Source organism: Rhipicephalus sanguineus, chromosome 2 (genome assembly GCF_013339695.2).
Source record: "Rhipicephalus sanguineus isolate Rsan-2018 chromosome 2, BIME_Rsan_1.4, whole genome shotgun sequence".
Classification (NCBI taxonomy): Eukaryota; Metazoa; Arthropoda; class Arachnida; order Ixodida; family Ixodidae; genus Rhipicephalus; species Rhipicephalus sanguineus.
This window is the reverse complement of record NC_051177.1, coordinates 177,691,719-177,763,807: the sequence shown is the minus strand read 5'-3', so window position 1 is coordinate 177,763,807 and position 72,089 is coordinate 177,691,719. Positions and strand designations below refer to the sequence as shown.

The following is a 72,089-nucleotide window of genomic DNA, read 5'->3' as shown; positions in this document are numbered from 1 at the left end:
CACATGCGTTGATGGGCGAGCAGACTTTTCCTGGTATATATTCCTGTTATATACCTGCTTTGGAAAGTCGAATTCGAATTCTCAAAAAAAAGGCACGGCCACACGAAACACGCTTCCTGTATTATTCGTGCTGCACATTTTCAAACATCCTAAAAAAAAATTGGCGAGGCTTGCATTAAGCTGCGCAAGGCTTGAAACAGCGTAACTGGACGATTCTCAACATTAATCTGGTTGCTTCTATAGGCTGTTTCTAGGCCGCAGCTAGGTGATGCAGGTTGTTACTAGGTTGCTTCTAGTTGATTTCTAGGCTTCAGATGATGCTATGTTGTTTCTACGTTGATTCTCACCGCAGAAAGGTTCGAGTGAAACCACAGACCGTTACAGACGGGACACGGATGTCCAGTGGCGTAGCCAGGGGGGGAGGTGGCCACACCGCCCCCCCCCCCCGAATTTTTTTTTTGCTGTGGCATACAGAGCCCAAAATGATACTTGACCACATCTGCCTGACCGGCGCCCACTTCAAATCAAGAGGTGCTCCCCCCCCCCCCCGAAAAAATTTCTGCCTACCCTATTGCAAAAACCAGCGCCGTTCCAGTACCCCCAGTGTGATACCAGTACGTTTTTTGGCACTGGGTCGCACTGGGAACACTGGTATACGCTCGGATTCACTGGGACTCCAGTGAACGCACTGGGAAAGAGCTGGGTCGCACTGGTATCGGCACTGGTTTTGCCGCTGTGACGCTGGCGCTCACTGGGAAGCGCTGGAGACGCTGTAATTCTCACTGGCGTGTGCTGGCTCATACTGGAGCCTGCACTGTTTCTGCCAGTGCCGCGCGCTGCTTTTAGTATTGTCCGCGGCGGAATGCTTTGGTATAGTTGAATATCGAATGTTTGATTCGATGGCACCGCTAGATGCTACCCTAACGGGTCCCAAACCTGTGTCACAAATTCTAGCGTGGAAGAGAAAGACGATCAGAGGCGCACTATTTTCATGATGTATACGTGATAAGTGAAATCACGGTCACTTTTATTGTTTCGCTGCCGATTTTGGAGAAAGTTATGTTAATAACCAAAAGCAGCCAACACTGATCATTTTGCTTTCTAGCAGGCTTTTTTTTTATTCATGCAGTGCCAATAACGTTGTTGATTTTTGCGGAGCACGCAGCAGAAATATGAATACACATTTTGTGCATGCCACGCATATACATCAGTTTTGCATCCGTGATGTGTTGCGGTAATGACTTCATATTGTAACGTCTGTAAGTCTCGAGGCGTCGGTCTGAAGATACAGAGCAAGTCGCTACATCGCCGTGCAGTTCGCAAGACGTAAATGAGATCTGGTTTCGCGACCCCTCCCAACGGAGGCCAGAAAAACAGCCATCGTTCGATATCGCCACACCGGAAACGCATCTCGGGCAATTCTTACACTTCCACTTACTTCAGCTATACGTTAGGTAACAGTTAAAAAGGTTCCGAGGCCAAAATGCGGAAACTTCAACCATCGCAACTCATATGCGCCGAGATCGGTCAGACCCAGTGCGGCTCCCAGCGAGCGTTAGGCCTAGCGTACCGGCCGAGTCCATGTACATGCCACTGGCGCTTCTTGGTTTAGGCACACGTAATTCCAGTGTGTAAAAATTAATGTGAAGTATAGTCTTGACATCCGTTAACTTGAAATAACCAGGTTTTCTTGTGTACGGTGTCCGCACAAGGAGCGATGACCATCGATGCGACGCGCCTTCAGCAACAAACGCAGGTTCACCGAAAGCAGCCGGCCGCACTTGCCGGTACTTCTCTGACTCAGAAGTCAGAACACATACCTGTCAACTGGTACGCGTTAGTGAACTAACACACCGGCATCTTTTTTCAACTAATTGTATTTGTTTTTGCAGTGCGGTTTTATAGTTGTAGGTATCGATAGAACTGCAAGTCAGAATACAGACACGCCCGCCCCGCAGTAATATCGTCGCTCGCGCGACAAAACTACTAAGTATGAATTCATGTAGGCGCGTGTTTATCGAACGAGTCATCATGAAGCTTCTGTACATGTTGATCATTAGCAAGGGCGAGAAACGGCTATTAAAAATCGACAGTAACAGCCGTGAAACTGTACCCTGTTCCTCGATTCATTTGATATTTTTCGGAGTTAAGACGGGAATTCTTAAAGAAACTTAGCACTCTTCCCATTTTGGGCATTTCATTCGTTGCCGCCAACCTTTTGTGTGTGTCTAATAAAGAAGCAAGCTTGATTTTCAAAGGAAGATCGCGTCTTGCGTGAATACACGACATCAAAATATGAAAGGAAACGCTGTCTTCCTGTATTGACTAGCCATTTTACGGACGCTTTGCCATATTTCAGCGTGGCGCATGTGGTAGAGTACTCGCTTGGAGATTGAGAGGTGGCGAGTTCGAATCCGCGTGGTGCAACTTTTTTTTTTTTTTTCAAGCGGCTTTTTTTTTTCTTTTTTTTATTGCACTAATGCTTTCTATATGACTTTCTTACTAATATATTTATGTAGGGCACGTAGGCACCCCCGTTTTAACGCTGTAGAGCCGTTTTTCCCTTGAGGACCCAGCGCCTCCCAGTAAAACCCCGCTCCAGTGGCCCAGTATCCAGCGCGCCGCTGGGCCCATAATCAGGCATGGCACTGGACGCTGGTACCCAGTGGCACTGGGTTTTGCAATAGGGTACGCACCTGCGGATGTCCAAACTGCAGAGACAGAACCTCGCGCTGAAACCTAGTTCGCACCTCTCATAGATATACGGGCACGTCGACGTCGGTGTAGGCCTTCCATCACTTCGGGGTCTTCTCGCAGCCGCCTTTGCCTTTCCTGTTACCCAGTATTCTCTCGTTGTACGCACTCGGTGTCTTCGGCTCACCGCCGTAGTTTCGCAGCCATTTGTTGTTGGGTTAACTGTCGCTTCTTCATTTTCAGTGAACCAGTAGCGAGTAGTGGGATTTACCCAATTGCTGTTGCGCATTTGTTGGGCTAATGTTGCCTTCTTTATTTTTAGTGGGCCAGCAGTGATTAGTAGGATTTACCCAATTTCTGTGGCACACACGCGTTTATGATGACAGTTTTTTAAATGCGAAGCATTTCTTAGCGAACATTTGGCAATTTAAGCGTTTTTATCTACGTATCTATCCATCCATCTATCTATCTGTCTATTTGGCCGCCTACGTCTGGGTGCTCTCATGATCGCCTCCTTAACTTGGCGTAGACCAAAATTGGCATGGGAGGGTAAGATGACTTGACGAATACGACTGCTGGGTCATGACATGCATAACATGAAAATCCTGTCGCGTACGTCGCCAAACTCTTTCCTCCAGACACGTGTGGCACATACCCGTTCACCACGGGCCGCGGTGTACGGGTATGTGCCATAGGTGATTGACAGTTTATATCTAGCCAGGAATGCCGAGAACAGACATTGGTAACTTAAATGCGTGAGCGTTAAGAAAAACCGACATCGGCAGCGTTGACGCGACGAATGAAAACAATGAAAATGAGGATCCCAGCAGGAATCGAACTCAAGCATTCTGCGCGGCAATCAGGTATTCCCACAGAGCCACGCCAGGTCTATAAAGTAGTTTGGCAAAACAGCCTATGCAGGCGTAATTTCGGCGCAGCGACAATTGTGGTTATGGTGCTGGCTATCTAGTTTAGCAAGAAAGCAATGAACACTACATGATACTCCTACGATGTGTACTCCAACAATAGAGGCGTCATATCAGATTAACGTCTGTGGTTCCAGTGTTGGCTCCGCTTTTATAGCAGTCTAATCAACATTACATTTCTATTCCTATGATTCAGCAAGCTATATTGAGGCATTGCTCGACCCCTGAGGAATACATTCAAGTTACGCATGACAGCCACATCATTGCACCGTGAAGTGCCTTAGTCCGCCAGAACGACGCAGTGTCCTCTTCATTTCTTACGAGGCTGGACGATGGCCTCATGCTGACTGAGGATGATGCCAGATTGATTGACAGCCGCTTTGCAGACTAAGCTACGTAGGCCACATACGCCCAGACTATTGAAACGTTCCGTATGGTCATTTCAATAATTGCATATCTTTCCGTAGGAATTTTGCAGAAACATATGGAAAATATTCGGTAAATACATGGAATACATATGGATTCCGTATGGAACATATGGAATTATTGGAATGGCATACGGAACCTTTCAATAGAGAGGTAGTCTACGAATGCGACAAGCGCCATCCACTGATGTCGGTCTACGTAGCACTATACAGGCCTACCAGCCTCGGCGGCCTATAGCCCACCAACGAGAAGGGTGACCAGGTTCCGACATGTCGCCGCTTCTGTCGACAGACAATTTGTCAACGAAATGACCGAGGCATCCACGATTTCGAACAGCTACACTATACCTCATACTTCACTACACATGGACCCCTCGGCACCGCGATCGTGACCAGATCCAATAACAAGTCATGAGCAGCTGCGGGTGCCCACTGACCACGGTGATGATGACCTTGTGCAAGACATGTCAAGAACATCTTCCACACACGCACACGGGTTCGTGAAACGAGCGTGCGCTCTCTATCATAAGGGACAAGTATAAGCAATACATATCAGCTTACCGCTTCTGGCGTTGGGAATACCCACGTTGCCGTTGGCAGCGTTACCGAACTGCAAACAACTGTTTATATAACACATATGCGGCTCTTCAACATAAATGTGTGCGTATAAAATTTATAAAATCTTTAGCGTCGGTATGCAGCGTTTCGCTCAGCAGAAAAACAAACAAATTGGGGGACCCTTAAGCTTCGCCTTTAAGAGTTGAACGCAATAGCGAAATCCGGCCCCTAGTGCGCACTTCAACCACTAAGTGTATACTTATTAATTTGTATTGTTACACACACACGCACACAGACACACACACGCGCGCGCGAATGGTACAGGTTTTTGATCTAAATCAATAGTCGCATGGCCTCCAACATACACGCCGCGCGCTCGCCATCTCGGAGGCCATGAAGAGTCTCACAATGCCTCACAGATGGCAGCACATTATCTAGCGTTTTCTGTTTGCTTGTTGATATGTTTTCCGCTAGATGGACATAGTTGTCCATTTTTAGAGCTGCTTGAAAGTTCGTGTGTGTTTTTAGCGGCGATGGCTGCACTATCTCGGCCTTTTTCGACATAGTTTGATGGCCTCCCAAATGCGCCTAAAAATCGCCGAATGGGCTGGTTTTCGTCGTGGCACCTGTCGAACAAAATGCGTTAAGGAGACTCCTTCCACTACATGGCATTTATTCAGTGCTTTTTTTTCCGAAGCAGCTGCACGTAACATCGTAGCTTTGTGGTAGGACACCTGCTTGCCACGCGAACGGCCCGGGTTCGATCCTCAATGGGACCGACATTTTTGTTCTTTATTTTATTTGCTTCTTTCTCGATTTTTCGGTCACGGTCGATTTTTCGCTCACAACCAACGGTGCCGACGCCGACGGCGGAATTTCTGCGACACGAGCTCTCTAACGCTATCGCGTTAAAATTACGCCACAGTCACCTCCAGACTCCCGCGGTACGTGGGATCTGCCGGATTTTTTTTAATGAATTTTGAACCGTACACTACTTTTTTTTATTCGTCGGACAAGGAATGTTTCGCTAAAGAGCTTCGCTGTTGCAGCTATAGATGGTGTTCCTATAGATGTCTAGAAGAGTTGCAGCCATAGATGGTGTTGCTTTATCTTTAATGTCACTTGTTACAGCTGTATTGGTTTTCTTTTTTTAAACTACCATCATTTGCTGCGTATTGCCACACAAGGAAATGTGAAATGTCAAGTAATATACAAGCAATTTGACAGTGAGAAAAATTATTTGCATTGCCGCGCGAGATTCAACAAAATTGTGAACAAACCTTTTCCGTTTCCCGCTAACACAATGTAGACGACTTTCAGTTTTTCTCTTGCTGCGAGCCAGCGGCATGCAACCGAGAACTTCGTATGGAACACGCGCAGGCCCAGTTTAGTGTTTGAAAAGATGTCTGAAACCTTAGTTTATTTCCATGTTTTTTTTAAGAATTCCATGCGGTTGCGCAGCAAACATTTGCGCTCACTGTCAAATTCCTTGTATTTTACTGCTCTTTTGTGTTCCTTTTTCTGACAATGCGAGCAACTGAAGCCAGTTTTAACAAGCTGTAACAAGTTATAAAAAATAAGAACCCACCAGCTACAGATGCAATTCGAACCCGAGTCTTTTAAATGGGAAGGGGCATTCTACTGCTGCACCACTAGGGTTTTTTTTTGTTGTTGTTGTCCTTTGCAACACTTTGGTACACTCTAAGAAAAAAAAGAGTATGCGTGACTGTTTTCGGAGAGTTCTGATTTGCCACGTATAGGCCTCTCTTTAAATAGTCACGGTGGGTCAGGGTCGGCTCGCTCTAGGAGAGTCCCCTGACCCTCTAGGAAGAGTGCAAAGACTCTCGTCGGGAGGATCACGTTACCACTTATAGGGAGTCAGACGACTCTTGCCGGTAACGCTCCTAGGGGGGTCAAGGCACCCACACCGAAGCATCAAGCGACTCCACAAGTATTTTAAGCTTCTCATTTGATCCTTGCTCTACTTTTGCGTTACTACTATTGAAAATAGTGAAGCATTCATTTTAAGCAAGTCCAATAATACTTGCCGTTCTGCCCAGCGACTGTAAAAAAAGAATAGTTCAGTTTTAGCATTATTTTAATAAAACTCGTCAAAACAACACATATTTTCCAGCAAAGTTATATAGAAAGCGCGAAAAGATGGTCTGCGATTTCCAATTAAGAAGTTTGGGTATTCCTCATTTACATGCTTCAATGAGTATAGCCAACTAAAATGTGTGACTGTGATGTGCACAGTGTCATATGGTGCTAAATGAACGGCAGAAATCGCCATCGTGTTTCCATATTTATTCCTTGTGATTAAGAATAAATCAAGAAGTGGTGACGGCTTGAGGCATCAGACTTGTGGCTGGCTAGTTTGTCGCTCCTGTCCAGCGTGAGCACCATGAAAAACGGTATCTGAAAAGCAGAACGTGATACTATGATGAGAAAATGAAATTGCAAGTAAAGGTTTGCAAACCTACACAATAAGTGGTTCACACAGACATAATAAAGGCTAACAACAAAACAACAAAGCACATCCTCCGGCAGCCAGGGGCATGCCGTGAGCGGTTATTGACCGCATGTTTTACAAACGTAACCCATCCTTAAATACTCAGATAAACAGATGCGAGTACTAGCGCCCGAACGACACCCAGGGCGTGCGTACGCCGTCTACGTCGAGATCAGACATGTCATATTCTAGAATTAGCGCACATAACTCCGACAATCACGTACACTCACTCGATTCTGTTATAGCGCCCAACGTCATCGCAGTGTATGCAAACCACGAAAACAGCAAACAGAAACGAGGGAAAAGAGTGCACGGCGGCGGCCGCAACAACGCGCGCCGTCGAAAGTCTAGAGCTTTTTCACTTTACCGGTGAGGTGTGTCCAACTTGAATGACTACCGCGTACGTTCTGGAAGCCACCGTACTATATCTGTACCTCAAACTACCGTCTTTAAGCCAACAAAAACCATTACATATAGTGCGTCTGAACGTTCTGTACACAGGCTTTTTTTCTTCACGTTCCCACGCGTGGAAGCACGCTGCACACTCAAGGTCGATGGAAATGTTATTATGAGGTAGACTAAAGTGCATCTCAAAACGACATCTTGCACCTTCAGTAGTGCAGACACGACGTGCGATCAGCAAGAAATGACCCTTGATAATCGTTTGCATCGCTCACTTTATGGGAGCTTGTACAGCAACGCGCATAACGGTGGCAACTCGTTAACTGACAGCTTTAGTTGGGCATCCGAAACAGCCCCGCGGATACAGGCTACTGTTGGAAATGGCTGGCAGGTTCCGCAGAGCTGCTGCAGACGCCCAGCTAAAGCTGTATAATTAGTACCTACGAAAGCAGTACACTCACCGTTAACTGGTGCCCGTTGTCGGTGTCCGCAGCTCCATGAATATTCCGCCCTCCAAGCGTCACTTCTTGCACGGAGCCGGCGTCAACACCACCGAAGACGCGCAACCAACGCCACCACGCATCGCATTCCAATAGACCAGGAGACTGAGACGACTGAGAGAGGAGATTGGTGCGCCACCCCGGCGCCAACCCCGTCTGCGTCGCCGAGCAAGGCGCCACAACGGCGCCAAAGGGCGAGCGTGCGATATGTATGGCGTATACGGCGGCTCTTCCGTATACCGAAGCCAATCGAAACGCGCTTCAGGAGGGTCCAGTGACACCTTCCCAAATGCGAACTCTTTTTCTCTGCCTGTACCTTCCAAAAGGGGTCAGATGGACACCCGAAGAGAGTCACGGTTCCATGACCCTCTTTTGACTCTCTTTTTTCTTAGAGTGTAAAGCCACGCGGCTCTCTTAAGCGACGACACATTGCAGGCTACCGATCGCAGCGCCATAAACGGCTTTACCCTCTTTTGGCTTCACTTTCTGTGCGTTGGTGCTGCAGCCATTCCGAGTACTCCCCTGTTCTAGTACACTCGACTTTTGTTTAGTTCGGAGCATTCTTTTCGCTAGCGCAAGGCCGGCGTACCCTCCCCCTTCCTGTCGGAGAATGCAGCACGCTAAACGAAGAAACGCTGCGCTGCCCAAGGCTGCAACAGAATCAATTCTCGGCTGCTGTCTAGCTCCAGTGGTTTTCCTTGGTTTGGCGACGTGAGTTTTTTAACTATTGTGCTATTGTGCTCCTGAGCCGTTGTGTCATCATATCTTTCTTTTTCAGCAAAATATTTTGTTGTCCATTGCAAATACGACAAAAGTACACTATTAGGCTTATTAGCCTAACGATGTACTTTTGGTGCATTTGCAATAGCAAGCTTGTTGCTCAAATCATTCGTGTTCATCCTCCTTTCCTCTCGCATACGACTATTACCGAGCTCTAAAGATGCAAAAAACATCCCGTAGTTATCAAAATGAAATCAGAGAGCAGCACTTTTAAAAAATATGAACATTTAACGCATGTAGCGTAAATGCGCGACGTCGTTACCGCTTCTGGTTGTGACGTGAACATTATTTTTTATTTGTTCTTGCTGTTAGTTGTCCTCACCATTCGTAGATGGCGACGGCGGCAACGAGCCGCCAACTTCTTGACACATGGGCTTCTATGGAAGTATCGCTACCAGTTTACATATACCTTGCAGCATAAGCGTCCACCACAGCGGCAGAAAACGGACACACGAAACGAAGAACACGGGACGGGCGCTGCATGCACTCTTCAGCGCTCTTCGTCCTTTAGCGTAGCTAATAAGTAGGGGTGTGCGAATATCAAATTTTTCGAATACGAATCGAATACGAATATCCGCCTTCGAATATCGAATCGAATATCGAATATCAAAGGAAAAATGCCCCCACAGTAACAATATTTTATTTAACACGTAGCTATTTGAAAAAGAAAAACATTAACAGCCGGACTGGCAACACAACATACACTGCTATCTCCAGAACACAATGTCCAGGCTAGCACAATGCACATCACAACACAATCAAATATCACGGCACTATGAAAGTAATGACTACATGTTGTCATGAAGAAATTTGAGGTGCTCCACATGATCAGGCAGCAGGCGCTCCCTTGTAACAGAGACAACGCCCCCCCCCCCCCCCCGCCCGCCACTGAAAAGGCACGCTCGCTTGGAACAGAAGTGACTGGTATAGGGAGGTACATGCGGCAAAGCTTTGCCAGACTGGGGTATCTGAAGGTGCCTACAGTCCGCCACCAGTCCCGTGGGTCACTTTCTTTCTTCAGAAGTGGCCCCGCATAATGAACGAGTGGTAGTGCGGCACGTTAGGCCGCACAATACTGAAAATGTACTTTTACATGATCGCCAACAGCGTTGCACGTCTGAGATACACCAGCAATAAATCATACATATTGGGGCGCTCGTCACAGGCAGATATCGTGCCTCCGTGTACTTACGATGTTTATCGCTCCTCTCGGCAACGTTTTTAGCGATACGAACACAGCATAAATGTGGAAGACGAGTTATTTTATGCATGATAATCGAATCGCATATGCGAATTTTTCGAATAAGCGAAGTTATCGAATATTCGAAACTTTTCGAATACACGATTTTCGAATCGAATACGAATATTTCGAATGTAATATTCGACGAATATTCGCAAATTTCGAATATTCGCACACCCCTACTAATAAGTAAAAGAGACCAAATGAAATGTTCAAGTTCTACCTTCGCAGCCTACTGGATGCTTTGTTACAGGCACTTCTTCCACACCATAAACAGTTTCTAGACGTAACCTTTTTTTTTCGCCATGTACGCAGGTTCGTGTTGCTGGAGGCAACACGAACCTGCATGTTGCTGGAGGCAACACGCAGGTTCACGCAGGTAAAGCAGCAACACGCAGGTAAAGTGGGCTCGGCTGTGAAGAGGGAATCGAGTCTCTTCGCTGGCAGTCGTCACAAACTCGCTATAGTGGCGCTGCATGTTTGATTGGAAACAACAGCGCATGAAGCCTACAGGGCGAACGCGCAGTGCTGCCCCTAGGTCGGCAAACTATTGCTCACTCGGAGTCCGAGTGAGCAATATTTTGGTGAACTTGATTGCGAGTTAGTCCGGCTGAGAAAATTCTCAGCGATTCTGAGTCCGAGTGAGTCCGGTTGTGGAAAATGTTGGTGAGTCTGAATTTAGACAAGTGCGTCGGACCCAAAATTACCGGCGGCGGCGCGCCGGTGTTTCCACCTCCGGCGGCGGCGCGTGAACGGCGCGGGGTTCATCGGACCGGCGGTGGCGTGGCGCGGGGAGCGGGGGGGGGGTGAAAGGGGAGAGAGCGAAGCAGTGAATGCGATAAGCACACGCCGTTATGTTGCATGGACGAGGGCTAGCTACTAACTCTTTTTGCTTTGATCTCACTTAACTCTACAGAACGCTGGTGTATGGCAATACGGCCGCTCCCGGGAGAGAAGCGGTTTTCGGTCACTTTGCCGTCTCAGTGGTCCGAGCGGGAAGCAGTGAAATCACAGCGCTCAGAGCGCTCACAGCTCGTAGAAGGTATACGAGCTGTTCGGGGGGGGGGGGGGGGGGATGTCCGCCGAAATAGCGCGCGTTCCAGCGCTCTCGACCGCGCCTTTATAGTGAAAGTTCGCAGTTGCTGCTCGAGTTACGCAGTCCCTCTCCCCAGACATCCCTCCTGCTCCTTCGCCCAGCAAATGAAGGGCGGGGAGTTCCTTTGTGCTTGAGGAGCAATCGGCGGCAGGTCTCGCGCGCGGGTTGATGGTATTCTGTGTGACAGAGATGGTTAGCTTGTTTCATCGCTGCTTTAGCCATGTTCCTTGCCAACGCTCGCGAGCTTTTACTCACGCGTAGAACATACAATGCGCAGAGCGATCTTATCGATTTAGAGTTGATACGGAACATGACGGCGACGGTGAAAACCTGTCCTGAGTGTCCATACAATTGCTAACGCAATAAAAAATACACAAAAAACCGTCGAAGCGGGCTCGCCGTTTTCCTGCAAGCTGCATCGCCTCCGCTGTAGAGTGCGTCGTTTGGAAGAATCATATACTACGGCACCTTTCCATTGGTTTCGTTCTCGCCTTCAATACCCTTCTTACAGGGGACATATCCTCGCCACTTATTTCTTCATAAAGCACGCGTACAATGCCAGCACTAAGCGTGGAACCTATCATGATTTCGCGCTTCTCGACTATAGTCTCACATGCGCGGTCGCAAACGCACAAAATGGAGCGAAATCAGTTAATCCCGCACGATAGTCGTGCGACAGAAGCAAGAGCGGGTGGGCGGCTGCATACCAAAGCTGTATAGGAGAAAATTCACAACTGTTATTTCTCGTATATGGACCAGTCGAGAGTATGTACCCTGTTGATGTCACGTGAATCACTGTCTGGCATCACGAAATGCACTAAAAGTCAAGAAACACCAAGAGAGAATAACGCGCTCGTTGTTTTTGTTTTTTGTTGTATTTTAAGAGGCTGTTAGGGGCCCTTTTTTAAATACAGGGCGTGCAAACACGAACACAGGAGAGTAGTGAAGACACCAGAAACACCGCTAACAGCTGAAAAATCACACAGCGGCGGAACCGAAGGCACACACAAATATTTATCTGCGCATTCCCACGTAAGAGGTCATACCTATCAATCAAGTGCGAGTGCTGGTCTACGTGAGAGATAGGTGTTCACTCTCTCGAATTTTCTCTTATGTCCGTGTTTCCATGTCATGTCTTCTTAACAAGAATACCTACCAACTAGCTCAGCGATATTTTAAGTTTGCCATTCTATTTACCTCTGTTTTTCTTTATCGATTTACTCGAGTAAGAATGAAAGGAAAAAATTGTATAAAACGCTCCGAGACATACATCTATATATATATATATATATATATTATATATATATATATATAATATATATATATATATATATATATATATATGTATGTATATATATATATATATATATAATATATATATATATATATATATATATATATATATATATATATATATATATATATATATATATTACCGTAGATTTTTGGTCGTTTCAGACTACATCGTCTTGTGGCGATCGTGGCGTAGTTGGTCGGCGCGGTCTCCATAGAGTGTTAGGGCAGCAGGTAGTGCGATTCCTCCCGTTTTTTCCCCTTTTTTTCAGGTTGTGCGTCAACGTCAACGTTACTGCTCTGATGGAGTCGTAACTTTTTTCGTTCATGTCTCTCTCTTTCTTGCCTTCCGGTGACGGGCTAGCAGACGTACGCGCGTAAGGGTCTTTCCTTTGTCTAGCCTCGCACGTCACTGGAGGGCTCACATTGTTGTGCAAATAAAATTATTATTATTATTATTATTATTATTATTATTATTATTATTATTATTATTATTATTATTATTATTATTATTATTTTATTTATTAGATATTTAAGGAAATTCATTCAGTTAACGACTGTCGCTTGTTGCAGTCAGATTTGGGTTCTTTTTCCGAATGGTGCAACGGCAATAACCTTTCTCTAAATACCTCAAAGACAAAATTCATGTCTATCACTCGCAAAACATCTAGCGTGTCATTTCAATACTTTGTCAATTCTGTGCCGTTATGCAAGGTTTATGAAATCAGTGATCTTGGTGTTGTTGTTGACAGCGCGTTAAACGTTTCTTCTCACGTTAAGCGTGCTGCTATGCGGGGCCTTCGTTCTTTCGGATGTGTTTGTAGAATATCTCGAGAATTCAGGTCTTTCATGGCCCTACACAAATTGTACACGGCAATATGTCTTCCGCAACTTGAGTATGCGTCCGTGATATGGAATGGCATTGCTCAATACAGCGGTAACACCATTGAACGAGTCCAGAAAAAATTCCTCAGCATATATAACCATCGCATTGCTAAAAATGACTCTGGATCTCGTTCAAATACTGCTGAGTCATTATCACTGCCATCACTTCACTGCCGACGAAATCTTTCTGATCTCTTATTTCTCTACAAGCTAGTCCACGGTTTCATATCCTGCTTTGTACTTCTCAATTGTGTTAATTTTCGAATTCCGCGTAAGTTAACCAGAGAGAACAGACCGTTCCATGTACCCGCCTGCTTCTTCCAGCACTCTACCGTTCACAGAATACAAAGTCTTTATAATATTAATTTTCTTGATCTTGACGTTTTTCATAGTCCGCAATCATTGTTTTTATCCGAGCTCTGCACTGTTTTGACATAGTATGGCACAGTGTACAAAGTCTTCCCTTCTCCGTCTTTTGGCATAGTTGTATATGTGCAATCTAATTTTTTATTCCCCTTCAATATTTCTCATATTGTCTTATTTTACTCCTCCCCTTTAGTGTTCATTTCTCTTTGTCTACGTGTTTTTGCTCTTTTTATTTCTGAAGACTGTCTGTATTGTATTGTTTATTTTTATTGATTTTTTTTGCGTGCGCCTGCACAAAGACCTCACGGTTGTTCCTGGGCACGTTAAATAAATGATTGATTGATTGATTATTATTATTATTAATATTGTCTGCGGCGGTTAGACAGCCCTAGCATACAGATGATGCGTTGTTCCTATGCGACCTCGGTTCTAACCGCGCTGAAGAAGCTTTTTCCGTTTTTTTTTTCTTTTTTCAGTATTGTTTCACAATACCGTCCCGACGTTCCGGCTAGACAGCCCTAGCATACGGATGATGCGTTGTTCCTATGCGACCTCGGTTCTAACCGCGCTGAAGAAGCTTTTTTCGTTGTTTTTTTCTTTTTTCAGTATTGTTTCACAATACCGTCCCGACGTTCCGGGTAGTCAACAATAGTTACTCATTCGTGGTAGCACGGCTCACCGTGGGAGAGCGCAGACTCTCGAAATTGTTATATATAAAATGCTTATGTGACAACATGCAAACGTCTCCTTTCACATATGCATATATATGTTCATATTTGTCATATGTCTAGTGCACTAAAACTTCCATGTTATCAATTTATTTCAACTCTCATTGCATCTAATGCCCTAGCCTTATGGCGCATTTTCCAGTATGAGTGCAATTGAATCTCTATATCACGATTGGCTCCTCAGTGAGGGCCAGCAGGAGGGGGCAAATTATGGTCAATAATTTGTCCACTTTAGGCTCAATAACCATCAAGACTGCAAGGTGTCACTTTTGTATAAGCAGCATGTGTGCCAGCTTTCTCTTGATGCATGTGAACGTTTCAAAATATTGAACATTACCTGTATTGCTGCACCCTTGTGCAATCTATGATCTGTATTAATAAATTTCTCTAAATGATTAGGCCTGCTTTGAAATCTACATTACCTGAAGCCTTCATTTGCTAAGGTTATGAGGTGTGCTTTTGAAAGACATTCTACAACCCATGAAACACAAAACATCTATAAAACGTCTTTAAAATGTTTAAAACCTATACAAAACGTTTTATAGAGGTTTCGTGGGAACGGGGACTACCCTGGCAAAAGAATAAAAGACCCCCCCTCCCCCCACGATTTATAAATCATGATCATCAGCCTTCTTTTACGTCCAATGTGCGAGGAAGACATTTCCCAGTGATTTCCGAATGACACTGCCCTGTGCATAGCATAGAATATATTCTATGCCTGCAAATTTCTTAATTTTAATATAGCACCCCACAGCCACCCTTGGCTGCGTTTTCTGTCCCTTGGCATTCATTCCGTTGCTCTAACTAATCATTCGTTATCTCTCCTACACATACACGTGACGTGCCAAAACCCATTGGTTCCACGCACTTCACGTGTCTGTGCATAGACAGGACATATAGACTGATGCCGAACGTAGTGCAGGTCAACATAAAATATACTTAGTTAACTACAAAAGAAGCCACAAAACGTCGAAAATCGGAAAACAGCAGAGCGGCAGAAAACAGAGACAGAGCGCAGAGACGTGGCACTAACAACTGGCGTTTATTTCGGAAAAACCTTCCCCCTGGTCCAGACAAATGCGTTAGTGCGGCTTCTCTTTATCTTACCAGGAAAGAATTTTTGTTTCTAGCACAAAGGTGATCTGCTTAGATTAGCTGTGTGTGCTTTTTGGGGTGTTTGGTTTTGTTTGTCATGTGCGCATTCGTCGTACGGTCAGGGGGGAAGGTTTTTCCGAAATAAACGCCAGTTGTTAGTGCCACGTCTCGGCGCTCTGTCTCTGTTTTCTGCCGCTCTGCTGTTTTCCGATTTTCGACGTTTAGTGGCTTCTTTTGTAGTTAACTAAGTATGTACCAACTTGCCCAACAAGCAACTCTCCTGAACATAAAATATGTTCGAACCCTGCGGGCTATGTAGTTGAGTAAACAAAAACAATAAAAACTCCTCCAATCACTTCAGTAAAAAGCACCAACTATGACAGGTCTCATCACTTTTGAGGCGGCACCACGGTCTACGGGCACTACCGCGCTTACAGCATTGCGGGCCGTTGCAGGCCCCCGTGCCCCTACTAAGGTCACTACAGTGACGGGGCCTGTCACTATAGTTGCAGCGCTATTGTGACGAGCCACTTGCGCGTTTTTAATAGTGGTGGTTACAACTTATTTATTTGTAGTTTTGCTTATAGTTTTGCTGCAGTGCTTGCTCGCTGCCAAACGGCTCCTCCCGTCGCTCCACTGTAGAATGTTGTCCAACGCGATATTCTGTTAATAATATGTAACACTACTTGAAACAATACTGAAAAAAAAGCGGAAACATTTTCTTGTTCAACGCGATTAGAACCGAGGTCACACAGGAACAACGCATCATCCGAACGCTATGGCTGTATGACCGCCGCAGACATGAACGAAAAAGTTACGACTCCTTCAGAGCAGTAACGTTGACGTTGACGCATAACCTAAAAAAAAGGAAAAAAAAACAGCGAGGAATCGAACTGCTGACGACCTGCAGCCCTAACACTCCATGGAGAGCGCGCTAACCAAATACGCCACGGACGCTTTTTCTTTATTACCAACTACGCCACGAACGCCACACGACGAGGGAGTCTAAAACGACCAAAAATCTACGGTAAAGGCGGCCCCGTTACTTTTACGATGGTACTGCGCTGACGGGCCCCGTCACCGTAGCCACTGCTTCACGATGACGGGCCCGTCGCTATAAGTACTTCACTATTACGACGGGCCCCGTCACTATTACAATTTACACTACGGTGACGGGCCCCGTCACTTTTACGACGGTACTGCGCTGACGGACCCCGTCACCGTAGTCAGTGCCTTTATTTATTTATGCACAGTGTACTAGGTCCAAGACTCCAAGAATATTCAGCGAGTTGGAATCTTGACCACGTCGCCGCACCGAACCCGCCCGCGCATTCCATACGTAAGAAGAGAGTGGACGAAATACACAGAAACAGGAACTTTTCAAGTCTGAATTTGCATATGACTGTGTCCCAGATGTTTCAGAACGATGCAGGGAATGCGTACCGATCTTACAGCTGCGTTAGACGAGCGGCCGCATTAAACCTAAAGCGATGGCTAACATGATCAAAAGACACGTGCATCGAAAATCGGATGTCTGAGGGCTGCGTTCTTTGCATTGAAGCGCATTCCGTGCCCATCATTTGTGTCGAGAGTGTATGAAAGCTCCGTGATGTCATGATGGCGCTGCAGAACAAGAACCTGAAACAGGGGGCGCGCTTCTCGCCGAGCTCCCGCTCTTCATCGGCCCCTGAAATGGTCAGTTCTTTACATGGACACATCGAGAAGAGCTCCTCAGGTGAACTGGTGTATTTTATTTCCAGCTTCCCCATTCGAATTAAAAGAAAAGACTAACGGCGGCGCGCCGCAATTTTTGCACGGCGGCGACGGCGGCGGGATCTCTCTTGGGACTTAGGCGGCGGCGCGAGCGGCGTGACCAAAAACAGGCGGCGCGGCGCGGCGGCGCACACTTCTAGTCTGAATCCGAGTGAGCTCTAAGGGCGAAATTTATTTCACGAGTAAGTCTGAGTGTGTTGCACATTGTTTGCCAACCTATGGTGTTGTCAAATGAAATATGCGCGCCTGCTTATGGAGATGAAGGATGGTGCACACTGTGCAGTGGCGAATGCTTGAGTCACTCGCTCCGCTGTTTGCGTTTCATTTAACGCCGGTAGTATAGTCGAGGACACCGGTGCTGCCATTTCGTCGATCAAAGAGCACCGCTTATTAGTGAAGTTTACGGCTGCTTTCTCGTCGACAGCTTTCGTCACATTTGCAGTAAGTCGAGACACCACCGAACTAAAATATACATAAGGTTTTAGTTTTATTTTCTGTAGATTTGCGGAGTAGCCCATCTTTACGGGGTCTATTGGAGGCTCCAATCATTCTCGATCCCGACGGGAACCTGATCTAAATGCTTATCCAGCCAGTGGGTCACGTCGGGCTGGGGCTTTTATGCTCTGGAAAGGCCTGGGCGGTCTCTAGTCGATAAGAATATGTACCGCAACTTCGTTTACACCAAGCTAACCTGCACGCTTCACCTTAACTAATCAACGAGCACATCGAATAAATTCTTGCTGTGCGAAATATACTTCAATCTTACCTGTTTCAAACTTTTCGGCCAAAATAAGGCAATTAGTGTCACTAAAAAGTACACGGAAATCGGAGTTGTTTTCGGAGATAGTGATATTCACGTCAGAGATATTCATGATAAAAAATCCTGTTTCTGAAAAAATAAAATGTGAGGTGTTTAAAAATATAAAAAATATCTTCTTGCGTTCATTCAACCCATATTCGGGAAAGGGGTACGATAAGTATTTCTTGTTAGCATAAACAGTGAAAGCAAATTTAAATAAGCAATAAAACATAGAAATGAAAAATTTGGAAACAACAAGTAAACAATATAATTATCTATAAACGAATATTATTAAGAGTGAGAAATTAAGTTTCGCCGCACGGGCGAAGGGATGAATGCGATTGAAGCAAATTGGAGTGTTACCCGAAGGACGGCAAGAAGCTCGAAACTTGAGGCGTGCCTCTCAAGCAGAAAGGACGCACGCAACGAACACACTCAGTGCGAGCGCGAACTTGAAACTGTCAGAGCTTGACACTTGCAGAGCGCTGCTAAAACACAAAGAAGGACGCACGAAAAGAGCGCACAGGTACGCACAGGACGAGCGCGAACTGTCACAGTTGTTATTTGAACTAGGCCCTACTTTGGCTCTTCTAGTTAGCAGCTCGCTTCTTTCTGCAAATGCGACCGCTACAGCGAGCTAGGTGACCTTCGTGCGGTCTATAGCTTCAACGCAAACTCTGTGGTAAAAGCACGAGACGTACAAAACTCCCCCTCAAAAGAAAAGCGCGCGAGCACACTCGACCAGGCCCTGTATGTCAAAGTACAAGTCAAATGCGCACATCCAAAATCTGGCGAAACACTAAAGAGAGAATTTGGGACCCAAGAAACATGCCAGCCGCCGGGGCGCATGCACAAAACGCGAGCCCCAATCGGAGTCTTGCGCTCGCGTTGTCCCAAAAATCGAAAACTAGCGCGGGTCGCCAGCGAGACGACGCAAACACTGCACGGGCAACGATGCACTATCCGCCTCATGCGCTGGTATGGTGGCGCCACCACTCTGCTCAGGTGGTTGCCCCCTCTCTCAACCCCCCATAACATCACATGCATTTTGAATGAAACTTGCGATTCCGTTGCGCAAAAACAAACCAGCGCCATCTCTCGACAATACGCCACACCGACGATGCAACACCTCTTCTTGCTTCCACCGATATGCCATGCTCCAAGGTGACTCCTCTCTCCACTTTCTTTTATTTCTTTCGGTGGCCGTGAGAGCGCACGCTGTGTACTGTGCAGTAGCGCACCCGACTAGACCGGCTGGGCTCGTCGCTTTCGTGGTGTCTTCCTTGCACGTTGCAACGTTAATATTGTGTTAAGGCGGTGGCCACACGTCGGACGATGAGCCCTGATTTCGTTCAGCTGCCATCTCATCAACGGCAATGTTTCAGACGCCTCAGTTGTGTACTTTTGTCCGTTGTTTGCTGGACAGGATGGCCTCCTGCAAGACCGCGTTTTTCCAAGTCAGCTAGTGTAGTTCTCAGTGTAGTTCTCGGCATCGCAGCAGTTTGATGACGCGAGGAGGTCAAATGGAGCTACATCGTGGGAACCGCTGAAGGACTGCAAGCTTGACGTCATTGTGCGAGAATATTCTAGCGTACTCTGCGCGCACAATTGTGCTACACTTAAAATACCACGCTTTGCCTCGCGCGTCAGCCTGATATGACTGTGTGCAACAAGAGTGTTGTTATGGTTGTTGCGTCGGTTAATATTGAATTGTAATTGGAATACCGTTTTTGCAAAGGTAAGTGAAGCTGCAATTACTTGCCCTTCTATATGCTCGCCACTCCAGGAACATTACTTCTAGAATCGCGTTTTATGTTGAGTTCCACGTACCAAAGGAGAATCTAGCATACGAGATACATTACACGCGTGCGCATTTGTTATATAAATCTGAGTAATGCCACGCTTGCGCATTTCCTATGTAAGTCTGAGTAATGCCATACTCAATTTAAAGCGCATGTGTTAGAGGATTGTGGCTTCAATGGAGAAAGTGATTAGATATTGCTAAATATGTGATTACAATGCAGTTAGAACTTTCTCATATGTTAACACCGTCTGTGAACAAAACAATACGCTGTGTGAATGTTTGTTGGTCATTTGCTAAAGTACTTTCACACATTATTATGCAGCTGTGTGACGGCTGTTAAAACGTTCAGCAAGTTAGATTTCGGTTTTTTGGCCTAGTTGACTGCTACGAGTGTTGGGCGAAGATAAAAACGCGTGTCTTTTGTGCGTTTCTTAAGCAAGCATACAGCCGTAATGTTCATTGTTGTTGTACTGTTCGAGGTGTTCAATAAAACAAGAATGCTGTTTTGTATTGCAACAGTTTTTATTTCATCTGTGTTAACAGATCACGCAAACAACTTGGACGCATGCACGTAAGAAACGTACGCAGTGTATCGCGCGCACGCATTGAAAAAAAACGGGCCTGTCATTTTAAAACAAATAATATAGAACAATCGACGTAACAAACGGCACGGTTTTCTAGTGGAGCAGCGTCGGCAGTACAAATATCAACACAGAATGAAAAATTAATAGAAAAACGGCGAGTAACGGACGCTTTCCCACGGCTTCTATGAGCCATGCGTATCCACCTTTCGCCACCGTTCGCCGTTGGTGGCGCCTCTAGTACAGCTCAAAGCAGCAGCGCACGAGGCGGATACACCGCGTCTCACATAATTTCAATTTCGTGCCGGGTGATGTCTCGTGCGATTGATCGAACTCTCAAACGCCCCTGCTCCTCCGAACACAAGACCTGCCTGCCCAACGCCGCTAATAGTGCGGCGGCGGCTTTAAAGCGCGCCCTTCGCGTCATCTCGTGTGACAGTAAAGAAGCTGACACACCTTCGACTTCTGCGTACAACCAGAGGTGAATGGTGTATATAAAGAGGTCGCCGTTAGCATTCTGGAGGACGTATGACGCGTTGCACAGTTGTCTAACGCGGTGCGCTGCGGTGCGAGGGGTCGCAGGCGCGATCCACGGGCACGCACGTCAGCCTTTAATTTGTAGTTGATTCGTGGCTCACGATATACGAGCGCGTGAGCGTACCCAACAAATGGGACGAGGCAGGAAAACTGAGCAACCGGGTTTTCTACCTCGCACGTGTGCCAAGCCTGTGGTACAACAACCACGCAACCGATTTCCTGCCGTGGTCTGATTTCAAGTCCGCCATCATCAACGTGTTTAGCCGACCTGCCGTTCGTAAACTACAAGCCGAACAGCGTTTACGTGAACGAGCTCAGCAGACCGGCGAGTCGTTTACGAGCTAGAACGAAGACGTCCTCGACTTGTGCAAGAAAGCCGACGTAAACATGTCTGAGTCTGACAAGATCCGCCACGTTATGAAAAGCATCGATGACGATGCCTTCACCATGCTGCTCGCCAAGAACCTTCGTACCGTGACAGAGGTGATCACGCTCTGCCACAGCTACGAGGAGCTGCGCCGGCAGCGGTTGCTGACCCGTCTACCTCCATCACGCGACGCTCATCTCGCTGGCTTGTCAGCCATTTCTGATCACTCGGCTTTTCTCGCCGAGATCAAGTCATTTGTGCGCGAAGATATTGCCCGCCAGTTTTTTCTACTGACCTTCCCTCAGTCGCAGCATGTTGAACAGCCATCTACCACACTGCTGCCATCCATGCGCCGTGCTATTCAACAGGAAATCGTGGAGGGCATGCCGAATACCACCAGCCTCCTCCGGCGCTTGCGCCACTCACGCGCAAGTTGTAGCCCGGCCACCCCCAGCGATGCCTGTGTCTGCTCCACATACCTACGCCGAAGTCGTCGCCAGACCACAGGGCTACGAGTCGAGTGTGCCGGCTGCGTACGTCAACACCTTTCCTAGGCCACGACTGCAGCCCACCATGCAGTCCTATCACCCGCCGCCCCGTCCACCGCGTCTTGGGCCAACCGATGGCGCACTTCCGACAACCGCCCCATATATTTTGCGTGCGGTTGCGTCGGTCACGTCGCCCGCTATTGCAATCGCGTGCAGTCGCCTCCAGTCGCCTCAACCATGCCAGGCCAGTGAAGCCGACCGTGTTACGATTCACCGCCGCCTATGTCACCGCCGTCTCGCCCAGCGCCCTCTACCCGCCGTTCACCATCACCACGACGCCGCTCACAGTCCCCGATGCGGCCACGTCTGGTCCCACGTGACCAGGAAAACTAGTCGTCGCAGTCTACGAGGCAAGGGCTGCGACGCTATCGAACTGCGAAAGCCCTCAGCTCGTCGAACGTGATATACGTGTTTGTAGACGGTGTTCGTGCGTCTGCCCTTATCGACACTGGAGCCGCCGTATCCGTTATGGACGCAAAGCTTAGCCGAATACTGCGAAAAGTGCCGACGCCACTTTCCGGGCTCTCCCTCCGCACAGCCAGCGCCCAACGTATTCACCCTACATTGGTGTCCACAGCCCGCGTCATGATTAAGGACGCCATGTACGCCGTCGAATTGATCATAATTCCTGCATGCTCTCACGCCGTCATCCTCGGATGGAATTTTCTCTCCCGCCACGACGCCGTCATTAATTGTGCAACCGCCGAAATAGAGCTCTCACCATTCTCTAATTTGACGCCGGAAGAGAGTCCATCGGCTGCAAGCAAGGTATTCGTCAAAGACGACATCAAAGTGCCTGCAAACTCGTCAACGGTGGTGTCAGTCTACTGCGCCAGTCTTCCGACACCGTTGCACTCATCTCGCCATATGACCGTGTTTGCACGAGGAACGGCTTGCTGGTGCCTTTAGCGAACGTTCAAGTCACTCAGGGCAACACCTCTATTTTTGTAATCAGCCCCTCCCCGTACAGTGTTCCGTTGGTGCGAGGGGAATGTCTCAGCAGCGTGGAATCCCTCGAAGACGCAAAAGTTATGGACGAACTCAATGACACGCACGGCCGCAGTTCCAGTACGCTCAGTGCTCTTTCGACGTATGGTTCATCACCCGCTGACGTCTGTGGTTCCTCCATAGCTGAAAACCTTACGCAGGTCCAGCGTTCCCAGCTTCAGGACCTGTTGGAAGAATTTTGCTCTTCTTTCGATGTCGCTCAAGTTTCTTTAGGCCGCACGTCGGCCGTTACGCACGGCATCGACACTGGCGCCCACCTGCCACTGCGGCAACGTCCATATCGCGTATCTCCCACAGAACGCCGTGTAATCACCGAGCAAGTCGACGACATGCTTCGACGCGATGTTATTCGACCCTCCAACAGCCCCTGGGCGTTTCCTGTCGTTCTTGTTGCGAAGAAGGACGGTTCTGTGCGGTCCTGTGTCGACTACAGACGACTCAACAAGATCACTCGTAAGGATGTGTGTCCACTGCCGCAAATAGACGACGCGATTGACAGCCTTCAACGCGCCGAATTTATTTCATCTCTTGATTGGCGCTCAGGGTACTGGAAAGTACCTATGGCTGATGACGCTCGACCGAAGACCGCCTTTGTCACGTTCGACAGCCTGTACGAATTCAATGTCATGCGGTTTGGGCTGTGTAATGCGCCCGCCACCTTTGAGCGCACGATGGATACCGTTCTGCGCAACCTGAAATGGCACACGTGCTTGTGCTACCTCGACGACGTCGTCGTTTTTGCTCCGGACTTCTCCCCCCATCTCCACCCACGAAGTGCCGATTTGCAGCACGGCACTGACAATCCTCGGCTACCTCGTGTCCAAGGACGGAATTCTCCCCGATCCAGCCAAACTTCGAGCCGTGACCGAGTTCCCCAAACCTATGTCTGTCAAAGAACTGCGCAGTTTCGTAGGACTGTGTTCCTGCTTTCGGCGCTTCATCCGAAATTCCGCGACTATAACATCGCCCCTGACGAAGCTCCTCGGAAGTAACGGGCCCCTCCATTCATGGTCGTCAGAGTGCGACGACGCTTTCGCAAAGCTCCGTCACTTGTTCACGTCACCTTCCATACTACGCCACTACAACCCTACGGTTCCTGCAGAGGTACACACAGACGCTGGCGGTGTTGGCCTTGGCGCTGTCCATGCGCAGCGCAATCCAGGGTTTCCTGAATATGTCGTAGCATATGCAAGTCGTACGCTTACTAAAACCGAGACCAATTACACCGTCACCGAAAAGGAATCCCTGGCGATCATCTGGGCCCTTACGAAATTCCGACCTTATTTCTATGCTCGCCCACTTCATGTCATCACCGACCATCATCCACTATGTTGGTCGTCGTCATTAAAGGATCCCTCAGGCCGCCTCGACCGCTGGGCACTTCGCCTACAGGACTACGATATCCGCGTGCTGTACCGCAACGGACGCTAGCATGCTGATGCCGACGCACTCTCGCGCTGCCCCTTGCCTGACGACAATACGCATATAGCTCAGTGTCTCACAATGCCGCTCCTTCTATGGACATTCACACCATCGCTACTGAACAGCGCAAGGATCACTTGATTACCTCATTGATAGACTTGCTGACTGATCCATGGGCAACACCATCCACTCGCGCGTTGCGTCGTCAAGCCCACCATTTCGTCGTTCGCGACGACCTCCTCCACCGACGCAATTACGGCGACGGCCCCAGTGGCTACTCGTGATAACCCGCAGTCTGCGTTCTGACATATGCGAGTGGTTGCACTCTGATCCGCAGTGTGCACACTCTGGGGTGTCGAAAACCTACCACCGCATTCGCCAACGGTAATTTTGGCAAGGGATGTACCGCTATGCGCAGAAGTTCTTTCGCACCCGCATCGATTGTCAGCGCCGCAAAACTTCAACGCTCCTGCCGCCGGCAGGTCTGCAAGCTGCACCTTGCTCTGACCGGCCGTTTGGGCGCGTAGGCAGAGACTTGTATAGACCACTTCCTCTAACGTCGGCTGGTAACCGCTGGGCCATTGTCGTTGTTGAGCACCTTACGCGATACGCCGAAACTGCCACCCTCCCAGCGGCTACAGCGCGCGATGTTGCCTCCTTCCTGCTGCACCGCTTCATGCTGAGCCACGGTCCACCCCAGGAGCTGCTTAGCGATCGAGGTCGTGTCATCTTGTTGGAAGTCGTCGAAGCCATTCTCAAAGAGTGCAATTGGTGTTCACCGGAAAACGACTGCTTACCACCCGCAGACGAATGGCCTCACCGAACGTTTTAACCGCACGTTCGGCGACATGCTCTCGATGTACGTCACCGCCGATCATACCAATTGGGATGCCATTCTGCCTTTCGTCACCTACGCCTACAATACCGCCCCTCAGAGCACTACTGGTTTCTCACCCTTTTTCTTATTGTACGGCAGGCACCCGTCGCACACAATCGACACAATCCTTCCATACAAGCCGGATCCGTCTGAGTGTGCGCCTATTTCTGCGACAGCCAGACTTGCTGAGGAGTGTCGGGAGCTCGCGAAGACATTTACTACGCATGACCAAGAGAGGCAGAAGAGCATTCGCGGTGACACCAAAACTTCTGCGCCCACGTTCCTCTCTGGAGTGCTCGTATGGCTCTCGGTCCCTACCACTGATACTGGCCTCTCTTCCAGCCTGCTGCCCAAGTACGAGGGCCCTTACCGTGTCGTCGAACGCACATCCCCGGTCAGCTACCTGATGTCCAGCAGGACTTGGGCGTGGTGTTTTGTAGAGCGCCGACATCGAAAACATATAGGAGCACGTCGGCGTTATCCTATCTAGACGTAAAAGAGCCGCGTCCGATTGAGGGCGACACCGTAACTCCTCGCCCCCAATTTCTTGAAAGCAGTTCAACAGACACCTCAAAACCTCGCACGCGTTGTGCTTTCATCGCAATGTTTGCGTTGAAGCCATAGACCGCACGAAGGTCACTTCACTCGCTGCAGTAGCAGTGCTTGGTAAAGGAGTGAGCTGCTATCCTTCCTTCGTATGACATTCCAATGTGTTGTTCTTGAATTCATTGCTTCACTCTTGCGGCTAAACTGTCGCGTTTTACATGGCTATTACAGCGCATAGGCAGCACCACTTGACTGCAACCCACACAAGCAAAGCTTAACTGACAGTTAGCCAAGATCATTACGTACAAACCAACATTACCCAACACTAGCCAATAGCACGCGAACGTTACCTTGTGCTATCTCTCTTTCTGCGCGGCATACTTATATTTACATGGCTAGGTACAGATTTAAAAGTTAAGTTTACATATGTGGCTAAAGTTTCAAAAAACGGGATGTGCTATTTTCGCCATATGGAGCAAATAAATGAGAGCCACCACTGTGCGTCGAGATTTCACTTACCATTGGTGAGAACATTAAGAAGTGTTTGCGAGTCTTCTTTTTTTACGGTAAGGGAAATATTAGTGGACCTGAAATTACTGAGAGAAAAAAATTATACTGCGTCCCACGTTGTAAGAATAATAAATGCAACATTCAATATACTGAAATAAATATAAAGCTGCACTTTTGAGCAATTGACATTAGTTAAACAAAAATGTAAAGCTTCACTGCGGCGCGCGGGGCTTGTGTGTAAACAAGCAAGACAGCGTAGTTCTGTGTTGCTTGCTCTGAACAACGCGCTGTTCTCTTACTACCGTCAAATATATTTGGCGTCCTACTCTTTACATGCCCGAAAAGAATTTCAAACAGGGAGTAAACATTTCGTAGCGCGTTAGGATACATAACGCCAATAATGAGATATGGAACTCGGCTGGGTACCGCGTAATCAAAACACTTTTTGCACAAAATTTAACAAGGTAGTCCAGAATGCGTATGTGGCCACTTGCGTATGCCCACGATATCATGAGGAAAGACGACAGCTACTACGAGATATAAACGCACTGCACCGTCGGCACTTCAAACTCAAATATCGGGCGCTGGAAGTATCCAGCTGCTTGCCGTTGTTCGTGTGACATTCTAATTGGTTGCTATCGCATTCATTGCCTCTCGCTTGCGGTGAGAATATCAGTTTTTTGTTACACCATGACGAGGATCCTGAGGCTAAAATTACAGCGCAAACGCACAAGACACCCGCGAAGAAAATAAACGTACCGCACAAGTACTCACTACGCCATGCACGTGAACCGTTTTTATTTGTGCGTATCCTAGCCAATAACGTTAGGGCAAAAGAGAAAGAGAACATCGGTGAGCGGGAGACGCTGGTTCCCACGTTGAGCGTGGAGCGCCCAGCGCACACAAAACACACGCACACAGGGACGCACGTAAAGACGCACGGCTGACGTAAAAATGTTCGCCGCGTACTTTTGAGAATAAAAATACCTCGCAATATATACCGTCCCTATTGCAAAAACCAGCGCCGTTCCAGTACCCCCCGCGTGATACCAGTACGTTTTTTGGCGCTGGACCGCACTGGGAACACTGGTATGGCCAAACTGCGCTTCTAACTCTGCGCTGACGGGAACGCCTCTAGCGGCGGCGCGCGCGTCCCTGGGGTGATAACAGCTTTCGCACGCCGCGGCCGGTGACAGCGTTTGTACCAGCTCTTTCGTGTTTTTCCGCAGTTTTGCGAAGCGTTTCTTCTTTGCGAGTCGTTCCATGGCTCAGCGTCGCAGCAACAGGGTTTGTTGTGTTGTGGGTTGTCACAATACCTGCAGCAATTCACCTGGAACAAAGTTTTACCGCTTCCCGAAGGCTCAGTGGGAGAAGGAGAGACGCCAACGTTGGATGCTAATTGTCGTGACAAGACTTTGTGGGATGACGTGAGGCGTTCACTTTCCCACATATTTTATTGCTGCGTGCTCTCCGCTGTACAACCACAGCCGCTGTCGTTCTTGCGGGCGTCTTCTTTTCACGCTCTAGGCTCGAACGTGCGGAGCAGCTGAAGCGCAACTTCGTCGTCTTCTCTCGCGTTGACGGCTCGCCATAGGGCCCCCCCTCTAGCGAGGTAGCCAATGCGCGAAGGAGCGATCCTTATGAGTAGCTGGTAGTTGCTACTGTTGCGAAGCGCGTTCGTCTGGTGTTGGAGGATGGCTTGTCGTCTGCGAGGACGGCGTCGGTGTCGAGGAAGGCCGGCTTAATGCGGTCAATGGAGACACTGTCCTTAATCAGCAGGACAAAATGCTTGGGGCAACGCTTGATGACTCTAAAGGGTCCGTCGTAAGGCGGTTGTAGTGGTGGTCTGATAGCATCGTGCCGTACGAAGACGTGTGTGCAATCCCGCAGTGCATGACTGACGAAACTTGGGCGTGAGTGTTGACGTGGTGGGATAGGAGACACGTCTTTCGTGGCGTTCCTGAGGCGACTGGCATAATCAGCAACGGAATGCAACGCCCACGGAATGAAACATTGTTTCAGACCTGCATTAATTAGGATACACCCATTTATAATGGTCTCCGAATGGCGATATGTGTTTTTTCTCGCTGAATCGGTATCACGAAGACATTGTTTAATTCTAGTTCTTATTTTTGTTAGCTTTACATCACAAAATCATCATGCTAAAATCAGTTTTCTATATGTCTGCAGGTACACGCGTCCACTGCCGCAGCGTGCTTGCACTAGCATGCCTGCTCTGCAGTCGCAGGTCGCGTCAATGACGCATATGTTTCGAGAAAGCTTCAAAACAACAAAACAGAATGAAATAAAACAAGACCATTGGATAAAAATGCTTACTTACTCTCAACTTCATAGTCATCGACGGAGCGTTCATGCGCGTTTGGGACACACACCGACTTGTCACCGCGATCAACACTTTTACGCAAAATTTTCTCAGACAACGGACGAAACAGACACGGACGGGCGCAAACTTCCAACTGATTTTATTATCAACAAGTGACATATATATATATATATATATATATATATATATATATATATATATATATATATATATATATATATATATATATACACAAATATGACTACGTCAAAACAAAAGCAACTATGGCACAGGTGTTTTGACGTAGTCATATTTGTGTATATATATATATGTCACTTGTTGATAATAAAATCAGTTGGAAGTCTGCGCCCGTCCGTGTCTGTTTCGTCCGTTGTCTGAGAAAATTTTGCGCAAAAAGTGTTGATCATGGAGTACCAACTAGCTCGAACCCACACCTTGTTAAGATTGTCACCACACTTCCGTCCTCAGAGACAAGTACTTTACCACTAGGTACAGTCGCGCTCAATATGACTTGCAACACGGGAGCATGTGGCCTCACGAGTTTAAAGATTTCTCATTCCTTCCACCAGCCCTTCTTTCTACAACTAAACGCTGTTCTCTCACTGGGGATGTTCCCTAATAAGAAAATAATATTAATTTCAGAAATGAAGCAACTTGAAGCCGTGCGCAATCAATAAACTCGTGAGGCCACGAGCTCCCGTGTAGAAAGTCATATTGAGCGCGACTGTACAAGACCTCCCTCGTACAGAAGCTTGCCTTTATCAATATTTACTCCCCTGAAAAATTATTCCGAACCTTCGGCGGCCTGAAAACGAGCCAGTAGTTGCAGAGGAACGCACGCTGACGACACCATGCTTGCACAAGCAGCCGCGCGTGTGGTCCGAGAGGGAACGCTATCACCCAAGGGACGCGGAAACGGCCGCGTTGGCGCTGAACGCCGCCGCGCTGGTGGAGGCACCGTTCAGTCGAGTTTGCCAGTCTGACTGCAGCGCCAGAATACATAGCCTAGCGGATAAAAAAAAGCAACCTTGAGACGGCCTCAATGAAATTGGAACGCGACGCGCGCGTTTCGCGCCCTGCATCTGTCGGCGGATTGTGGCCGGGATCCGTGGCAGGGATACATGGGGGACGCGAGCACGCGTCTATTTTCTGCGTGCCCCTAACGGTGAATGCCGAAGACTTTGAGACGGGGCAGTTTGAGCAACGCAGCTCCATCTGGTCAGTGTGCGGTGCCTATGCAAGCGCAGTGTGCCCATACGCTCGAATTCACTGGGACTCCAGTGAAAGCACTGGGCAAGAGCTGGGTCGCACTGGTAGAGCCACTGGCCTTGCAGCTCTGACGCTGGCTCTCTCTGGGAAGCGCTGGAGACGCTGGAATTCTCACTGGCGTGCGCTGGCACATACTGGAGCCTGCACTGTTTTGCCAGTGCCGCGCGCTGCTTTCAGTGTCGTGCGCGGCGGAATGCTTTGGTATAGTTCAATATCGAATGTCTGATTCAATGGTACCAATAGATGCTATCCTAACGGGTCCCAAACATGTGTCACAAATTCTAGCTTGGCAGAGAAAGACGAGGAGATGCGCACTATTTTCATGATATACGTGATGTGATATCTGTGAAATCACGGTCACTTTTAATGTTTCCCTGTCGAATGTGGAAAAAATATGTTTATAACCCAAAACAGCCAACACTGATCATTTTGCTTGCTACCACGCTTTTTTTATTCATGCAGTGCCAATAACGTCGTGAATTCTTGCGGAGCACGCAGCAGCAATGAATACACATTTTGTGCTTGCCGCTCATATATATCAGTTTTGCATCCGTGATGTGTTGCGGTAATGACTTCATATTGCAATGTTTATAAATCTGGAGGGCGTTCGTCTGAACTTACAGAGCAAATTGCTACATCGCCGTGCAGTTGGCAAGAAGTAAATGAGCTCTGGCTTCGCGACCTCTCCCAACGGAGGCCAGAAAAACAGCCGTCGTTCGATATCGCCACAACGAAAACGCATCTCGGGCAATTCTTGCACTTCCACTTACTTCAGCTTTACGTTAAGTAACAGGTAAAGAGTGTTCGAGGCTAAAATGCAGAAACTTCGACCATCGCAACTCATCTGCGCCGAGATCGGTCCTACCCAGTCCGGCTGCCAGCGAGTGTTAGGCCTAGAGTACCGGCCGAGTCCGTGTACAGGCCACAGGCGCTTCTTGGTTTAAGTACACGCAATTCCAACGTGTAAGATTTACTGTGAAGTATAGTCTAAACATCCGTTAACCTAAGTTAACCATTTTTTCTTGTGTACGGTGTCCGCACAAGGAGCAATGACCATCGATGCGACGCGCTTTCAGCAGCGAACACAGGCTTACCGAAATCAGCCGGCCGCACTCGCCGGTACTTCTATGACTCATGCGTCAGAACACATACCTGTCAACTGGTATGCGTTAGTGAACTGGCACACCGGCATCTTTCTTAAACTTATTGTATTTGTTTTTGCGGAGCGGTTTTATAGTTGTAGGTATCGATAGAACTGCAAGTCAGAATACAGACCTGCCCGCCCCGCAGTAATATCGTCGCTCGCGCGAGAAAACTACTCAGTATGAATTCATGTGGGCGCGTGTTTATCGAACGAGTCATCATAAAGCTTGCGTACACGTTCATCATGAGCAAGGGCAGGAAACGGCTATTAAAAATCGGCAGTAACAGCCGTCAAGCAGTTTCCGGCTCCTCGATCCATTTGATATTTTTCAGAGTTAAAACGGGAATTCTTAATGAAACCTAGCGCTCTTCCCATATTGGGCATTTCATTCGTTGCCGGTCACCCTTTGTTTGTGTCTAATAAAGAGGCAAGCTTGATTTGGAAAGGAAGATCGCGTCTTCCTTCAATACGCGACACCGAAATACGAAACGAAACGCTGTCTTACTGTATTGACTGGCCCTTTTACAGCGACGTTGTTGTGTTTCGGGAAAGGTGCAGTCGTACAAATTTGTTTAGACGGGTAAAAAGTTGCGGCCTTGGACTGGCGCATCTGTTCATAAAACAGTTGGTAAATAGGTTTTTCTTTTTCCGTGAGGCAAGCGACCCCTTCCTGTTAACAGTGTGCGAAATAAGGCTTGGTCGACTGTTCCCCGAATTTCTTGTCAGCACTCAAACGATTAAAGGTGCAGTACAAGGCTATATGAAGGAAGTTGTGGCAAGTGTGCGTTTTTTGAGCGTCCGCTTTTCAAACGAGTACCTTTTTTCTGTTGGAAAGAAAAAGCTTTATAAGGATGTACGTGACCATGTGTTGCCCATCCCAATGTACAGAGCGCTATATGCTGCTGACAAGGGTCAGAATGTACTTAAGCGAGTCAAAAAAATGGAAGCAGCTCCAAATGCAAAATCTTTCTTCTTTAAATTGCACACAGAAACACCACCGGTAAAAACCATTTTAGAGGAGCGAGGTTTCTACATGCCATGGGGCTCCGACTGCTTAATATGTAACCAACCTGAAACAATTGATCACGTCTTTCTGCACTGTTGGGAGGCGGTGTACTTTTGGGACGTGTTGCAGAGGACAATAAAAAAAGAATTTCCGTTAGACCCTCATGGAATTCGGTATTTAGCAATAGACAATGAGGACGCACTACCTTTTGACCTAATCATGATGACTGGCTTGCACAGTATATGACGCTCACGAATGGCTGGATATTACTGTGCTCCGGATAGAAGACCAGCAAGACAGTATTTTCAAGAAAGTATTGCCCGGTTTCTTGAGGTAGAAAAAACAAAAGAATGCGTCCCTTCATGGTTGGCTAGGGTAGAACGCCTGCTTACTATGAAGGAATTTTAAATCATAATGTTTGTTATCCAGTGGTTGACGGTATATGTGTGCCTACTTGTTTGTGGTGTCTTGTAACTTAATTCTGTTGTCCCCATTTATTGGATGAACGACCGGAAATAAAGAAAAAAAAGTGTGGCGCAGTGGTAGAGTACTCGCTTGGAGATGAAGGGGTGGCGAGTTCGAGTCCTCGTGGTGGAGCTTCTTTTTTTTTCACACGGCTTTTTTTTAGTTTTCAACACGAAAGTGTTTTATGCCGGGGTCCACCAAGACTTCAGGGACGTATTTCCGTCACGGGAATGACGTCGCAAAAATTTACACTATCAGATGGCAAAAAAAAAGGTTCCGTCAACGGGCATTGAACCCACGACTGCTCGGTCCGCTACAAGAGATGCCGGGCACGCTATCGACTGCGCCACAGTCACAGACTCCAGAGCTTTACAAACGCGCATTTTATATCTACCACTCTCCCTGTCGGCGGGGTGCTGTTGCCCTCTGGGAGCGGTAAGGTAAAGTAATTCGTCATTGCTGTGGCCTCCGCGATTAGCACCGGCAACGCGTTACACGTCCGTCCCATTCGGCACGTTTTCAATAGAAGTTCAGTTTTGTAAATGCCTTAACACAGGGCGAGGTGGCGACCTTAGCGCAAGCGTCGTAAAAGCGTCGGCCTCACTCATAACATCACGCCAATCCAAACGAAGAATAGCTCTGCGGCGCGCGCTTGCCTCATCTGACTGTAACACCGCTTTCCACGCTCACGCGCTCGCCCCGAGAAAAATCGCGGCCGGACTACCGGGGCGGCACGACGCGCTTTGCGTTTCCCTTTAATCAGGCCGAGGTGTTCAATCACATTTTAACATGCCGCGGGATGGCGACCAAGTTCTGCGTCCAATATGCGACGCTGTTCTGGCTATCACACCTCGATCTCTGATTACGCTTTCACTGTTAACTACTACAGCTACCACAAGGTTTTGTGTAATCATTTAACATGAACGTTAGTCGTCGCGATGGAGATGTGCTACCAGTCATCAAACGCTGTGCATGCACATTAAACGGTGCCATTAGCTGCCAGTCATCAATATACATTGTACAAACTCTCTTATATCAATGTACAGTAAACATTCAGTTACTTCTGTTAGGGCGCGCTTTCCTTTGTGTTATTCCGATTCCTATGACGGAGGGATCAACCATGTTTTTTATTGCACTAATGCTTTTTATGTGACTTTCTTTACTAATATATTTATGTAGGGAACGTAGGCACCGCCGTTTTAACGCTGGAGAGCCGTTTTGCCCTTGATTACCCAGCGCCTCCCAGTAAAGCGCCGCTCCAGCGGCCCAGTATCCAGCGCGACGCTGGGCCCATAATCGGGCATGGCACTGGACGCTGGTACCCAGTGGCGCTGGGTTTTGCAATAGGGGTGGCCCGCATTTGTTGTAAGAAACCAGTCTTAAATATTTTTCCGTCGTGACTGTCTAAATGTGCACGGTGTACGCTGACATGCGTGCGCGCGTATCACTTGTTCTGTCTTTCCTCCTTGCTTTCTCTGTTTTTTCTCCCCTTCGCTCTCCCCCCACGCAGGGTAGCAAACCGGGTGCAACCTGGTTAACCTACGTGTCTTTCCTTTGCCTGTCGCTCTCTCGGTCTGAAATTGACGACGTTCTCATGACTGAGAGAGAGCACAACAGTATCTAAGAGGCTAAGTGTGTGGTAAGAGGCAACTAAGAATTAGAGTTGCTGCTGTCTACGCGATCGCGCACTACATGTGAGCGTGGGTGCGGGCACTAAACACTTTTCCACTGACCAACGACAGGCACACGGCTAAATCAATTCTCATTGAATACTGCATCCTGTCATCAATTGGGCTGGACTCTCGAACGTCACGAAGTATATCCAAGTCGTCATTTTTCGAAAACCTTCGGCAGGGATCACCGCTCGGAGCGTTCCATTGGTGCGCTACCATCTTGAAACCTACCGACCTGCCCTCTATCGATAGTTCCCTAAGCTAGGGAAAGCGCCGCGTAGGCCCGTCACGTACATGGCGCATGCAACGAAACTGCGCAGACTTCACGCGCCTCCGCAAAGTGCGTAAGCGGGCTCTACCTACTACGCATGCGCACTTTAGTGCGCAGGCGCTCCACCTACGCTAAGTTTTACACGTACGTGAAACTGAAAGTGTCTAGTGTAGTCGATGTGTTTGGTAAGCCCACGATATGCGCACAAATAATCAGAGTGCAGAGAGACATCAAGCCACCTCACAACGCTGATAAAAAAAAAGAAATGTGCTATAGGCTGCTGCTTGCTTCCTGCTTCGCATAACGTCCGCTCCCAAAATGCGTGGGATCTGCCGCAATATTTTTTTATTGCTGTGCTTTTCATAAGTTCTATTATCTGGTAAAAGGAGCAACCGGCGCTATATAAAAGCGTTATCATCACCTAAACAGTATATAATTAAAAAAAGCGTTTATCGCGAGCCTGTTCCTTTGAGTAATCGAGGTTTCGATAGGCCAGAAGTTCGGTGTCATATGACGCCATGGTCGACCGCCCGCCACTTGCAAATACCACTGAAAATATCATACAAGTGAGGCAGCCAGTGGAACAATCGCCGTCATAGCTACGAGCGGCGCTGATCAACACTGCCAGGTTTAAATGCACAGATATACCCAATAAAGTGGACGATAGGACAACCGTCGCCGTAGCTCAATTGCTAGAGCATCGGACACGTTATTCGAAGGTTGTAGGTTCGTTTTGCCGGCGGCAGCTTGTCTTTTCGTCCACATATATTTCTTCACATTTATATCGTAATTACTACAAATAACGTCCCCTGTACTTTCTTTGGTTTGTCTATTGCTTCTCATTAGGCACATCTTAGTTGTTCGGTGGTTTTGCATTGCGTCAGTTCTCCGCAACCAAGACGTTGATGACACAGGACGGATATTACGCTGTCTACGATCATTCGTGGGTTCTGAAGCGCGTAGGGTAGTAGACGACGATGCGTTGCTCGAATACGCATGCTGCCGCTTATCTTCCCGTTTTTAGCCGTTATGAGATGATGAGCTGCGCTTTCGTGCGACGCTCCAGCTATATTAATAAATCTCCAGTAGTGTTCCATGATTATGCCATCGTTGTTATGCCCTCCGTGGTGTCTTAGCGGCTACGGCGTCGTGTTGCTCAGCGCGAGTACGCGGACCCATTTCGACGGCGCTTTCCCGATTAATTATTGCAATAGCAATTATATGGACACTCTCGGTGGATTTTTGCCGTCGCCGTCATGTCCCCTATATGCGTATGTATATATACACAAAAGCCCGAAATTAAAATATTTCATCAGGAAAAATTTCCGAAGAGCGCGAACGGGGATTCTAATCTGCGACCCTTTGCTCCGCAGTGCGCTGCCTTAGTCAATACGCCTTTTTCACGAAGCCCCTGCGCATGCGCTCTCCCCTAGAGGAACAGTCGCGAAACGCCTCTTCAACTCGGAGGCTTTCCTTCTGGCAATACCAGTTGTCCCAGCCCCGTACCAAAACCCTACCAAAGCGGCAGAGGGCAGCACAGGAAAATGAAAGAGGCGAATTAGTGGCAACCCATGCCGGTTTTCCATTTCGGAGTTGTAGCGCCGCGCCACTCGTGGCCAGTCGTCCAGGGCAAACGAAGAGCGTGCCGTGGCTCGTGGTAACGCGAGCTAGAGGCAATGGTTCGGCTCTTGTAAACTTATTTCACAGGAGGGAAGAAACGAGATGGCTGAACTAGATTCACACTATATATCTTACACCGTAACCAGAATCTTGAATTTAAAATTAGTCCCAACGCAGAATACATGCACGAAGAAAAGAAACGTACGATACAAGCGCTCACTAACACTGTTCTATTCTTTCATACGCAAGTGCATATATAAGGTGGTGGTGAAAAACGTTTTTTTTGAGAAGGCTAAAAAGGTAAAAAAAATATTTTAAAAAATAAAAAGCAGCGTTGTGGGCGGCCTTCAGGCTGCCGGTTGTGGCGTCCAGACCGTGCCTAGCCGCGAATTCCTCCGCCCAAGTCACCAGCCGAAGTTGGAGATCCGGCATGGTGCTGGACAAAGCAGCCTCCCACTGCTGCGGACTTCTTTAAGTGCCAAGAGGCAGGGGGAAAGTGTGCCGGACATGAGAAAAAAATATGATCATAATTGGCGTTGGAGCTGCCACATAAGCGGCAGGCCGGCAAGTACCTCGCGGGGTGGAAGAGGGCAAGACGTGCGGGAGTAAGGAAGGTGTGGGCCTGCAGCTGGCGCCACAAGTGTTGGTGATGCTGAGAAAGGGATTTGTGCGGTGGGGGGAAAGTGAGGCGAGAGAGGCGGTAGTGCAGTGTGATGTCGTGGTACGTGAGGAGCGCCTCGCGCGTGTCCATTACCGGCGGTGGCGGGCTTGCTCGGTCAGTCGAATCGCGAGCGATGGAATTGGCCGCCTCGTTGCTAGGATGACCCGCGTGAGCAGGTACCAGATGATATAAATGGGGCGAGAAGGAGTGGCGCCAGAGCGCAAGATACCGGCGGCCGGTGGTGCCACCCGTCCAACTGTGTAGTTGTATACCGCAGGCTTAGAGTCACAGAAAATTTATTCCGCGGAGGTTTGTGTAATGGCAAGGGCGATAGCAGCCTCTTCGGCCTCGACAGAGGTGGAAGTGTAGACGGAGGCCGTAATAGTGGGTCGGAGGGAGTTGTCGGTGACTGCAACAGCGTGGGCTGTGTAGTGGCGGTACGGGTCGGCATCCACATAAGCCACGGCAGGTTGCCGTCCGAACCTACGCCAGAGCGCGGAGGCTCGCGCTACTCTACGGGAAGGGTGGTGCTCAGGATGCATATTATTAGGGAGGGGATCAATGGTTAGGAGGGAAGAGACGTGGGAAGGGATGGGCAGGGTGGTGGGAAGGGGCATATTGAATATTGTTGAATGTGCATTGGAAGAAAGAAGAGAAGAAAATGTGGGCACGAGAGGAGAGCTCGCGCAGGGTGTGCCGAAACGAACGTTTGCCTAGCATGGACGTGTTTTGTTATCTGAGTCATTAAACCTTTGTTCGTTTCCATTCTACCGGCGAAGACACCTTTATTCAACATTTTATGGTGCCGAAACCCGGGAGTCTGCGATCCAAGCGACCAGACGAAAGGACTTCGCGCGCAACGAAGATGGAGCGCGTCAAAGGCAAACGAACGACTCAACGAGCTCTGCACACGCGTCTACGAAACGAGTCAAGACAACTAATCGAATCAAGCCAATTCTCCTCATCGGATCTTCGTGTGGTGCACGACAGGCTAAATGTGTGCAACGACGTCCTGCGGGCGCTCAACTTAGAGCTTGAAGAACACCTCACGGACGACCAAGTCGCGGAAGATTATGTCTCCGTGGCAGAATATGAAGACAACACTGCTGCTACGCTGTCGTTGCTCTGTCACCACATGGAGGAGCTTAAGGCGCCAGCGTCAAGGATCACCCACAGTGCTGCAACGAACGATGTAGAGTACGAAGTTATCGCCACTGCAGGAAGCCGTGCCCTTGGAGATCAGATCAGACAAGAGCTCGTCGGCTCTCGTTTTCCTAAACTGGAGATGCTACACTTCAATGGAAGCCCTACGCAGTGGCAGCCTTTCTGGGACATGTTTAAACACGCGGTTCACGAAAACCCGAGTCTCACGAACATCGAACGATTCCACTATTTGAAGAACCTTCTGACTGGACAGGCTGCGAAGGCCATCGACGGCATTCAAGCCACGGAGGGGTCATACGAAGATGCCATCACCCTTCTAACTAATCGATTTGGGAACAAAAAGATCATTGAACAGAATTTCTTGGCGAACCTCCGAACGATCAAGCCAGTGAAATCTTCCACCGACGTAGCATCGCTGCGCAACTTATTGGGCACCGTCCACATCAACATCAGAGGACTAAAGGCGCTCGGATGCCCGGAGCTCTCCTATGATTCATGCTCGTGGGGGTCCTCACAAAAGCGATCCCAGGCGATATCTTGGTGGAGTATTTCAAGCAACAGAGCCGCAAGACGAACGTCGAGGCACTTGCGTCATCGGAGGCGGAACTGCAGGACCTTCTCGACTACGTCCGCATGGCGGTGGAAGCTCGTGAGAGAAGTGCCTTGGTGGACACCTCTGGGCATGGTTCCCGATATCAGCGACAAGGGGCGCTTCACAACGCTTCACCTACGGATTCTGCTCTGAGCAGCCACGCAACGAATCAGAAAGGTACCTGTTTCTTTTGCGTATCTTCAGCCCACACTACGGAGTCATGCGCTTCCGACATTAGCATACACTAGAAAAAGAGTCGCTTAGCCACGCCCGGCGGGTGTTTCAAATGCACAAGCAAGGACCATCGCTCTAAAGAATGCCGTCGCTATCTGTTATGTTTTAAGTGCAACGGAAGGCACGCAACCGTTGTTTGTAACCCCGAATACGCTGAGAAGCAGCGCTCAAACGAAGCAAGGACCCCTATCTTACATGTCAAAACGAATAAGTCGTCATCGCAAAATACTGAGAACGTGGTTCTGCTGCAGACGTTCCGAGCATGGTTGGCAAACCAATGTGACTCCATCTTTATTAGAGGTGTCTTCGACAATGGAAGCCAACGGACATTCATTAGAGAAGACATCTCTAAGAAACTAAGCCTCCCCACAGTGCGCACCATCGAAATGGACGTAATGACATTTGGAGGAACCAGCGGAACGCCGGAAAGACGACTGAACATTGTCAACGTGACGATATTGAATCAATTCGATCATTCCAAACATGACGTAGAGGCTATAGAAGTTCCGTTCTTCTGTGAGCAGCTGGTTCAAATGCCAGCGACAAACAGGTTTTTGCAACAGCTGTTAGAAGAAAAAAGTACATGGCTGATACAGTACACATCCCTGGACTAAAAGCTGGGGACGGCATATGCTTGCTCGTTGGAGCTGACCAAATGTGGAAATTTTTGTTAATCGAAGTTTTCCCTCACGAGCAGCAACAAGTCCTAGTAGCCATTAACAGAAAGCTTGGATGGATCTTTCAAGGACCTATACAATGCGAAGGGCAGCATTTTAAGCGTGCTGCTACTGCTCACATCCGTGTACTTCGCACAAGCTGCGTAGACGCAGAGGTGTCTCGCACGCTACAACAATTTTGGGATCTTGACAGCATTGGTATATCGGGCCCACTCACAAAAGACGACCATGACAACGCTGTAATGAAGCAATTTACTGACGCTATCCAGTACAACAATGGGCGATATGAGGTTGCACTTCCTTGGAAGCCGCTAACTTCGAATCTAGCGAACAACCGAGCCGTTGCTGTGCGCAGACTTCACAGTTTGCTACGACGCCTTTACGCAGAGCCCGAGCTTATGCAACAATTCGACAAGGCGATCAGGCAGTACGAAGCTGACGGACATGCCGAAAGGATTCAATTTGAAACCGATGAACCAATCAAGTGCTACTACATGCCTCATCATGCCGTAATTCGAGAATCTTCTACGACCACACGGTTGAGGGTAGTATTCGACGCCTCATCTCACGCGCCAGGCGTAGCATCGCTGAATGATCACCTGGAGAAAGGCCCGAAGATAAACAACAACATATTAATAATGTTGGTCAACTTTAGGTTACATAAGATTGGAATTACTGCAGATGTCCAGAAAGCGTTCCTACAGATAGGAATTAACAAAGACAGAGATGCCTTACGGTTTATGTGGTTTGAACGCACACCGGCTACAGGTCAATCACTGCCTAAATTCGAAACATACAGAATGACTCGAGTTCCATTTGGTACGACAGCAAGCCCATTTCTACTCACTGCGACATTACAGTACCATTTCAAGCACGTTGAACCAGCCCTGCAAGATACAGCGCAACAATTATCGCACAACTTCTACGTTGACGACCTTGTCACAGGGGTATCCTCATCACGCGAAGCGTTACAATTATTCCACGACGCAAATACTATTCTGAGCAGCGCTGGAATGGAGCTCCAGAAATGGTCGACGAACGATGAGAAATCGCAACAAATCATCAGTCAAGGTGCAGAGACACCTTCCGAAGCGGACCCGACAAAAGTCATTGGTCTCTTATGGGACACGAATGACGACCGACGTCGACTTAACATTAAGCCGATGTTAATTTTTCTTCAAAATAAAGAAGACACCAAGATATTTGTGCTTCAGACAACCGTAAGAATTTTTTATCCTTTGGGGTGGCTATCTCCCTTTCTTGTCAGGATAAAATTCCTGTTCCAACGTCTCTGGCAGCACGGAACTACGTGGGAAGAAACCATGCATGCACCATTGCATGAAGAATGGGACCATTGGTGTGCAGAACTTCAAGGCCTTCAGGAGTTTTCACTTCCGAAGTGTGAGCTGAAGCTGTGCGTAAACCAGTCCACAGGTTATCAGCTTCACATATTTGCGGATGACAGGAGAAGTGCTTACGGAGTAGTGGCATACCTCAAGGTCGTAGATCAAGACGGAAATGCTCATATACAGTTATTAATGTCTAAATGCAGAGTTGCCCCAATGAAACAAATATCCTTGCCACGCTTGGAACTGGTAGCCGCTGTGTTGGCTGCTAGAGTGCTCCAGTTCTTACGTGATGCTCTCGCATCGAGAAACTGGAAAATTGAGGAGTACTGTTGGACAGATTCAACAGTTACAATCTGCGGGATCCGAAGCTCCGCCGTCAAATGGAAGCAATTTGTTTCGAACAGAGTAATTGAAATACAAGAAACAGCTGCTCCAGAACAGTGGAATCATTGCCCTGGTATTGAAAACCCGGTTGATCTGTTGACTCGTGGACTTCCGCTAAAAGAGGCTTTAAATAACCGATTGTGGTGGAAGGGCCCTGAGTGGTTGTCCAAATCATCAGATTGTTGGCCAACGATGGACAACCCTACGCCCGCTAAGGCGTCAGATGAACTGCTCAATTGTGAGTTGAAAACAGTTGTTCCGGCCCTGATCATTGTGACAAAGCATTAGCCCAGAGAAATACAGCTCCTGGATCAAAATGGTGAGGGTCACTGCATGGATCAGACACTTTGTGAACAACTGTAGCTTCGCAAGCCACCGCAGAGTTGGAGTATTATCTACTCAAGAAGTTCAAGAAGCAGAATACTTTTGGTTTAGACAAGCCCAGGTAGATGCATATGGAAGAGAGACAGCTCAACACAAAGCGGGACACAATTTGGACAAGTTCATCGATAGGCGAACTACACCCATTCATCGACGTCAAGAGTGTTCTGAGGGAAGAACACGCCTCGACAACGCTGATCTCACGTGCTGCGAGATGACACCGGTGCTACTCCCAAACAATCATCCTGTGACTGACCTCATCGTTATGCGGTATCACAAAACAGTGCTTCATGGTGGTGTTGGTGCAACGCCACCCGAGATTCGCGCTAGGTTTTGGCTGGTGAGAGCCAGACAAGCCGTGAAACGTGCGATTGGAAAGTGTTTGACGTGTGCGCGATTTCGAGCGAAGGCGACAAGTGTACCAGTGTCCCCTCTTCCAAGTGATCGAGTGCGTAACGCTAGGCCTTTCGAAATAACGGGAGTAGAATTTGCAGGACACATGTTCGTGAAGGACCATGATGGTGCAAAGAAAGTGTATATTGTGCTTCTTTCTTGTGTAGTGGTGAGGGCCATTCATACAGAGTATGTTCTAGATCTCACTGCAAATTCTTTCCTTATGGCCTTTAAGAGGTTTTGAGCTAGACGAGGAACACCGCGAATTGTTTACTCCGACAATGCCAAAACTTTTAAGAAGGCTGCAAGAGAATTAGATTATATGCACCATTTGCTAAGAAAAGAAGAAGTTACCAACTATTGTGTGAACAATAAGGTAACTTGGAAGTTCTCAGCAGAATAAGCTCCTTGGTGGGGTGACTTTTGGGAGAGACTCATTAGAATTGTTAAAGACTGTATTCGGAGATCAGTTGGTAAACGCATGTTAAACCTACAGGAACTGATAATGTTACTAGCCGAAATGGAAGCAGTGGTAAATTCCAGGCCTTTAACTTTCACTTACTCGAGCCCAACCGATTTGTGGGTTCACAGGCTGCGTATACTGCAACACCTATGGAAGCGGTGGCTGCGCGAATATTTACTTCTACTTCGCAGTGCGCATTCGCGAACGGTAATTAGTAACCACGGCATTGAACAGGGAGAGGTAGTGATTGTTCAGGAGGACAACGTTCCTAGAATGTTTTGGAAAACCGCTATAATCAGTGGATGTATCAAGGGTAAAGATGGAGTGGTCCGCGCATGTAAAATAAGGTTACCACGGGGATCCGAAGTTGTACGGCCAGTTCAAAAATTGTATCCCCTCGAACTCTTCACCTCAGGCCCCGGAGTGTATTGAATATTGTTGAATGTGCATTGGAAGAAAGAAGAGAAAGAAATGTGGGCACGAGAGGAGAGCTCGCGCAGCGTGTGCCGAAATGAACGTTTGCCTAGCATGGACGTGTTTTGTTATCTAAGTCATTAAACCTTTGTTCGTTTCCATTCTACCGGCGAAGACACCTTTATTCAACAGGGCATACGAGGGGAGAGTTTAAGGGTGGAAAGAAGTGCGCGACCAGGCCGGGTGCGGGAGAGGCGGAGGAGCTGGGCCGTGCGATGGGCCTCTGTCAGCTCCGTGAGGGAGTTGTGGACGCCCAGCAACAATAGCCGAGCCGTTGATGTAGATGTGGGAAGGGACAGGGCCGACTTATACGCACGCCTGGCGAATAAGGCTGTTAACTTTGTCTTCCTCGGTGCGAGAAAGGAAGAAATACGAAAGAGAATAGACGAAGCGGCTGAGAACAATGGCCTGGACCAAGCGGCGGAGGTCGTGCTTGCGCATGCCGTGGTGGCGGTTCGCAATGCGGCGTATGAGGCGCATGGTCTGGTGTACCGTGTTGCTGAGCTGAGTGATGAGGGTAGTGTGCTTGCCATTGGACTGAAGAAAGAGGCCGAGGATCCGTAGGGTAGAGACGAAAGGAAGGGGTGTGCCGTGAACGGAGACGGTGAGTGGAAAAGGTGACAGGGGAGCCATCCCCCGAGGCAGAAGGAGCAAAAGCCCCGATTTGGTCGGGGAGCAGCTCAACCCGATAGCTCGGGCGTGAGTCGTCCCCGCGTACACACCCGCCTGGAGAGTGGTCTCTATGTCGCCAATATTGCCGGTGGTCACCCAAAGGGTAATGTCATCGGCATAGAAAGCATGTGACAGGGCTTGAATAGTGCTCAGGGCACGTGCGAGTGGGAAGAGGGTAATGTTGAAAAGAATAGGTGACAGGACAGAGCCTTGGGGAGTACCCTTGTTGCCAAGGGAGAAAGAGGGAGAAGAAAGCGGGCCGTGTGAGATTTCGGCTGTGCGGTGGGCGAGTAAAGTGGTGATGTAAGCATGTACACGGGTTCCGACGTCAAGGGAAAAGAGAGCGTCCAGAATGGCAGTGTGGTGTGCATTGTCGAATGCATTGGTAAGGTCCAGCGCCAGGATAACTCGAGTGCGTTTGTGGTGCGAGGGGTGTAGGACGTCCGCGGTGAGCTGGAGCATGACGTCCTGGATAGACAACTGCGGACGAAAGCCGAACATGGAGTCCGGATATAGGTCATGGTCATCCAAGGAGGTTTGGAGGCGGGCCAGGATTACGTGATCGAACAGCTTGCCGAGGCAAGAGGTGAGAGATGGGACGGAGGTGCTCGAGGGAAATAGGTTTGCCAGGTTTGGGGATGAGTGAGACACTTGCATGGGTCCAGGGCGAGGGAAGAGTACCAGCCTGCCAATGTGTGTTGAAAAGGTCAGTAAGGGCTTCGAGGGAGGGAGTATCAAGGTTGCGGAGTGCCTTGTGGGTGATGTGCTCCGCCCCGGGGGCCGAAGTCGTCCAGAGCGTGAATAGCGCAGCACGAACCTCGCCCAGGGAGATGTCCGCATCAAGATCGGGGTTGGGGGAGCCAGTGTGAGCGGGAAGAGGAATAGGGGGGTCGGTGCAGAGGTAGCAACCCCGGAGGGCCGCCAGGAACTCAGTATCGGTGAGTGGGGAAGAGTGAAGAAGATGGACGATATTTTTGCGCTTGGAAGCTGTGGTATGTGTGGGGTCTAGCAGCACCCTGACAAGCGACCACGTGTCGCGGAGGCCCAGGTTGCCGGCCATGCGGTCGCAGGTCTGACCCCACTGTTGTCGTAGAAGAGAGGAGCAGTGCTCCACCATTTCCGACGCGAGCCGGGCCAAACGGTGGCGCAGACGGCGATTGTGCTTCTGGGTCTACCACCGGCGGTGGACAGCGTGATAGGCCTCCCAGAGGTGCAGTAGACGGTTGTCTGCCGTAGTGGAGTATGCAAGCGCAAGGCGACCTTACCGCACGCACACGCACAACAATATCTCTAAACCAAAACGTGAAACAAGGATGATAGTCAATTAGGTAGGCGAAGACATAAAATCATGTTCAGGTGTGTAAAGGAATTGTAGCGAAGCCTTGGGACATAGTAATGGGTTGCTTTCTCCAGCACCTTCTTGTGGGTCGTCCTTCTTGGCTTCTGAAAGGACGCCGCTCGCGCAGAGTTCGTGCCTTGCCGTGACTGTCGTCATTACGCAGCGTCGTTAAGTGCCGTCTTTTAAACACCTTAACAATTTGGTGGAGGTGCGGGGGTGGAGAGAGATGTACTCCCATCCAATGCCCTTGGAGCTTCGATCCCGTACCCTGCTATCTACCATGCCTCAAGACGCCGCCCAGCAAATGCCTGCTCCCGCAGCGACCGCATGTCACGGTGTACCTCATGTCCGCGGCCCAGCTGTATCCAGTGGTGCGGATGACATCGACGTGGAGGACTGACTCGCGATGTGCGAGCACATGTGGGTCCCCAATAAATGGGACGAAGAAGGCAAGTTGAGAAACTTGGTATTCTACCTCGCGGGAGTAGCAAGCTTGTGGTACAACAACCACGCGTCCGATTTTGCGACTTGGTCCGATTACAAGACCGCCGTCATCAGCGTTTTTGGCAGCCCAGCAGTTCGTAAGCTGCAAGCAGAACAGCGCTTACGCGAACGAGCTCAGCAGGCCGGTGAATCTTTCACAAGTTATATCGAAGACGTCCTCGACTTGTGTAAGAAAGCCAACGGAACCATGTTTGAGTCTGAGAAGATCCGGTACTTAATGGAAGGTATTGACGACGGTGCCTTCACCATGCTACTCGCCAAAATCCTGGCACAGTGGCCGAGGCCCTAGCGCTGTGCCAGAGCTACGAGGAGCTCCGCCAGCAGTGTTCGATGACCCGTCGCTTTCCATCACGCGACGCAGAGCTTGCTGGCTTGGCGGCAGTATCTGACCAGGCCGCGTTGCTGGCAGAAGTCAAGTCATTCGTGCGTGAGGAAATTGCACGCCAGTTCTCTCTCCTGGCCTTTGCCCACCCGCCGCACTTTCAACAGTCGTCGACCACACTTCTTCCTTCCCTTCGCCGAGCGATTGAGCAGGAAATTGCGGAGGTCATGCCTGAGTACCACCCGCAACATCCGGCTCCGGCGCCCCTGAGTTACGCTCAAGCTGTCGCCTGGACACCCAAAGTAATTCCTGCGGCTGCCCCAATGAGTTACGCCGAAGCCGCCGCTAGACCTCCGTTCTTTGAATCAGGTGTGCCGGCGACGCCATCTCTAGGCACCGACTACAGCCCACCATGTAGTCATTTTAGCAGCCGCCCCATAAATCGCGTTCTGCGACATGGGCGGGAACAACCCCGGCGTACCAATGGCACACACCCAACAACCGGCCCATCTGCTTTGCTTGAGGTTACGCCAGTCACGTGGCACGTTATTGCCAACGCGTGCAGCCGCCTCGAGTCACGTCACCTGTTACCAGTCAGTCAAGCCATGTATTCTACGACCCACCTCCACCTATGTCACCGACGTCACGCCCACCTCCAGCTACTCGCCGTTCTCCGTCTAAACGACGTCGCTCGCTGACACCCATGCGGCCACGATCGGGCGCACGAGAGCACGAAAACTAGTCGTCGCGGTCCAGGAGGCAAGGGCTGCCACGCTATCGAACTGTGAAAGCTCTCAGAAAAGTCCAACGAATGTAACCGACGTGTTTGTGGACGGTGTTCGTGCATCGGCCCTTATGGATACTGGAGCCGCTGTCTCCGTTATGGACGCAAAACTTTACTGCTTACTCCGAAAAGTGATGACGCCACTTTCTGGGATGTCCCTCCGTACCGCGAGCTCCCAGAGTATTCATCCTACAGCAGTATGCACTGCTCGCGTCGTCATTCAAGACGTTCTGTATGACGTCGAGTTCATCATAATTGCGGCATGCTCTCACGACGTCATCCTGGGATGGGCTCTCCCGCCACGACGCCGTAATTCGTTGCGCACCAGCCGAAATTGAACTCTCACCGTTCTCACATTTGACGCCGGGAGACAGTCCATCAGTGAACAAAATTCTCGTCAAATATGATACGAAAGTGCCTCCGAACTCGTCAACGGCTGCGTCGGTCTATTGCGCCGGCCTCTCCGACACCACTGCAATCCTTTCGCCATCTGACCGCGTATGCACTAGGAAAGGGTTGCTGGTACCTTTCGCGACCATGCTAGTCACTCAGGGCAGCACCGCTATTTTTGTTACCAACCCATCCCCGTTCATTTTTACGTTGGTTCGAGGGGAATGTCTCGACAGAGTGGAAACCGTTGAAGACGCACAAGTTCTGGACGCGCACGATGACTCGCACTGTACCAGTTCCCGTACCATCAGTGCTGTTTCCACGTCTGATTCGTCACCCGCTGATGTATTTGGTCCCTCCATTGCTGAGAACCTTACGTCGGCCCAGCGTTTACGGCTTCTGTGCTTGTCGGATGAAGTTCGTCATTCTTTCGATGTCGGGCAAATTTCCCTAGGCCGCACGTCCGCTGTTACGCATCGCATCGGCACTGGCGCCCAACCACCACTGCGGCAACGTGCATTTCGCGTGTCTCCCGCAGAACGCCGGGTAATTTTAACACGAAAGTGTATTATGCCGGGGTCCACCAAGACTTCAGTGACGTATTTCCGTCACGGAAATCATGTCAAAAAAATTTACACGAGCAGATGGCAAAGAAAAAAAACTTCCGCAAACGGGCATCGAACCCACGACCGCTCAGTCTGCAACAGCAGATGCCGGGCACGCTATCCACTGCGCCATGGTCACAGACTCTAGAGTATTTACAAATGCGCCTTTTATATCTACCACTCTCCCGGTCGGCGGGGTGGTGTTGCTCTCTGGGAGCGGTAAAGTAAAGTAATTCATCATTAATGTGGCATCCGTGAATAACATCCTACAACGCGTTACACGTCCGTCCCATTTAGAGCGTTTTCAATATAAGTTCAGTTATATCAATGCCTTAACACACCGCGAGGTGTGATCTTAGCCGAAGCGTCGTAAAAAGCGTCGTAAAAGCGTCGGCCTTGCTCATAGCATCACGCTAATCGAAACCAAAAAATCACAGCCACGGTGTGAGAAAAAAACGCCAGGCCTGCGCTGAAACCGCAGCACAGTCACAGCGAAAGCTGGAAGAGCGGCGTTTCTAGAGCCCGTTAAGCTCTCCTGGGGCTACAATACAAGTACATTAGAAAGGTACCCACTACGCCATTAATCACAATTTTTGTGAAGTCGGGAAGCCCCTACTAAGCCATTATTTGTCATTCTGCGGAGAAGCGAGGCACCAGCTACACGTCTCTAAGGCATTATGTGCACTTCGTTGACGCGACGACTGATGACGATGAAGAAATATGGCTCAGTCCTTTGTAATGGGTTGGAATCTTTAAACGGCCCAGCAGTTATGTAATTTGCATTGGGTGACGCCCGGTCGCTATTTCCCTCTCCCGTCATGCTGTATAACATACGTTGACGTGGGAGAGAGACGGGAGGTGGGTGGCGAAGAACTTTACTGAGACCCCGAGGAAGTGGATCATGCGCTTATGGGCTTCCTTGGCAACCAATACAAGTGCACTTGCGAGGAACCCACTATGCTATAAATCATTGTAATTTTACTGAGACCCCGAGGAAGTGGATCATGCGCTTATGGGCTTCCTTGGCAACCAATACAAGTGCAGTTGCGAGGAACCCACTACGCTATAAATCGTTCTAATTTTATTGAGACCCCGAGGAAGTGGATCATGCGCTTATGGGCTTCCTTGACAACCAATACAAGTGCACTTGCGAGGAACCCACTATGCTATAAATCATTGTAATTTTACTAGGACCCCGAGGAAGTGGATCATGCGCTTATGGGCTTCCTTGTCAACCAATACAAGTGCACTTGCGAGGACCCCACTATGCTATAAATCATTGTAATTTTACTGAGACCCCGAGGAAATGGATCATGCGCTTATGGGCTTCCTTGGCAACCAATACAAGTGCAGTTGCGAGGAACCCACTACGCTATAAATCGTTGTAATTTTATTGAGACCCCGAGGAACTGGATCATGCGCTTATGGTCTTCCTTGGCAACCAATACAAGTGCACTTTCGAGGAACCCACTACACTATAAACTACGCTACGCTATCTCCTATCTCTCAGGCTATCATTGTAATTTTTGAGAAGTAGGGCAGCAGGCACTGTGCCATTTTTCATCATTCTACGGAGAGCGTTGGTACCTGCTAAACGCATGTAAGGCATCATGCGCACTTTGTTGATGCTGTGCCTGATGACGATGAAGAACTATGGCAGAGCCCTTTGTAATGGGTTGGAAGCATTCAACAAGCTACTCGTTGCGCAATTCGCATTGTGTGACGCCGGGTTACAGAATTCGCGTTGTTCGACGCTTGGTGCTTATTTTACTCTTCTACCACGCTATATTGCATGTGCTAATGTGGTTCCTTCCCGACATGAAGCCTGTATAGGACCTTTTTTGCAAAGCAGTTTGGACCACCGGCATGGCTCAGAGGTTGAATACTGGGCTCCCACGCAGAGGGCCAAGGTTCGAACCTCGTTCCATCCTGGAATTTCTTTCTTATTTCGTTTTTTTTCTTATTTCGAGCGATACTGGTTACGGACACCGGCGGCGGCGGCGGACAACTACGGCGCCAAAAACGGCCGGTGAAATGATCTCATAACAGCTTTCGCTGTAAAATAATTGAGGTGTGGACATTCTCCGCCTGCCGCGAAGGAGAGCGCGTCCAGATAATGTTCGCCTTTACTACATGCGCCGGCCGCAGTTTCGTGGGGGGCGCTGCGACATGGGGGCTTAAGAAACCTATTGCGACGAGGCGAACGCGCGTTTTTCTTCATTTTTTTTTTCACCTCATTGCATTTTTTTCACGGCGAGTTTTCATACGGCCACAGTATAAACGGCGCACCCGACGCACATAGCGTCCCTAACAGCGTTGCGTACGTAAAAGCGCGGCGTCTTGCTTAGAGCGCGTGAGCAGTCTTTCTGCTCGCTGACTTCTCACATGCGCAACGCCGTTACGGACGCTACGCACGCAGCTCGTCTTCTATAGTACATGCGCCGGCCGCGGTTGCGTGGGAGGCGCTGCGACATGGAGGCCGACAGGAGGAAAGAGGCGAACATTATGTGGACGCGCCGCCGGGCGGAGTGTCCACACCTAAATTATTTTTCTTACACCGTGATCACAGCATATCCACGGAGTGAATGATGATGAGTGGGCGAAGCTGAGGAGGTTCATCGGTAAACCGTGAATCTTCCGTGAATTCTGCCCAGTACATCATCACCGACGTGAGATCGGGCGCGTTTATACTAAAGGTTTGATGAGTTATGACGACTTGCAGCTCACTTTAATTTTACATGTACGCTGTGAATTTTCATTGTTTAGAAAACCATTGCTTTAGAAAAATCTGGCGTCTTTCGTTAAGCAGCTGGCGTCTTTTCGTTTTGCTTTCGAAACATCTGGCGTTCTTTCGTTTTGCTTTTACAAAACATCTGGCGTCTTTCGTTGGTTTATTTCATCAATCAACGGCGTTTTGAACAAAATTTTTATTGTTTAATTACGCACAGGAGAAATCTCACCAGGCACTACCTTGGAGGTAAACAATGGCTGCTAATGGGAATGAGAGACAGAAGAAGTCGGCTTTTAGCTAACACTTACACTTCTACTTCTACTAACGTTTCCTACTGGAAGATGCCAATGGCTGCTAATGGCAACGTTACTAGATACCTTTTTCAGTTTGCAAACTGGGGCGCCGCGGGTGTCACCCTTCCCTGTACCGCCGAGAGGCGGCGCACTCGTCGCTTTTTGACTGGTCTGACGGCCGGCGAAGCGTGCCTCTGGCCATTTGTTCCCGACGCTGCTGCTACAGCAGGTGTGAGTTGGGTGCTTCTTTGTTGCGTGCAAGTGTGTTCCGTAGCCATCGCTGTCCCTGTGAGTCCCAGCGAGATCCAAATCGACGCAGCTCGCTCAGTGTGTGCTCCCGTTGCAACTTACTACGGTTACCGTGCCCCACGTGGTGACCGGCTTGGCGCCGGCGCGTCAGCGCTGATGTGATCTTGTGCCGGGTGCGAGCTACATCTCCCATATGTGTCATGTGACGGTTGTTAAATGTGATAAAACATGCCTCGCTGCTTTGTGACTGGCTGCCGAAGCGGCTATGATTCAACGAGATCCGCGGACGAAAAAAGACATTTTTTCAAGCCGCCCACTGACGACGTGCGCCTTCAAGAGTGGCAACGCGCAATACCCAGATTAGACAAGGAGCTGTCACGCTCTTGTGCTGTTTGTGACCTGCACTTTCAGGAGGACGATATTGTGAAGGACTACGTGCACAAAGTTCATGGTGACGTTGTTGTCATACCACGTGGTAAGTGGGCTCTTAAGGAAGATGCTGTGCCGCGCATTTTTCCCAATTGCCCCAAGTACTTGTCGAAGCCAGCGCGAAAACGCAAGGCCCCAACAGTGCGTACACCTACTCGGCCTAAGCGAAAAAAAGATAAAACGGACACTGACCAAGAAGCTGCGACACCGGACTTCGGCGTCCCTAACGATAGCAGTGCTGGCAGTGAAAACAGTGTTACGCTAGAGAACAACACACAGCTCTTCAGCGAGTTGTCTGACATAGCAGCAGCAGGCCAACGGATCCAGGGTTGGTCGCTCGAGGTTGTTGGCACTACAATCGTGTTGTACAAGCTGGCAATGCGAGAAGAAATTCCAGAGATCGACAGGGCTATGGTAGTGTCGAAACGCCTGACCTTGTCTGTCAGTGCCAAGGGGCAACTTGTTACATCAGCTGTGTATAGTACTGGTGCGGGAATTGAATTGAAATCGTGCGATGATTTAAAGTGCCTACTTTCACGCATTGAAAGGCTGAACATTTGTGAAGGTTGCCCTGCTTATAATTACCCGCACGTCTTGTCATCATCTGTGGCCGTTAAAAATGGCGAAACATGGCATCGCAAATCGTGCACAGTTCTATGTCTGACAGCAGTATGTCAGGAATGCAGCAGTCTGTCCAAGTTGTTTTCACGGCGGCGCAAGACAAGCAGCAGCTTGCAATCTAAGAGTACCAAAGTGAAGTCTCTGCGTCGAAGGGCAATACGAGCGACGATTCAGAGAGAAAAGTTGAAGAAAGAGATAGCCACCGTGAAAAAACAACTCAATAATGTTACAGAGGAGAGGATGGAACGTGCACTTGACATTCTTCCAGCCAAACAGCAGCTGGCTTTCAAGAATGCTTTTCAGGTAGCAAAGGCAAAGGCAAAAAATGGGAAGCGATACACAGAAGAATGGCTGATGACATGCCTTCTGCTGCAGATTTCCAGTCCTAAAGCTTACAAGCTGTTATCTGATATGCAGGTTTTGCCTCTTCCTACAAGAGCACGCCTTCGTCAGATTATTAGTGGCATTCCCTGCAGATATGGCTTTAATGAGGTATCGCTGAAGAGCATCCAAGAGCATTTTCAGAAGAAGAGCCATCTTCAAAGGTGCGGTGTTCTGTTGCTTGATGAGGTAAAGCTCAAGCAATCTGTTGCTTTCAACAAAACATCATATAAGATGGATGGCTTCGTTGACTATGGCGATGTGACAAATGTCACCACTGACCAACTCGCTGACCACGCACTCGTGTTCATGTTTGTTCCACTATTTGAGAGCTGGGTTCAACCCATAGCGTCTTTTGCCACAAAAGGTGCTGCACCTGGACGGATCCTTGCACAGCTCCTTTTGAGTGCCGTGTTGCAGCTTCACAAACATAATGCTTCAGTGCTTGTGGTTGTAAGCGATGGAGCTGGTAATAACCGCTCAATGTGGACAAACCTGGGTATATCAGGAGACATGATGTCACCATGCAACAGCATCGAGCATCCTTGGGAACCCTCACAGAAGATCTTCTTTATCTGTGACGTCCCGCACATAGTCAAGTGCATCAGAAATCACCTGAAAAAGCACACCTATGGAATGGTAAGAGTAAATCTGTGCATTTAGTTGCAACCAAATACTAAAAACGTTCTGTTTTTTTCAGGCTGGGGATCATCAGATAAATTTCGCACATTATGTTGCCCTGTACGAAGCTGAGAAGAGCAAACATACAAGAGTCGTGCCAAAACTGACAAAAGCACATGTTGCCCCAGACAACCTTCAGAAGATGAGTGTCCGACTTGCTACACAGGTGGTACCTTTAAAGACAGCGTAGGCTTGTTTGGGTTATTTTTCAACTAACTTATCAATCCACTTTTTTACAGCTGTTCAGCCGCGGAACGGCTATTGGCATCCGAATATACAGAGAAGCCGGTACTGAAGGCCTGAGGGGCTCTGAGGGAACCGAAGTATTCACCAAACTCCTGAATGACCTGTTCGATGCTTTGAACATAAAGCTACCCGAAAGAGGAATCAAACGCCACTCAAAGGAAATACAGGCAAGTTCTGGTTCATCTTCATACGTATTGATGCTTATAGTGTGCGGATATTTTACCTCATTCATTCAGGTCATCAAGGACTTCTTGGAAATGCTGAATTCCACAGAAAAGAACTCCGTGGAGCAAGGTCTCAAGCTCTTTGCATCGCAACAAACCACTCAATCTCTGCGTGTTACCTTGATGTCAACGCTTGAAGTCATCGAGTTCTTGCTGGATGAGGGCGCACACTATGTTTTGACAGCAAAATTGAACCAGGATCCCTTGGAGGTGAGCATGTGATTGCTGGTGCTTTGAGTGTTGTGCTATAAGTGATGAAGTTGGTTGTAGTTTAACAAACTTCCTGTTTTCCAGCGCCACTTCGGACTTGTTCGGTCATTCGGAGGAGATGAATCTCACCCTACCGTGGTCAACTTTACTCAGATCTTCCGCCTTCTCAGTTTGTACACACCTATAAAGACCGCAATGCGCGGCAGTGTGCAAGGTGTACCAGGGAATGTGCTTGCCAGCGTACAGGACACATTGCGGACAACAAGAGAAGTTCAGCGCACCAAACATGCTTGCTTGCGGGAATTTATAGAGAAAAAACTGCTAAGAATTGTATGTGAAACATCCGGAGAGTCTGGAGAGCAGATTGACGACCACTCTTACTTCAAAGGAGAAGTGGACGACGCTATTGTGTACTACATGAGTGGATATGTAGTGTACAAATTTCAAAAGCATACAGCATGCCTTCTGTGCTTAGAAGATATAAGCAGTGCCGAGCCCGTAGTTGGCTCTGATGCATATCTGACGACTTATAGAAGTTTCAAGGAAGGCTGCATGAAGCATCCAACAGCTAAAATGTTAAGTGTAATGAGAGTTGTGAATGATGTTGTTTCTTCAACATTAGATGAGGCTGGTGCTTGTGAAACCATCTTCTGGAAAGTGCTGGAAGAGCTTGAAAAGTGCAGCATTGCTCGTTTGGGCTGTTCAGAGCATGTAACAACATTCACTTGCCAAATATTGAACTTTGTCATTGTGACGAGAATGCATTTCTTCTCCAGGGATTTCAACCACAAGTTAGAAAGCAAGGAAAAGGTGGCTGTAGCGAACAAAAAAGCACGTCTCCTGTAACTCTGGCTCTTGCCCTTGAAAAAAAAAAAAGTGGCTTTCAGTTTGTCGCAGCGTTCAATAAATTGTGTTTAATTTCACTTTTTCTGTTCTCGATATCTTTCGCATTTTATAGCCTTAAAAAAGGCAAGCTTTTATTCAAGTAGTTCGGTATCTATCTTTGGAAAAAATATTCGAATCGTAGGAATGAGTGATCTGGAAAGAACGAGTGGTTCTGGGCTTTACACTTCATCACCGGCGGCATCAGATCGCTGCGTTGTGTGGCTCATCGTATCAGAATATCTAAGGTTCTACGGGCCAAAACCACGATATGATTGTGAGGCACGTCGTAGTGAAAGGCTTCGGAAATTTCGTTCAACTGGGGTTGCCCTAACCTGCACCTGAATCGAAGTGCATAGCCCTCTAGCATTTAGCCTTAATGCTATGGCCCACTGTCAACAATTTTTCAACATATATAATAGAATTTTAAAGAACAGGAACGCAATAGAGCTGAATGAACAGAAGTCCCGCAAGATTCAGGCACCGCACTCGCGTCTCTGCCGTGTGGCACCGGCTCAATTGCTGCTTTATTTGAGCTCTTGTAACTACCTTCGCTCACTATCTAGGAAAATAACTCCCCTTACAAAATATTAACTGCGTAAATACCGTTTAACACTGTGCGCAGGCTCTGTTACGATGCGGCGACCGGTCCAAAGGCGTCGGAAGCGCCATCTAGGGAGCGGGAAACGAAAGGGGCCGCGTTTCGCCGCCGCATTCCAGTGGAGTTTGCAAACTGAAAAAGGTATCTAGTAACGTTGGCTAATGGGGAATGAGAGACAGAAGAATTCGGCTTTTAGTTAACGCGCACGCTGCGAATTTTTTATTGTTCAACAACGCACAGGAAAAATCTCCCACCGGCACCACCTTGGAGGTCAAAGCGTAAGACTTGTTACGGACTACGACTACTACTACTACTACTACTACGACGACGACGACGACGACGAGGGACGAACGGGTGCCGCCTTAAGGAGCTTCGCCCCTAAAAAAGCTCCGCGACGCGCGCCTGCCTCACCTGGCTGTTACACCGCATTCGCCGCTCAGCCCGAGAGAAATCGCGGCCGGGGGGCGGCACGACGCGCTTTGCGTTGCCCTCTAGTCTGGCCGTGGTGTTCAATCACATTTTAACATGCCGCGGGATGGCGACCAAATTCTGCGTCCAATATGCGACGCTCTTTTGGCTATATCACACCTCGTTCTCTGATTACGCTTTCACCGTTCACTATTATAGCCACCACAAGGTTTTGTGTAATCATTTAACATAGACGTTAGTCGTGGGGATGGAGCTGTCCCACCAAACATCAAAGTGGGTGCATCCACGTTAAACGGTGCTATAGCTGCCAGACATCAATATACATTGTGCAAACTCTTTTATATGACCCATGCGGCCAAGATCGGGCGCACGAGAGCAGGAAAACTAGTCGTCGCGGTCCAGGGGGTCCCATATCAATGTAAAGTAAACATTCACTTACTTCTGTAAGGACACGCTTTACTTTCGTGTTATTCCGATTCCTATGACGGAGAAACAGCCATTGTTTTTGCGCAAGTGGACGATATGCTTCGACGCGACGTAATTCGGCCCTTTGACAGCCCATGGGCGTCTCCTGTTGTTCTCGGTGCAAAGAAGGACGGTTCTGTGCGCTTCTTTGTGGACAGACGCCAGCTCAGCAAGATCACCCACAAGGATTTTTATCCACTGCCGCGAATTGACGACGCGGCTGACAGGCTCCAAGGAGCAGAGTTCTTTTCATCTCTCCATTTGCGTTCGGGGTACTGGCAAGTACCCATGGCTGATGACGCTCGACCGAAGACAGCCTTTGTCACGCCCGACGGCTTGTACGAGTTCAACGTCATGCCGTTTGGTGTGTGTAATGCGCCCGCGACCTTCGAGCGCATGACGGACACCGTTCTGCGCAACTTGAAATGGCACACGTGCCTGTGTTACCTAGACGACGTCGTCGTCTTCGCGCCGTACCTCTCCACGCATCTCCAGCGTCTGCGGCATGTTTTCACACGTTTGAGCAACGCCGGTCTCCAACTGAATCTGAAGAAGTGCCGATTTGCGGCACGGCAGCTGACAATCCTCGGCTACGTCGTATCCAAGGGCGGAATCCTTCTCGATCCGGCCAAGCTTGCGACCGTGGACGAATTTCCCAATCCTACGTCCGTCAAAGAACTGCGCAGTTTAGTAGGACTGTGTTCATACTTTCGACGCTTCATGCGAAACTTTGCGACCACCATATCGCCGCTGACGAAGCTCCTTGGAAGTAACGGACCCCTAAATTCGTGTTCGTCCGAGTTTGACTACGCGTTCGCAAAGCTGCGTCGTTTGTTGACGTGTCCTCCCATACTGCGGCACTACGACCCTACGCACCCAGCGTAGGTACGCACGGACGCCAGCGGTGTAGGCCTCGGCGCTGTCCTTGCCCAGCGCAAATCAGGGTTCCCCGGATATGTTATGGCATACGCAAGCCGTACGCTTACTAGAGCCGAGACCAATTACACCGTCACGGAAAAAGAGTGCCTGGCGATCATCTGGGCGCTTACAAAGTTCCGACCTTATTTGTATGGTCGCCCATTTGAAGATCGCTACCGACCATCATGCACTGTGCTGGCTGTCGTCATTGAAGGATCCCTCAGGCCGTCTTGCCCATTCGGCACTTTGCCTGCAAGACTACAACATCCGCGTGCTGTACCGAAACGGACGCCAGCATGCCGACGCCCTCTCGCGCTCCCCCTTGCCTGACGGCAGTGCCCCCTGCTCAGTATCTTACATTGCTGTTTCCTCCATCGACGTTTACACCATCGCTACCGAACAGGACAAGGTTAAACGCATCGCCTCGCTGATCGACCTGCTCACTGATCCGTCGGCAACACCATCCACTCACGGGTTGCGTCGTCAAACCCACCATTTTGCCATTCGTGACGACGTACTGCACCGACGCAATTACAACGCCGGCGGCCGCCAGTGGCTACTAGTGATGCCCCGCAGTCTGCGTTCTGAAATATGCGCGTCCTTCCACTCTGATCCGCAATGCGCGCACTCTGGGGTATCCAAACCTTACCACCGCATTCGACAACGATACTTCTGGTGAGGGATGTATCGATACGTGCAGACGTTCGTTCGCTCCTGCCTCGATTGCCAACGCCGAAAACTTTCAACGCACGTGTCGCCAGCCGGTCTACAACCATTACATTGCCCTATCCATCCGTTTGGGCGCGTGGGCATCGATTTGCATGGACCACTTTCTCTGACGTCGGCTGGCAACCGCTGGGCCATCGTCGCTGTTGACCATCTAACGCGATACGACGAAACCACCGCCCTCCGGCTCCTTCCTGTTGCCTCCTTCCTGCTGCACCAATTCATGCTGTGTCAGGGTCCACCCCAGGAGCTTCTCAGCGATCGAGGGCGTGTCTTCTTGTCGGAAGTCATCGAAGCCATTCTCAAAGAGTTCTAGTCACCGCAAAACTACTGCTTACCACCCGCAGACGAATGGCCTAACCGACCGCTTTAACCGCACGCTCGGCGACATGCTCTCAATTTACGTTGCCGCCGATCACACAAATTGGGATGCCATTCTCCTCTTCGTCCCCTACGCCTATAACACCGCTTCTCAGAGCACTTTTCACGCTTCTTTTTCCTATACGGAAGGCACCCGTCGCACACCATCGGCACGATGCTTCCATATAAGCAGGATCCATCGGAGTGTGGTCCTATTTCTGACACAGCGAGGCTTGCTGAAGAGTGTCGCGAGCTTGCCAAGACCTTTACGATGCATGAAAAAAGAGCGGCACAAGAGAATTCGTGATGGCACTACCACTTCTGCGCCCACGTTGATCCCTGGAGCGGTCGTATGACTCTCGGTTCCTACCAGTGATACTGGCCTCTCTTCCAGGCTGCTGCCCAAGTACGAGGGCCCTTACCGTGTCGTCGAACGCACATCCCCGGTCAACTACCTGATCGAACCCATCGAACCATCTTCAGGCATGCGCCGTCGCGGACTCGACATTGTCAACGTGGAGCGCCTCAAGGCTACTATGACCCGCTCATAGTGACCAGCTGTTAGGTCGCAGGACGGCTCCCTTTTCGTACCCGGGGTAATTGTAGCGAAGCCTTGGAACATAGTAATGGGTTGCTCTCTCCAGCGCCTCCTAGTGGGTCGTCCTCCTTGGCTTCTGAATGGACGCCGCTCGCGCAGAGGGTTTGCGCCTTGCCGTGACTGTCACAATTACGCATTGTCGTTGAGTGTCGTCTAATAAACACCTTAACAGAACAAACAAGTAAAGAAGAAGTAAGAAGGACAAAGAAGTGCGTTTCGGCTGTAATTTTAGCCTCGGGAATATGTACCAACTAGACCCAAAGGAAGTTTTATTTTAGTGACCAGAATCGACGTCAGCAGGGAACGCGAGCCGTGGCTTCAAGTGCCACTGCTAAGCACCGTCTTAACTTTTATATCTTGTGGTCGCGCACTCTGCGGTTACGATCACCGCCCAAAGAAGGGCGCTACAGGGTCTAGAGACAACGCGAGCGCAAGAGTCCGGTAGCAGCTTGAGGGGGAATTTTGTACGTCTTGTGCTTTCATCGCAATGTTTGCTTTTAAGCTACAGACCGCAGGAAGGTTATTCTGCTCGCTGTAGCAGCCGCGTTTACGAAAGGAGTGAGCTGCTTTAGCTGGAAGAGCCAAACTGACCAAAGTAGGAGCTAGATGAAGTAATAACTGGACATCTCGCGCTCCTCCTGTGTATATCCGTGCGGCCGTTTGGTGCGTCATTCTTCGTGTTTGAGCAGCGCTCTGCAAGTGTCGAGCTGTAACAGTTGCTAGTTTGCACTTGTCCTGTCTGTTTCCTTTTCCTGCGTAATTTGTGCTTGAGTAACGCGCTGCAAGTTTCTAGCTGCTTGCCGTTCTTCCCGTGACATTCCAATTTCTTGCTATCGCATTCATTGCTTCGCCCTTGAGGCGAAACTGTGGTTTTTTGTATGAGCAAGTTTGCTTAATGGCGGACAATAATATCCAGCGCCATTGCCTTTTTTTCTCGCTCCAATAAAGTTCAGCTACCACGCCTGAGCAGGTGACACACGATTTTTAACAGCGGAACTGCTTATGCTCAAGGAAAATTCATTGGGCGTGAACAGAAACTATCATCATGAACCGCGGCATCTACCTTAAAGCATAGCGCGTGCAACGCAATGTCTCTTTTTGCGCTCTTTTTGTCCTCTTCTTCATGTTCTGCTTCGATTCCAGAACACATCTAGGGTGCGGGATGCAATGACTCGGATGGTGACAAAACAAGTAAAAAGAAAAGATAGAGATCGAAAGAAAGAAAGAGAGAGAGAAAGAAAAAAGAGAGAATCGCCGAATAGAGAGAAAGAGAAAAATCATGAGATCTAGAGAAAAAACACATAGAAACAGGGACAAAACGACATACAAAAACATAGAGAAAGAGAGCGAGAAAGAAGTGGGAGAAAGAAACGGAAAAAATAAATAGAAACAACGAAAGCTGCCCATCTGCGCTGTTCCTTCAGGCTTATTACCACTAGTTAGAAACTGCCTTAATGTTCCTTAACGTGCGCCTCTAGGTGGCAGTTGCCACCTTGCTCTATTCCTTTTTTCTCTGTGTCCTTGTGTATGTATATATGCAAATCAAATAAATATAAAAAATAGGGCATGCTGTGTGCCACAATGGGGTATTTCGCACTTTCCGGAGGTCTTTTGCCCGACAGCTTGGTAGTAAATATTTTTCTTCATGACGCCTAAAACGCGACAGTATCTTGTCAAGGTTAACTAATTTCCACACAATTTACTATACTTGACATGCTGAAAATGCCTCCCACCTTGTGTGTTATAGCGCACCAACACAGACTTCTACTTCACTGCTGCCGCGGTTTGTACTTGTCTTTAAATTATTTAGAACTAACTTTAGGCGCCAACTAGAAGTGTCGTGGCTTTCCTTTCGGTTACTTTGCCTTCAGGCCACGCTTTAATTTTTTCGACAATATTGGAACACTTACCTGCGGTCCGTTTTATTATAAACATCCAGAGAACGCTCAACTTTTTCTGTTGTATTACTCCAATACCGTGAGCGTACACAGGGAGTTTGTGGTTTTTTCTGCGCCGTACCCGCAGTTACAGATACACGTAAAAGATAAACATCACTGTGGTTCCAAATAAACTGAAACAAGAAAGAGACATACATATGTACTGCAATCTTGCAGGAGCATAACTGATGCTTCGGCACAATCCCTCTCACCTCCTTTGCGTCAGCGCAGTGACTTGTCTGTACTTATCGTCTTTTTTCGCTAGCTACAGCTGTCAACGAGCTATCGTAACGAATCCCATATTTTGTACTGCTGTATTCGTGATTTGCTCTTCTACAATCGTGCCACTATTACTGCGAGTAATGATCATGAGCGTTGCGGAGATAAACACTATTGCAGTCGCACTTATGTAACAGTTCAAATGCTGTATACCTAGAAATAAGAGTACCGTATACTAACTGCTCACGGAGTACGTGTGTGTTGCTGATTAACGTATATTCCTCTCGACTCGAGCTTAATATTGTAACAAGCAAGGTAAATTATTTTTTTTAAAAACTTTTATGTTCGCACTAAGTAGCGCAAATCTTGGCGCAGCGAAGCACAGGCCCGTCGCCGCTCGTACTCCCCGTCGACCAACACGTCTAGCTTCGTGATGCGCGGCGTCCTCCTCGGGAGTACGCAATTTCTTCAGACGCCCCATGACACTCTAGGTCTGCTCGCACATTCTGCTAGCATGCCTGGATAGCTGAGTGGTTAGGACGCTCGCCTTCAGATCGAGGCTACGCGGGCTCGAATCCCGCCTCGTGAAGAATTTCTTCTCGGCTAGAATTTTCGTCTTTGTATCTTTTTTTTCTCTCTCTCTGCTGCTTTCTCTCTCATTCGTCGATGTATTTTTTGTCTCTCTTCCTTTTTCTTTCTGCATTTCTCTCTATCTATTTCTCTCTTTCTCATTCTTTGTGTCCTACGCTTTACTCTCTCCCCTTCTCCTGTCCCTCCTCCTCACGTTCACTTCCATTTCCAACCTCCTTGCTACACTACACTATACAAGGCCACGCCGTAGTGGTGAGTAGTGGCATTTGCCCCAACTCACGTACATGTGCTTGATGATGATAGTTTTGCGGCAAGGTCGACATTGCGGCCGGCTTAAACAGTTTCGCTATCAAAACAGTTCGTGTTAAAAGGAGTAACGCAAGAAAGGAGAAGAGGGAAAAACATTGCGATGTTCTAACGAATATGCCAGGGAATGTCATTTCTGAACGAAGTGACACGCTGCTTAAGGGGCGCCCCAGCCAAAAAAATCACAGCATATCCGCGGAGTGAATGATGATGAGTGGGCGAAGCTGCGGAGGTTCATCGGTAAACCGTGAATCTTCCGTGAATTCTGCCCAGTACACCATCGCCGACGTGAGATCGGGCGCGTTTATACGAAAGGTCCGATGAGAGTTTTGACGACTTGCAGCTCACTTTAATTTTACAGGTACGCTGTGAATTTTCATTGTTTAGAAAACCATTGCTTTAGAAAACATCTGGCGTCTTTCGTTAAGCAGCTGGCGTCTTTTCGTTTTGCTTTAGAAACATATGGCGTCTTTCCGTTTTGCTTTTAGAAAACATCTGGTGTCTTTCGTTGGTTTATTTCATCAATCAACGGCGTTTTGAACAAAATCTTTATTGTTTAATCACGCACAGGAGAAATCTCACCAGGCACTACCTTGGAGGTAAACAATGGCTGCTAATGGGAATGAGAGACAGAAGAAGTCGGCTTTTAGCTAACACTTCTACTTCTACTAACGTTTCCTACTGGAACATGCCAATGGCTCTTAATGGGGAATGAGAGACAGAAGAATTCGGCTTTTAGTTAACGCGCACGCTGCGAATTTTTTTATTGTTCAACAACGCACAGGAGAAATCTCCCACCGGCACCAACTTCGAGGTCAAGATCTGGTACTAGTGTTAAGACTGGTTACGTACTACGACGGGGACGAACGGGTGCCACTTTAAGGAGCTTCGCCCCTAAAAGTCGATATGTTAAAGCTCATTTGAATGGCAACGTTTGTCCATAGAAGCCGATTGCATTTTTCAAGCGGAGCAGGCAGGAAAGGGTTGTTCATATTGCACGACTTCCCGTTGAAGCATGTTTTGTTATTTTGTTCCTGTGTGTGCTGCGGGAGTCGTTAAAAACAGAGATCACTGTCTGCTATACTGAACAGCGTAAGACAAGTGCAACGCGCCGGCCGCGAACGTAGTAACCGAAAATTTCCACGACAGCACACTACGAGGTATGTACGGGACGCCGGTGTCTGATGAACTCGGTAGTAACTGTCACCCCTTATCAAATGGGGCGCGGCAAATATATATTCGGGTTAAGCTTGCTGAATAGTACACGAGGCGAACAAATTAGATCCCCATTCCTACAGCCAGAGAAGCTGAGGAAATGAACAGCTATCTAAATGCAGAACATCACCCTGCTAACCATTTTACTCTTGTCTCGTCTAGTAGGGCACAGAAGCTGAACCCCGTCGCTCTTCTAGAAGAGGTTAGCATCGCCTAGTATCGCCTGACTGCCTAAAATTATCTGAATGACTATTTGACGAAGATGCCTCAAACCAACTTTGCAACCAAGCCTGCAGTATTTCCTCTCAAGTTAGCTCAACCCACTTCAGGGAAATCGTCAAAGCTAGACTCCCAGGAAAAACAGCGCTCACATCCCATTCGACGCAAGAAGACTCGCAAGCACTGTACGGCACTGCTCGGCTTCATCTGTCAAGGCTTGTGAACGTTGCCGGACATCCGTGCGCCATCTGTTTGTTTAATTTTAACAGCAATGCTGTTTGAGCTATTGGTAACTTGTGCTCCGTCGTCCATTACTCCTCAGCTGTGCATGCGTCACAGGAATTGGGCAAGCCCCACTACTGTGTACAGGTGGGAGTGTCAAACACAAGCGAACACGTGAAAAGAGATAGAAAAAGAAAGAGAAAATAGGCAGAAAGAAATAGAGAGAGAGAGAAAGTGATAGAAAGAAAAAGGAGGTGAAAGATAGAAACAAACGGAATAAAGACAACAGATAGAAAAACAGAGAAAGAGAGAGAAGGATAAAAACAAACAGACAGGAAAAAGAGAGAGAAAAAAAGGGAGAGCAAGATATAAAGAGAAGGAAACAGAGAAATTAATAGAAACAAAGAAACAGAGAGAAAATCAAGAAAGAGAGATAAAGATTTAAATAGCGAGAAAGAGAAATAAATATAGAGAGAAAGAGTGAAATGGAAAGAAAGGAATAGAAAGAGAAGAAACAAAGAAAAAAATAAAGAGAAATGAGGAAGGCCAGCCAGCTTTGCTGTTCCTTAAAGCTTGGCACCCCTAATGCGGAGCTGCCATAATTTTTTAACTCTTTTTAATTAGCCGCTGTTGGCCGTTCTCGTTTCAATGTTTAGCCAATTCTAATTTACCTAGTGCCCTAATTTTCCTACCTATGAATAGTTTCTCGCTGCTTGTATTGCGTCGTAACCATCAAACAATCCTAATTCATGTGTACTAACTTTCTTTTTTTTTTGAAGATAGTTTGTATTATTTGACATACTGCTGGCAGTCTAAAAATACGTTGTCATGCTTTCTACCATACTTTTCACCCTTTGACTGGGCCTGCTTTGGATTAAACACCGACAGGTTGGTCATTTAACGCTGACGACTTAGCAGCGACATGTCCCGGGTGGCAACTTCTGACCATATCATGCAAAACGTATTGGCCGCAGCATGCTACCGCGCATCGATTTTCATTGCACAAACCACCACCAGGTATACAACATATTTATGGGGGACAAAAACATCGGGACGTCAGTGACTGTGAACATGCGACGGCCAACAGGTTATCCCTAGTCCGGCTTTTCTTGCAGTTGAACTCAATGTCACTGCTTGGCTTTACCATAAGGAACCTTCATACACTCAAACGTCGAGTATAGAAATGTCTATTCTGAATTACTGCTAGTCGTGCTACCTAATGCTGCGTCAATGTTGGGCGTAATGACAAAAAAATAGCCGGGCGTAGCTTGCACTATTGGCGCAAGGCTAAAGACAGAGCGGAGCTGATCGGTTCCTTGCTCGACCTGGCGATACGAAGTGATGCCAAGTGATACTGAGTTATACGAAGTAATGCCAAGGGATGTCAACTTCCAGTCAAGTCCAGCACAGTCGCCTCTCTTCGTTTCGGCCGTACTACACCGTAGACTACTTTAAAGGAATCGAGTCCAGCGGGCCCGTTTGCGGATTATCGAGGCGCGAAGTTTTTTTTTCTTTTGTTCGCGTTGGACAGATTACGGGCGGATTAAACAGTTCCGCTGTTAAGAAAACTGGCAGGGCTGGGCAAAGATACTTTGAAATTGTATCGCAATACGATACAAGATACTCAGGCAAGAAGTATTGGAGATACAGGTACAAGATAACACAACGCTGGTTGTTTCTCATACGATACATTGCAATTGTATCTTAAGATACTTCGAAACATTCACAAATTTGTAATTATATGTTTATATCGTGTAGCAAAAACGCCTATACAAGAAAAAAATGTTTGCTTGAAAATTTATTAACTAAGACTAATTTTTCATTTGAATGAAATGCATGTCAATATCTCAAAACTTTTGCATTTCATGCTCAAGGTATATTAGCTTCATTCCGGAACAACTTACTGGCGTTGCTTTAGCTGCTTAACATGACAGCTCTCTATACACTACGCTGACAGCGGTTTTTGCTTGTCGCTTTTATAATTGGTCGGAATCGCTGCTCTGCTTGCCGACCAGTTAGCGGGTTGCCATCTAATCACAAGGAATGTATATTCGTTCAGCAAACCGGGATTGCGGAACAGACAACGGACAAGGAAAAAACCACAGAAGACGAGCGATCCGTTATCAGTTCGCGCGCCCCAGTTCGCTGAAAAATATGACTGACCAACTAGCCCACCTGTCGATCATTTATAAGCATCCGCACGATGGTTGCAAATACCCCTGTGGAGCTTTATATTGCCCGTAAACGTACTACAATTTTCGAAGCACCGGATCACCGGACAGCTGTACATCAGCAATAACGCTGGTAGCGACGGTCATTGCGACGCATCGTGTTTATGTGGGGACATAAAACTGAAATGATTTTCATATTCTGCTTTTCTGCTGGCGTAAAAAAAGTGTTTGTTAGCGACGTACTTAGTAATGCGCACTCTTTTAACAATTTTTCTTCTACGAGAGAATGTGTGTAGCTCAGAAACGTCTCAGACGTATTGTTGCACAAAGCGCCGCAGGACACCGCCGCTATTCACTTCACATTGCCATTTATAGGACCGAATACCTACTGATTAGTAACAGTAAAACCAGTTAGGGAAGCCATAAAACGGAAATCAAATATATCTAAGTAAAATAGAAAAACGGTTCTGTATCAAACACAGGGAATAATAATAGAGACACGGTGCAGGCGGCACCCCAAAGAGCTAATAATAATTGCTGCGTTTTACGTCCCAAAACCGGGACAAGATTCCGAAAGACGCGGTAGTGGAGGGCTCCGGAGATGTCGACCACCTGGGGCTCTAAGATCTACGGCCTAAAGCATAGTGACTCTAGCGTTTTGCTTCCCATCGCAATGCGGCCGCCGGGATCTTCGGGCCAGCAGCCAAGCACCATAACCACTGCACCACCGTCACGTGTAACTCCCAATAGCTATAACAGTTAAATATTTAAGCTAAGACCACAGAAAGTTCAGTGCCTATGGAAAATAGCGCGAAGCATCTCGTTGAGATGCTCATAAGAAAAATTGAGAATTTGGTATAACAATCTGTCCCCAATCCCTTTGCTAAAATGTTTTTGATGGCTCCTCATAATTTACGTTATCATTACGTTACACAACTTTGCTATTATACTATGTGATAAGCATAATTCTTGTTGCTGTATACTCCAAGAGCGCGCATATTATTATATATTTGTTTTCAACATCGCCTTGATATAGCAATAAACTCAAGTGGAATATAAATATGTAAACAGTAGCAGAAACGACGCAGACAGTTAAAAGTAAGAATAAAATCAGAGAGCAACCTTGGTAGCTCGGTAAAGACATGCAGAAATGCGTACCGAAAACAAAATACAGCGACATAGGTAATGTATGGGATGGAAAAGACGGACAGCTGAGAAAGAACTTGTGCTAACCAAAAATAATTTTAACAACTCATTGAATGAAAGAGATAAAGACGTGCGCCAATACAGCTTCTGTTAGGTGAATGCTTGTTCTGTTAGATGCAGCGTCGGTACCGGTGGTGATATAGCTCTGGGAATCTTATTACCATATAAGTAAGTCAATCTCATTGCATGTAAGCCAAGCTTGCATTGACGAGATGCTTCAAATTGCCGATGTGTGAAAGCCACGAGATGCAAAGCAACCCCATTCTTGCATTCTTCAGAGTTCGTGACGAAGCACAACACAAGAGAAACTTCGATGACGACACTACAGCGGCATCACAATTTGTACGAAAGAGCCGCATGGATTGGAGTACGCAGCACAGGACAGTGGCTAGGAGCCAAGTGTGATGGCACTAACACAAATAAAAAGAAAGGAAAAAAACATTGAAAAAACAAAAGGTCGGCTGGGCGTAATGTTTGCGCGCTTGTCTGTCGAGACGACGCGAACGCCGCCACGTGACTCTGCTCCATCGATAGGGACGCTCAGAGCTCATTCCCTGCTCTCGCCGGAAAACTCTGGCGGAAACATAAAATAATATCACTGCCTTTAGTTTAATTTTGGCGGCTTAGTGGCAGCAGTATCAGCATGAGAAGCGGAGTTACACCATCGTTTATTGTTTACACGGTGGTGTTGCGATCACAGTATCTTGTATCTTAAGATACACGATACATTCTGCAATGTATCGGAAATACAGATACTGATACGAGTCTTGCGAGTCATATCGCGATACAGATACAAGATACCCAAAGAGTATCTAAGATAGTATCTAAGATACATGTATTTTTGATACTGTCCAGCACTGAAAACTGGCACACGCAAATGTGCCTTTGCTTCGATGGTTTTATACTTAATTTTTTGTATGGCGATGTGCTGGACATGGTCCGTGGAACGCGGTTATGCGCCGTACGTCATTCACAGTAGAGGTGTGCACGGGCTCCGGGTAGCCCGAAAGCCCGAGCCCGACCCGGCCCGCGGGCCGGGCTCGGGCGGGCCGACGTATTTTCACTTCGGGCCCGGGCCGGACTCGGGCTACTCGGAGTTTTATCGGGCCGGGCTCGGGCCCGGCGCATAGCCCGACTAAAGCCCGAAATATAGAGAATGAAGGGGAATTGTTTTCCAGCACGCATACAGCGCCTTTTCCGCGACCGCCCTTTACCGCTTTTCCTTTCCATTCGCTACTTTAAACAAAAGGGAAGCAGGTAAGGCATTGCCTCTGTTACCCTCCGACAAACAGAGAAGTAACACCACCTGAGCTAGTGACGGCGCCACGCGAATGTTCGCGTTAGATTTAAGGCCAAATCCCATATATGAGTGAAAATGCGCGCGACAGCGACGAGCGACCGGACGTAGATAGCCTTCGTGCAAGCCGACGCTTGCATGGGCATACCCCATACACGTGACGGCTTTGGCGAGCGAACTTCATTGTTGCTGGCATGAGGCCCTGTACTTGTATAGAAAATTAAAAGGCCGCGCTGTCGCGGGTATGCAATACAAATAAAATATTTGTTCCATGTTGGTATCTAAAACGTTTACCGTTATCTCGCAGTATTTATATATACACGTGCATAATGATTACGTTATTTGTTGGTGTTAACTGATGTGCTTAGTAAGTCGCTGATTGTTTTCGCAGTGAACCTTAAAAAAGCCGGGCCGGGCCGGGCCGGGCCCGGAATTGTGTTTTCGTACGTCGGGCCGGGCCTGGCAGGCTCGCAGCCCTTTGGCGTCGGGCTCGGGCGGGCCTTCGACAAAGTCAGCGGGCCCGGGCCGGGCTCGGGCTCGGAAATATGGCCCGTGCACAGCTCTAATTCACAGCCTATACCAACCCAGGAACAGCAAATCATAAGCAGTGAAAACTTTATAAGACACTTTGCGTGGGTTGGACAAGAGAAAGACATGCAGTTTGCCATAGCTAATAATTTTAATGTAGCACATGGACGCTGACAAAAGTGTAGCAGCGACTCTTAGACAGCAACCCCACGGTACAGATCCTATGTACATCCATTACGTCGACTATTGCCTGACATCAGTTGTGGTGCATGGTAGTGCATGGTAGTGCCTGTCTAACGGCAATTCTTTGTTGTACTGTCTGCTATCCAGATTATAACAATGCAGTAAATATTACTCATGTTCTCCAACGACTCGGCTCATATCGTGGTTTTGGGATGCTAAACCCCAGATATTATTGGTATTATTATCTAATGACTCGGCAAGCGTTGCTTGTCACATCAGCAATATGCCAATAAAAGCTGCATACACTTCGTTTCAATCTTAGTGACCTCTGTGATGTAATATTAGTGCCGACGTTATGTCGGACCATTTATATCGACCGTAACGGCCGTTTCCACTGGCGTCTAAACGGTCCGGATTGTCGGACCGTTTACACGCGAGTGCGGTCGATGTGCCTGCTAAGCTCACGGCGTGGATACAACTGCTAAATTTACACGCAGCCGTCGATTCACCTCGTAAGACTTGGCTCAAGCCATGAAATGCATCATAGTTATCTACTGGCTGACTGCATCGCATGAAATCGGCCCGCACCATGTGCGGAAAATGCCTGAATTTTTTTTCGATGCTAGATCTCTTTTGCGTGCAGTGGCAGCTGCAACGTAATTGTGAAGATATTATAAAACTTTATGGGAGCAGCATGAAAAAGCGTGTGCGTTATGAATACCAAAATGTAGTAAGCAATATCAGTATAACATTCATCAGTATTATAAAACTAAGCTTCATTCGCACAAAGAAGAATAAACACAAAAATAATCACCGTTGAGGGGTCTTGATACATAGAAAGGTTCGTGTTGTTGACCAAGTCGTGCATACTTAAGGAATCCACGGCCACAGCAAGGGCCGAAAACATAAGTGCTGTGAAAGTCGCCATCAGATTGCCTGCCTGCTTTCAGAGCAGACAGACCGTTTTGGGACACGATATTTATACTCTCTACTCGAGATTATATGTCGTACTTGTACAAAAAAGAAAAAAAGTCTGTAGTTATGCGACTGATCCTCGTTCCAGCATGTGAATCGGACGTGCACATTTATTTGTTGACATTTCCATGTATCAGACGCACAGAGATTATGACGTCCAATGTGAACTTTAGTTCATAAATAATGAACAAATTTTAGAATCACTCATTCCTGAGTAATTCCGCAAGGCGGTAGAAGGATTAATAAAGGGTAAACCGTCATTCATTTGTTTTTAGCGCAATGCTACAAAGACGTCAATAGGTATTTATCGAAAAGTAAAGCTTTCTAGTGCTAAAAACATTCATCCTGGTTCGCGATGGGACGCGGGGCGAATGCCTATCCCTTGCGGCCAATGTATGCATTGATATAACCAGCAAGCTTGCAAATGGCGGGGCGAGGTTGAATTAGTGAATACGAAGCACATGGATGCTGAATATGGGAAATCACTAGTGCGTGATTTCGGAAAGTGGAGAAAGAGCTATGCCAGAGAAAACTGTCATTACCCATTTGTACCGCGAAGCAACTAGGAATGTTCCCTTTCATAACCCATGAAACAAGCTCTATATTCTGAATCAGTACTTCTCCATGTTGATGTAACCGGACGTACACTCCTGCAAACGGACGAAAGTGGTGAATGAATTATTTCTATTTCCTACAGCAAGGGAAGTCTTTAGGTGAGATGGTCATCGCGACCGGAAGCCGCACACTGACAAACGCCGAGCATGATACCGTCACTGAGAAGGATTGTCTATAGTCGGTGACAAGCTAAGAATAAAAAAGTCAACTTTTCCGCTGTTCATTTTTATTATACACGTCCAACTACGGCCGTTCTTTTCCATGACGTAACGGTTAAGACGAACTAATGAAAAATGCAACGTGGCGCCGCTCGCGACGACAGGCGAGGTACCGCTGCACCGAGACTGAGATCCGCGAATCCTATTTCCTTCCAGAAGAAGCTATTTCCTACTGTTATCCGCACGTACCCAGCATCATCCTCGGCGGTCGTCATGCAATGCTGTAGAAGCTTGTGACTGCCGCGTTTGAAGGGCACCGAAGCCGCAGCAACTACGAGTACAACGCTTTTGCGCGTTCCGTCGCTTCGGCAGAGTCAAGTTGCAACACGGCGTGTGTTCCCTCCATCGCTCGGATACACCAAGCATATCGCCTGAGGGTCACTACATCGTGGTGACCCTCAGGCGATATGCTTGGTGTATCAACTCGGAGCTCGCAACGTGGGAATCTTGGTGATCTATTGTGATATGGGCCGTGTTCTGTGCCTATAAGAGTGCCATATGTACGGACGAAGCGTGAGAGAGAGGAAGCGACCAACAAAACCCGTTAGCGCAACACAATACGAATGTAAACAAACCAGGTGTGGAGAATATGCAGTGGTGTGTGCATTATAGGAAGATAATTGTGGTCGTCATCCGGTGCGTGTGTGGTGATGTGACGTGTGCCTATTGGCGCAGTTGCGTCGTCTTAACGGAATTCAGTTCCCCCAGCCCAGAATTATGTGCTAGCTTGAAGTGCCCGTCGCGTAACTATCACGCTCGATGCACGAACGCCTTGCAATGAGAAACGCCGTGTGAGGTAATCGTTGTCTACAAACCGTGAAATGATGCGCTCGCTGTGACACGTCGATTGCGTAGATTGTCACCGTAACTGAAGTGGCGCCGCTAAAACTATTACTCAGTGAAAAAAGAGCTTTGTTTTTAATGCCGTTGCACTATACTTCACGATATCATATGTGGAATTCTTGTTTTTGTCGAACGTGCGTTTTTTAGCACATCGTGCGTATTGTGTCCATGTATTACGGAATCACAATTTGTTTATATTAAACTCGTGAAAGCGGGCTTATAGCGCATAGACCCTTTTTTAAGCGCTTATCGCTTCTTGTGAAGCCTCACCCCCTCCCTATGCTTCACGAACAAATGAGGAGGGGGGAGCCAGAGAGGTGACGTTTGACAATGTACGAAAGGAATGTACTTGTCGACTGTGTCCACCGAGATTACTTATAGAGACATCTATATGTTTTGCTTGTTTTCCTTTTAGGATGCACATGTTTTTTCCATGTCCGAGTGTATACGTGTTGTCTTTTGACTACTGATATTTTTCATTTCTACATTTTTTTATTATTTTTTTTCTCGCTCTACTTGCGCGGAGGACGATGCTATAAAATCGCCTCGAAGCCTCGTAAATTCTGCATTGATAAAGATCGGTCTCCGATGGAAATGCTGACAAATTGGCTTTCTTTTGAGAAGCGTGTGTCATTTGCCTATTTAAATGTGAACATATTCGACAGAGATCTGCCTGGCCGGGTGAACATTCATACGAAAACAAAACTCTCCAGCCACTTTGCTAAAGTAAAAATTGAAAGCTATAAACTAACCCTACGTTTCGGGACCAATTCGGTCCCTTCCTCAGGGGTGACTGTTCGGCCGGCTGCGAAGCTAGCGACTTCCTTTGGTGGTGTCCCCCTCTCCAT

General features: G+C 48.2%; 2 protein-coding genes across 2 annotated transcripts; one reads left to right on the top strand and one right to left on the bottom strand.

The window, feature by feature from the left end:
• Nucleotides 1-14,566: 14,566 nt before the first annotated feature.
• LOC125757403 (uncharacterized) lies at nt 14,567-69,518 on the bottom strand. The gene is made up of 5 exons (XM_049412986.1): nt 69,405-69,518; nt 60,407-60,567; nt 26,282-26,358; nt 18,040-18,162; nt 14,567-14,658 (listed from the first exon to the last, which is right to left on the bottom strand). Exons 1-5 carry the CDS (start codon nt 69,516-69,518, stop codon nt 14,567-14,569), a joined length of 567 nt encoding a protein of 188 aa, XP_049268943.1.
• Nucleotides 50,551-54,382, top strand: LOC125757258 (uncharacterized). The gene is made up of 4 exons (XM_049412695.1): nt 50,551-52,795; nt 52,857-53,003; nt 53,077-53,517; nt 53,602-54,382. Exons 1-4 carry the CDS (start codon nt 50,954-50,956, stop codon nt 54,361-54,363), a joined length of 3,192 nt encoding a protein of 1,063 aa, XP_049268652.1. The 5' UTR covers nt 50,551-50,953; the 3' UTR covers nt 54,364-54,382.
• Nucleotides 69,519-72,089: the final 2,571 nt, after the last annotated feature.

What these genes read in the sequence shown, in the direction of transcription:
- LOC125757403 (XM_049412986.1), bottom strand. Translation starts at nt 69,518, where the DNA reads ATGGCGACTTTCACAGCACTTATGTTTTCGGCCCTTGCTGTGGCCGTG. An exon ending in TGTATCAAGACCCCTCAACG is followed by an intron (nt 60,568 to 69,404) that starts GTGATTATTTTT and finishes TTCTTGTTTCAG; the next exon opens with TTTATTTGGAACCACAGTGA. An exon ending in TATAATAAAACGGACCGCAG is followed by an intron (nt 26,359 to 60,406) that starts GTAAGTGTTCCA and finishes TTTTTCTCTCAG; the next exon opens with TAATTTCAGGTCCACTAATA.
- LOC125757258 (XM_049412695.1), top strand. Translation starts at nt 50,954, where the DNA reads ATGCCTCGCTGCTTTGTGACTGGCTGCCGAAGCGGCTATGATTCAACG. An exon ending in AAAAGCACACCTATGGAATG is followed by an intron (nt 52,796 to 52,856) that starts GTAAGAGTAAAT and finishes TGTTTTTTTCAG; the next exon opens with GCTGGGGATCATCAGATAAA. An exon ending in TGAACCAGGATCCCTTGGAG is followed by an intron (nt 53,518 to 53,601) that starts GTGAGCATGTGA and finishes CCTGTTTTCCAG; the next exon opens with CGCCACTTCGGACTTGTTCG.